Below are 60,993 nucleotides of genomic sequence, written 5' to 3'. Positions count from 1 at the left end.
GTGAGACCCCAGCTGGAGTACAATGCCCAGCTCCAGTGCCTCCAACACTAGAAGGTATGGATCTGTTGGAGAGGGTCCAGAGGAGGCCACAAAGGTGATCAAGAGGGCTGGAGAACTTCTCCTATGAGGACAGGCTGAGAGAGTTGGTCTGTTCAGCCTGGAGAAGAGAAGGCTCTGGGGAGACCTTACAGTGGCCTTCCAGTACCTGAAGGCTCCAGGAAACCTCCAGGAGAGCTGGAGAGGGACAGTTTATAAGGGCCTGTGGTGATAGAACAAGGAGCAATGGTTTTAAACTAGAGCAGGGCAGATTTAGATTGGACATTAAGGAGAAGTTCTTCACTGTGAGGGTGGTGAGACACTGGAATGGGTTGTCCAGGGAAGTTGTGGAAGCCTCATCCCTGGGAGTGTTTATTACCAGGCTGGATGAGGCTTTGAGCAACATGGTCTAGCAGGAGGTGTCCCTGCCCATGGCAGAGGGTTTGGAACTAGATGATCTTTAAGGACCTTTCCAACTCAAGCCATTCTATGATTCTGTGCTCTGTCCCTTCCCTTACTGTGCCTTCATGTGTGCCCTCAAAGGGCATGCTTCATGCTTCAACCTCCATGAGCAGTCAGCTATACAGGGCAGGAGGCAAACCAGCAACCTCTGACCACCTAAAGCTGATCCACCTACTCACCATGGACCCAGCTACAGATGTCAGGAGGGAAAGACACCACCCAGGGGCAGCCCATCCCACCTCAAATAGTCATCCTACAGCAGGCAGAAAGAGCTGCTAGAAGAAAAGGCCTCTGACTTTGTGGGCCATTAAACGAGATGACTAGTCAAATGACTACCTTAAAGTAGCCACCACAGTCCTAGATGGCCAAAGGGAGGTATTGGGGCTGGACTTTTATCCTCTCCTGTTGCACCCAGAGTGCCTCTTTCACCAGAGGCTCTTGACTTTGAAATGGAGATTCTGCAATGTCCAGGGAGAGAGAAGAAATCACCAGAAAATGTGGGTTTCTTTGATTTCAAGAGGTTCTTTCCATAATTAAGGCTGTCAGGCTTGTGGACAAGGTCTTTTTCAAGTGTAGCCACCTCTGATCCCCAGGGAGGGCTCTGTAATTGAGGAATTATGCTGAATTAACCTACCCTACGTCAGCGATCTCCTCCCAGCAGCACTGCTTCCTTTCTCTTTGCTCCTGGCCACAACTGCACTTAGTTCTTCCATGAAGAGCATCTTCTGGCATAAGAGCTTTCCTCCAGCGAGCTGATAATCAATAACTCTCTTGAGGAGGCTCAGGGGAGACCTCATTGCTGTCTACAACTACCTGAAGGGAGGTTGTAGCCAGGTGGGGGTTGGTCTCTTCTCCCAGGCAACCAGCACCAGAATGAGGGGACACAGTCTCAAGTTGTGCCAGGGGAGGTTCAGGCTGGATGTTAGGAAGAGGTTCTTCACAGAGAGAGCGATTTGCCATGGGAATGTGCTGCCCAGGGTGGTGGTGGACTCACCATCCCTGGAGATCTTGAAGGAAAGCCTGGATGAAGCACTTAGTGCCATGGTGTGGTTGATTGGATAGGGCTGGGTGATAGATTGGACTGGATGATCTCAGAGGTCTTTTCCAGCCTGGTTGATCCTAGGATTCTATGAACTACATTGTTTTGAGCCCCCACTTTAATCTGAATGACATTCTCTGTGTAGACCAGCAGCAAAAAAACCCAAGATGAGCACTCTAAGTCCCAAGTCACAGCCAGGTTGGACTCCATGATCTTTGAGGTCTCTTCCAACCTCGGTGATACTGTGATACAGTCGGTCTGGGCTCTCCCAGTGCACTCCACAGCTCTTGGGGGTCTACAGAATTCAGCTGTGTGGGTGAACTGACATCTTTTACCAACACCACCACCACCTCACTTTTCCAGCTGGCTCTTCCTCCTGCCTGACAAGCTCTGGCTGCTGAAGCACATCAGCAGGGCTTGAGGGTGGGCTGGGGATCTTGGAGCGGGCGGCTTCTTTGTGTGGAGAGCGAGGCACGGTCCTTGGGCCTGGAACCATCTCTAAGTCAAGGTTGTTTTGCCATCCTGGATGCATGTTTCAACGGCAACATTATTGTAAAACAGCTTTGTGTTTACTTTGTGTACAGAGAGAAGATAAAAATCAGCATTTATATGCAAACATGAACCAACAAGGAATTTCAAAATCCTGCCTTTTCACTCCCCTGAGAAGGAGAGCCAGGGTGATTGTGTAACCAGCAACAGCTTGAAAGCTGGGGATTTTCTGGGTCTAAATTCAATTTAGATTATGAGAGGCTAATTTAGGATCTGACTGCATCACCTTGGGCAGCCAAAATAGGCTCTGAAGCATACGGAGATGAGGACTTTGGGGTGGAGAGCTCTCCACTTCGGACAACCCGCGGCACCGCTGGATCTGAGCTCTCCCTTTAGAAAGTCCAGGGGCAGAGCATGAGGCAGATGCACAGCTAGGGGGGAGCCACCCAAGCCCACCCCAACATCCCCATCTGCCCCAGGGATGGAGGGTGTTTGTGTGCCCAGCCCAGCCCTGCCTTTCCAGGGCAGCCAGCATCTCAGATAGACTACAGCTCAGCTGAGGAGCAGCTGCTTGAATGTCAAGGCTGGAGAGCATCAAACATGCAGAGTAAGTTTTTTCCTGGAATTCCATAGCTGGAGAGCTGCATTGTGCCTCTGCAGGCTTGTGAATGCTCAGGGACACGCAGGTGGGGGGCTGGGAAATAGGGGGTTCCCAGCAGAGAGGTGCTGATGAGTTTCTAAAAGAAAATACCCCCCCAAGACCTTCAGGAGTTCTCCATCTCCTGGAGGTCTTGATGTCTGTTAGTAGCCTGGAGAAAGAGGCTGATTCCATTTAGCAAAGAGCTTTAGCCCTCGGCATGCGGCCTCAGCAGCAAGAGCCTTTTCAAATAGAGAAGGAGAAGGAGAAGGAGAAGGAGAAGGAGAAGGAGAAGGAGAAGGAGAAGGAGAAGGAGAAGGAGAAGGAGAAGGAGAAGGAGAAGGAGAAGGAGAAGGAGAAGGAGAAGGAGAAGGAGAAGGAGAAGGAGAAGGAGAAGGAGAAGGAGGAGAAGGAGAAATAGGAATAGAATAGAATAGAATAGAATAGAATAGAATAGAATAGAATAGAATAGAATAGAATAGAATAGAATAGAATAGAATAGAATAGAATTAACCAGGTTGGAAAAGACCTCCAAGATGATCAAGTCCAACCTATCACCCAACACCATCTAATCAACTAAACCATGGCACCAAGCACCCCATCCAGTCTCTTCCTAAACACCTCCTGTGATGGTGACTCCACCACCTCCCTGGGCAGCCCAGATACTTGCTTTCAAGGAGAAAAAGCACTCATGAAGATGACCACCTTCCTCACCATGTCCAACACTGTGCCACCCATCCCAACAGTGAGCTCAGCTTCCTGTGGGCAGATGCATCCCCGCTTGGGAAGTGGGAAAGCACTGCTCTGCCTGCCTTGCCCCCCACCTGCCTGCCTGCAGGGCTGGCAGGACAAATGGATGTTTCTCAGGTGACCTGAGGAACAGAAAGAGTGGTGAGATTGCTTGCAGTGCTTGCTGAAGGGACCTTATTGCAATGGCAAAGCCCCTGTGTAGGGCCACAGTCTGACTGAACTCCACCAAAACAAGCACTCACTACAAGAAGGACATTGAGGGGCTGGAGCAGGTCCAGAGAAGGACAGCAAAGCTGGGGAAGGGCTGGTGAGGAGCTGCTGAGAGAACTGGGGCCATTCAGCCTGCAGAAAAGGAGGTTGAAGGGAGACCTGCTGGCTCTCTTCAACTCCCTGAAAGGAGGGTGGAGGCAGGTGGGAGTCAGTCTTTTCTCCTAAATAACAAGGGGCAGGACAAAAGGAAATGGCCTCAAGCTGCACCAGGAGAGGTTAGGCTGGATGTTAGAGCAAACTTATTCCTTGGAAGTGCTCTCAAACACTGGAACAGGCTCCCCAGGGGGGTGTTTGAAAGTCAAAGATCTGTGGTGCTGAGGGGCATGGATTAGCACCAGACTTGGTAAAGTTAGAGATCAGTTGGACTCCATGATCTTAAAGGTCTTTTCCAACTAAAATGATTCTATGATTCTCATCAAGACTGATAAACCAGGAGGAGCCAAAGGGAAACCAAAGCAGGGGAGAGAAGAACCAGGAGGGAAGTGAGCAGCCCACAAGCACAACAAGGGTGAGTTGTGAGTAGGCTCTTGCTGTGCCCAGACCAACAAATGTGGGTTATTCTCCCCCAGCCAACATCCCCACTGTGGGCTGTGGCTGGATATGTGAGTGCCCTCAGCCACCCCAGCCACAGGGCTGCTTGCTAGGGGCATTTATACAAGGGGGAAAAAGGGATGTGCTCTCTTTTGGGGCTGAATGTGCAAAAGTCCTCTTCAAGCCCTCCTTGCTGCAGGATGCTGGGCAGCTTGAGCCACCCCCAGGCACAGGCCACTCCCTAGTAACTGCCTCAAGCTCCTGTCCCTGGTGCAGGCCCTGCCTTGGTGGGGCTGGGGGGGTGCAAAAGGGACCATCTGCCTCAGGGTCAGCACTCCCCCTCCCAGCTTCCACCCTCCCCTGGCCCCGGGGTTTATTTACCCAGGGGGGCAGGGAGAAAGGGGATAGGGAGGTGGAAGAGGTCGCCTGGGTGGTGGCCACAAAAGGAGACATTGTGCCTCCAGGGAGGAGGAGGAAAGGCCAGGGAAGACAGGGTCACTTTGATGCAGTCTGGATGACAGGGGGGATGAAAAGGGGGGGGGGGAAGAGAGGAGGGGGAGCAAGCAGTGGGACGGGTTAACACCAAAACCTGAAAGGCAACAAAACCTCTCCCAGCTGGGACACAAGTCAGGTCGGTCCCTTTATTTAGATGGATAGAGCCAGGCACAATGAGGGGTGGCTGGGGGCCACCCTGCCCCTATCCCCATCCTTCCCCCTCTTCCTCTCCTTCCTCAGCCTCTCACTTTCTGCCATGTTTGCCACTTTCTTTCTTCCCCTTTGCTCCTCCCCAGCTCCACCTCCTGCTTCCAGCTTTCTCCTGTGGTGAAAGCACCAAGAAAGAAAGTGGGGTGATGTATGAGGCACAGATGATGTGAAGCAGAGGTGGGGAGGGGAAGCCTGGGAGAGTGGTGGTGCAGAAAAATGGCCATGGGAAGCCTATGAGGAGACAGCTTCCATATGCTTGAGCTGTGACACCTTTGTTTCAGCGTGGCTTTTTGGTCCCTGGTGCAAGCTGTGTGCTACAAATCACACAATCACAGGCTGGTTTGGGTTGGAAAGGACTTGTAAAGGTCATGCTGCCCAACCTCCCATGCTGGACTTATCCTTTCATCCTATGACTGGGCTGAATGGTAGGCAGAAGGTGCTTGGGACTATTACACCATACAGACCTCTGCACTCTGAGATGCTTTTGGACCTTAAAGCTGCAGCATCGAGGCTATCCTGATGGCTGGAGAAGCTGGACAAGCTATCCCACACAGCAGCACCTCTATGGATGCCCCTAGCTGCACTCACTGGGTTTGCCTGGGGCAATTTCTTGCCACAACAGTGGCTACAGCTTGGGGCATTGTCCCTCACATGCCCCAGTTCATTCCTTGCTTGAATCTCCTCAAGGTTTCTAGCCCCTGGGTAAGGAAGGAGGTCCAAAGTCCTACTGCCTCAAGTCAAGACATGAGGCAAGCAAACAAAGCCACCACACATGTTCTTTACTGCAGCAGACTGGGTTTCAGCTGGCCACCTGACTTTCCCTGACATGAATTCCTGGCACTGTGCAAAAGCAGGGGCAGAGCCCGGGATTTTTCTGGTAGCTTAGATGTCAAGAAAGGCACTTAGCAGAGCAGAGACAAGGACCTGCTGGAGCAGGACCAGAAGAGGCCACAGCAAAGCTGTGAGAGCTGGAACCTCTCTGCTGTGAGGACAGGCTGAGACAGTTGGGGTCACTCAATCTGGACAAAAGAAGGCTCCAGGGAGACCTTTCTGTGCCCTTCCAGTGCTTCAAGGGTCAAATCAGAAAGCTGGGGACAGACTTTTGAGCAGGGCCTGTTGTGACAGGACAAGGGGGGGGATGGTTTAAACTAAACCAGGAAGATTTCAACTAAAGAGAATGAAGAAATGTTTGCTACTGAGGGTGACGAGACCTGAGGATGCCCAGAGAGGTGGTAGATGCCAAATCCCTGCAACCATTGCAGGTCAGGTTGTTTGGGGCACTGAGCAACCTGCTCTAGTTGCAGATGTCCCTGCTGACTGCAGGGACATGAGCTTTAAAGATCCCTTCCAACCCAAACCAGTCTACAATTCTATGACTCCATGTTGCTGCTGTACTTTGATGCTCAGAGGTGCTTCAAAATGTCCAAAAAAAAACCCCTTTAAGACAAATTGCCCCAAAGTGGAGTCTTTGCTTCAGCAAATGGGCTGGTGTGCATTTGGACCTTGCAGAACTTTCATGAACATCTGGAGATTAAAGCTTGTCCTGCTAAACACCTCCCAGCCCAAGCCAAACACTGCACTTCTCGAATCCTTCTTGCTCGCTGCCATCTTCTTTTTCACTGCAGAAACAAAGCCACACAGAAAAGAAAAACCTCGGTCCAGCTCATAAATTATCAGGGGAAAGAAAGCAGCAATAAATCCTCCACTTAGTTTCTTTTCAACAAATAACCTAATCAGCTCTGGCAAACTGATAGCTTCTACTCTGCTCGGCTCAGAGCTTGGCTGGAGGTCCACTGCTTGCTTTGTTGTGTGCTAACAAGCAGTGCTTGAAGTGAACGATTTGAGCTCTCCAGCAGAAGTCTCAACTCATTTCTCTTACTAAAACAGAAAGAAAAGCCAAACAGTCTATGTCTCCAGCAGCCCTCATCTGCTCCCTGTCCATCTCTCTGCTCCTTCCCTGGGTGACTGCTGCCATGCTCACATCCATTACAGCCCCTGTCTTGTAACCTGCATCCCACTGCAGATCCTGGCCATGTAGCTCAAGCCCAACCAGCCTTGGGATGTGCAAGGCATGGACACTGCCCTTGTGTTCTGCAGCAGGTTCTGCTGCACGCTGGGGGCTTATTTATGGTTCCTGCTGGGCCTGCAAGAGTGCTCAGAGGTCTCTCTAACAAGCTGTGTGCTTCTCTCCAACAGCCAGGCTTGCCTGCCGGCAACCATTAGCTCTTTTCAGCATCACAAACAGAGTCGGATTCGGCTTACACCTAGTCTGAACTTGGCTTAGGCACTCTTTTTTCTGCCAGTACATTGCTGTTTTCAACTCCAGTCAGCACTAGTTTGAAGTTATTACTGTCTGGTGGTTGGGGTTTTTTGGTGGCGTGTGCATCCTAAATGAGCTTTGTGGTCTCCCCACTTCAAAAGCCTCTCTGCTCTCACCCCTCTCTGCTGGCTGTCCTCTAGCAAGGCCAAAGACTGAGGGATGTAAACTATCTCAGTAGCATCCCAGGTCTATGCAGCACACAGGGATGCAGCCAGGGGGACGGTTAGGGGGCTGCTGGAGAGGGGGTTGGGGTGGGAATTGAGCAAGAAGATGGTGCAGAGCCATGCTGGGGTGGACCCAGGCCCAGACCCCATCCCTACCTCCCTTCAAATTGGACCCAAATACCATGTGAGCTGCAGACTTCAAGCACATCTCAAACCCAAATACCATGTGAGCTGCAGACTTCAAGCACATCTCACCCTCTGCATTGTCCAGTTTGCTCTGGGGTGCTGTTTGCCATGCTGGGGTGGACCCAGGCATGGAACCCATCCCTACCTCCCTTCAAATTGGACCCAAATACCATGTGAGCTGCAGACTTCAAGCACATCTCAGACACAAATACCATGTGAGCTGCAGACTTCAAGCACATCTCAGACACAAATACCATGTGAGCTGCAGACCTCAAGCACATCTCACCCTCTGCATTGTCCAGTTTGCTCTGGGCAAGCAGAGGTAGTGTTGGGGTGAGGGGCTGGCTAGCACAGAGCCCCTCAGCAAGGAGTCACATGCAGATGCTTCACCATGGGGACCAGCTGCTTCCACTGACACCAGTTGGCTTCCCTTCCATATAAGCAAGCCCAGGGGGAAAGGCAGGCTGGTGTTATGGCTGTGGGAGCCAGCAGCTTGTGAGGAGGGCTCTGTGCTGGTAAGAAGATGAAGGTGTTTGCTTGTGCTTCTGCACAAGGGTTTTGTTTACCCAGTGGGTTTCACCTGCTCTTTCTGTGTATGGTTCTGCCAAAGGGACTGTGGCTCCTTTGTGGAGCCTGGCAGGAGCTGTGTGTGTGAGAAGTGGGAAAGGGAGAGAAAAGGGAGAACATGTTACAGTATTGAAACCCTTCCTGCTGGGATTAAATATCCTGACAAAATTCCTTTAAAAAACAGCAACCCAACAACCAACTCTTGAAGTGCTTCACTCAAGGGAAAGAGATTTGCTGTGTTATAAAAGAGTCAACATTTCACTTACAAATTGGTCATTCTTTTGGCAGTGACTTGAACAGAAAATTCCCCTTGGGGCTATCATGCCTTTCTCTCTCTCTCTCTCTCTCTCTCTGTTGGTTTTTCTTTCCCTTTAAAACAACAGAAACAAACAACTTGAAAAGCAAGCACAATTTACTGGCTCTGGTGACTGGGTAACTATTGTACTGCAGGCTCTAAGCGGTGGGGCTGAGACCAGGAGATGAAAGGAGATCAAGACGGGAGGGAACTGAAGCTTCTCCAGCGGCTTGTAGGTCAAAGCTTGAAGCTCTGCCCTGCTCCCTGCAGCCAAACAACCACCTTACCAGAAGTTTCTCCTTTTCTGCTCTTTCTACCTCTGATCTTAGCAGCATCTGCCCACAAACAGAAGCATTTCTAGAGCTGAGAGGATGTGTCACAGCCTAATACTCGAAGTCATGTCTCTGCTGCTTGCTCTGGTTTAATGCACTCTGCCTTCTATTGCTGGCCACAGTCTCACACTTGTTTTTCCCTTGTCACTTCCACATTCCTCCACATGACTGTTTATTTCTCCTCTAGTGTAAAACAACACTGATGAATTGGGCAGAGATTAAATGTCTGTTGTCTTGGGCTTTTCCTCCTCGTCCTGTGTGGCTGCTGGTGTTGCAGCCTACCACCCAGCTGGGGTTTCCCTGTAGATCTCTCCTTCATGGAGCCAGGGCTTGTGTGGGCCACTTCATTTACTGCCACCTTGTGCTCTGGGACAAAAAGAGGTGACAAGAGGAGTGAGGAGGCAGGCAGCACTCTGCAAAAAAATGAGGATTTGTTCATCCTGATCTGAGCAGTGATCTGTCTGACTGTGGGCTCTCAAGAACAGGGAAGAGTCTCCATTTACACTGTAAATCCCAGTCTCTGCTGGGTTTGCCACACTTTCCCTGGGCTCAGGATGTTGATGCTGCCCTTCAGTTTTCCCCTCTTGATGTTGGTGACAGCAGAGGTGCAAAGCTGCCCCTCTTCCTGGGGCACTCTCTGCCACTCCTCCTGTTCCTGGGCTACCTTTAACCTCTTCCTCAGCAGATCTTTATTATGGGAAAGTAATGGAAGGAAGAAATTACTTGGATATAATAAAAAGGCTGAGCAGTGGCAAGGAGGAGGTCAAACCTCTCCCTGAAGAAAGGCTGAGGGCCTGGAGAAGAAAAGACTGGCAGGGATGGATCTTATCAATGCTTAAGGGGTGGGTGTCTGGAGGATGGGGCCAGGCTTTCTTCAGTGGTGCCCAGTGACAGGACAAGAGGTGGCAGGTACAGACTTGGAACATAAGAAGCTCTATCTAAACATGAGAAGGAACTTCTTTGCTCTGAGGGTGAGGGAACACTGAAACAGGCTGCTCAGGAGTCATTCAAAGGCCACCTGGATGCCATTCTGTGCAACCTGCTTGGGCAGGGAGATTGGACTAGAAGGTCTCCAGAGGTCCCTTCCAACCCCATTCTGTGTCCCCAGATTCAGCTACAGGAGCATCCACTCACTTCTCTAAAGAGCAAGATTCAGGGAGTAGTTTCAGAAGGTTCCTGTGATGGACTCCCAAGGGATGCTCTGAAAGCACCTGGCCAAGCTCCCCTGTCCACACGTGCCAGGAGCAGGGGGTTCATGGTGTTCCCAGGATTTGAAGTCATTTGTTGTACTCCCTGACAGCCTGTTAACATTAACTTGTGATTACAGCTGGTTCTGCTTTAATGCTCCAAGTCCCATCACTCCCAGGTGTACCCTTGGCTAAAGCTTTGTTGCTGGTAGCTTCTGAGAAGCAAACCAAACCCGCATTGGGTGATGCCCAAACTGGGCAAAGCCAGGCCAGCTCTGCCTGCCGGTGACTGTGCATGGGGCTGCCTTTCCCTCTGAACCAGGCACACTCCCAGGCTCCTGGACCACATCCAATCCAGATAAGAGATGAATGAAAATTGTTGCTGCTAGCCAGCAATTCTGTGACCTGCATGAAACGAGTGCTATGACCTCAGGACTAGTCTGAGCACACAGCCGTCCGCCCACAGAGCGTGGCAGGAGGAGGGCCCTGGTACCATGCAGACCAAAGGCTGGCAAGAGGAGTCTCTTCCTGGCAGCTGCTTCCCACTGCAGGGGGGGATATGAGGCAGGAGCAAGCTGGTGGGCAGAAGCTCACCTCACTGCCTTCTGTGCTGGGGCTGCAGCAGCAAAGTCTTTGTGAGGGCTTTCATGTGAAATCTCCTCCCTATAAACTGGAACCAACGGTTGGTCGGTCTCTGCAGGAGGATCTGTGGTGAAAGGTGGTATTTACTGGTGATGTGTGGTGGTAGCAACAGGAGAAAGCCTCTTCCCTTGGATTCCTGTCTCTGCTCCAAAGCAGTGCTGTGCTGAAGACCCTCATGATGCTGGGTCTCTGCTGGGACAGCTGCATTCCCTGCAAGAGTCGCAAGAGTCACAAGAGTTTAGGGGTTGGAAGGGAACTCTGGAGATCATTGATTCCTACCTCCCTGCCAAAGCAGGATCACATCCAGGTGGGGTTTGAAAGTCTCCAGAGATGTAGATTCCACAGCCTCTCTGGGCAGTACACAAAAAAAACAAATAAATTGTCCTTGGTGTTGAGGTGGAACCTCCTGTGTTCCACTTTGTGCCCACTGCCCTTGTCCTGTCACTGGGCACAAATGAAAAGAGACTGGACCCTTCTTGACACCCACCCTTATCAACACCAGTAAGGTCCCCTTTCAGTCTTTCCTCTCCAGGCTAAGCAGTCCAATGCCAATCTGGTGTGCTTGTTCCTGCTTCCTAGTTCTTCTTGTGGTGTGCAGGCCTTGAAGCAGACCACAGAGCCCCTTCCTACAACATGACTTTTTTAATAAGGTGAAGGAATTTGGGAGTGTATCCATGGAACTGAACCTAAGGTTGCCCCTGAGGGGTGACAGCTTCATGAGGAACAATTTCTTCCCAGAAAGGGTTATCCAGGCTGCTCAGGGAGGTAGTAGAGTCACTGTGCCTGGAGGTTTTTAAAGGAGTTTGGATGTGGTACTCAGGGACGTGGCTTAGTGGCACTGGTTTAGCTATAGATGTGGGATTGTGAGCTCTAGGTGAGTGATTGGACTTGATGACCTCTTCCAACCTCCACAGTTCTGTGATTCTGTGACACACTATGTTGTAAACCTTATAGAATGGTTTGGGTTGGAAGGAACCTTAAAGATCATCTAGTTCCAACTCCCACTACCATGAGCAGGAACACCTGCTGCTAGACCAGGTAGCTCGAAGCTTCATCCAACCTGGCCTTGAGCACTTCCAGGATAGAATCCTAGGGTGATGTATGCTTCAATTTAAGGAGGGTGTTAAGACACTTCAATTTAAGAAGTACATTGAGACACATGAACTTGTCCAGGGAAGGGCAATGAGGCTGGGGAGAAGTCTCTAGCACAGCCCTGTGAGGATGTGAGGAGAGGCTGAGGGAGCTGGGGTTGCTTATCCTGGAGAAGAGGAGGCTCAGGGGAGACCTCATTGCTGTCTACCTACCTGAAGGGAGGTTGTAGCCAGGTGGGGGTTGGTCCCTCCTCCCAGGCAACCAGCAACACTACAGGAGCACATAGTCTCAAGCTGTGCCAGGGGAGGTTTAGGCTGGAGGTGAGGAGGAAGTTCTTCACAGAGAGAGTTGTTAGCTGTTGGAATGTGCTGCCCAGGGAGGTGGTAGAGTCACCATCCCTGGAAGTGTTCAAAAGGGGATTGGATGTGGCACTTGGAGCCATGGTTTAGTTGTCAGGAGGTGTTAGGTATTAGGTAATAGGTTGAACTTGATGATCTCTGAGGTCTTTTCCAACCTTATTGATTCTATGATTCTATGCTTCATTGCAAGGGATTATTTTCACCACATTGTGGGCTTTAGGTGCTTTGGGTAACAAGAAAAACTTCCACCTAAGCAATGCAAAACACTGAAGGAAGGAACCATGGTTGCAAATCAAAGGCTTCTTTCAGGCTGGAAAGGTGGGCAGCTCATCCTGACACCACCCTGCAACTTGTCTCTGCTTCATTAAGCATGTCTGTGACCTGTGAAATGCTGCTGAGGAAACTGTGAACCTGCTGGTGGATGTAGACAGAGGTTTGCAGAAGTGTGTTTTGTAGCTGCACATCAACAGTCCTGTCCCTCCTGGCACCCTCTGCTTGCTGCTGCCTTTCCCCCTCACCCCCCTTAATTCTCAGAATTCCTCAACATAATTGTTCTGCCTGAATCTGACTCTCCTGCAGCCCTCTACCTCACAGCTAGGTTTGTGTCCTCCTGAGAAGCTGAAAGGTTCCATTTCAGGCACTGAATTTGTAGTTACACACCTAAAGAGCAATGATGTGCTCATCAGACATTCCCCATCCCTCCCACAAGTGTTTTAGTAGTGCTCCAGGCAGGCACCCAGGCTGCTTGGAAGCTCCCACAGCAGTTCTTCTTTGATAGCAGCTAACTGGGACACTGAAGATCTCACCACCATGTGGAAGTGACTTTCTCACTACCACATCCAGTTGGAGAAGAACCTGGCTAAGATGGCAGATCTGATGTTACTCTTGCTGCTTACAGGTGATCCTTATGGACAGAGGGCTTTCATCTCCGAGCCATTGTTCTGGCACTGTTTTGGATAAATGAAGTAGAGTGCTCTAGGTGTGAGCTTTTAGGGCTGCTCAGAGACCTCTGGGGGTGAGCTTCTAGGGCTGCTCAGAAGAGCTCTGGGGGTGAGCTTCTAGGGCTGTTCAGAGGAGCTCTGGGGGTGAGTTTTTAGGGCTGCTCAGAAGAGCTCTGGGTGTGAGCTTTTAGGGCTGTTCAGAGGAGCTCTGGGGGTGAGCTTCTAGGGCTGTTCAGAGGAGCTCTGGGGGTGAGCTTCTAGGGCTGTTCAGAGGAGCTCTGGGGGTGAGCTTCTAGGGCTGCTCAGAAGAGCTCTGGGTGGGAGCTTTTAGGGCTGTTCAGAGGAGCTCTGGGGGTGAGCTTCTAGGGCTGCTCAGAAGAGCTCTGGGGGTGAGTTTTTAGGGCTGTTCAGAGGAGCTCTGGGGGTGAGCTTCTAGGGCTGTTCGGAGGAGCTCTGGGAGTGAGCTTCTAGGGCTGCTCAGAAGAGCTCTGGGTGGGAGCTTTTAGGGCTGCTCAGCTCGGTCCAAGCAGTCTGCAGGTGGCTGCTGAAGAGAACAGGAGTGAGCTGATCTGGCTGGAGTACTATGAGTAGTGCAAGGTGTCCCTGCCTATGGCAAGGGGCTTGTAGCTAGATGATCCTTGAGGTCCCTTCCATACCCTACCAATTCTATGATTCTAAGGTACCTTCTCTCTTCACAGCTGCCCAGAGAACCTACCTTGCACCTCTAATGCTTCCTTAAAAGGGCAGAATGATTCAATACCCTTCTCTGGTGTAGCCTCTTCAGCAGCTTGGTCTGAGAATCTGCTGGTGACTCGTGGTCACCATTGCTCAGTCCCTCTGTCCATTTTGTGTTGTGGAAGCTGGCACACATCTTTCTCCCTGCACCCTTTCCCCCCCCCTCAAGCATTCAGGAGACCCACAACCAAGATGAGTTTGATTTGGTTTATTATTCCAAGTAATCTGTACATTCCTGACTTCTCTCCCTTTAATTTCTCCTGAAACTCTGGCAGACAGCATTGAGGTGATTTGTGTTGCTGACTAAGCTCTTCCCTCCCCCCTACGCCACCCTTTCCACCCCCAATATTAATATTGCTCAAGTGAAAACTGTTGACAGTTAATTTCTTGCCAATACAGTCACAGTTGATGCAGCTTTAATGTTGCTGCAACAGTAACTTGGGTGAACTGGTGAACCTGGTAACGATGCTGGGAGCTACTTGACTGGGAGCCAACTGCTGCTTTTGGAAATACAAAACTTGGTGCTCCCGAGGAAGGAAAACAAACACCCTGCCAAGCAGTAGTAAAACTCTCCCAACCAATGCACTCTGCCATACTGGGGCACTTGTGTAGAGAGCCCTGGCAGCCCTGAATTGCTTGGGAAAGGCAGCATGCTGTTGATTTAGGCTGGGAATCTGCGTGGCTTTTGTACTGGATGGAATTTTTGGAGCTCATCTGGAGCCCCTAAACCCTAAGTGGAGACAGGTACCACGCAGCCACCCACCCTCCCAGCCCTATCTGCCGCTGCCAAGTGCAGCAGATCACTTCACACCTTCACAGCTCTCACTCCTCCCCGTGGGGCTGCTGAAGAGCTAGACAGGGCAAAACCTTTGCAAGCCATTTACTCAGAACTTGAGTTCCCAGGGCCTTTCAAATGATGGTTTATTACAGCAGCTTTGGTTAGGGAATGAACTTGAAGCACAGTAACTACTTGCAGACTGCTTGCAGACTCCTGAGTGCTACTGGCTGTTACAGCCTGCATGGTCTCATGGGGGTTTTGCTCTTCACATGGAATCATGGATGTGGAAAACACTGACAGGCCTGGATTAGATCACCCACTGCAATTACTGAATTTGGGACTGCTGAGTGATCATTCTCCTGCAAACTTCCACCTTCCCAGCACTAATACAGCAAAGATGATATACACATCCCTCTAAAGTAGGTCAGTTTTAATCACCCTTTCTGCTTTGTGTGTGCTCAGCATATTCCACAGGCCAGCCCAATCTACTAACACTCACTTAGAGCTTCTGAAGGGAAGGCACAGCCTCTGCTGTAGTGCTTTGTGCTCCCATCACTGTGTTTTGTTTCGCAGGTACCTGCCTCACCTCTGCTGAAGAAGGTCTCCAGCACAAGCCCAGAAGTAATGGGCAGTCTGTTCCCTGCCTTCAATAGCTCCAGTGAAATCAGAGCCTCTGACAATAGTTTCAAAGGAGCAATTAATGTTATTGCCTTTAGATAAAGCATCTGTTTGTGCAGCTGAAGGCAGAGCAGGTCAGAGGGGGATGCTGTTGGTTATGTGTGAGGTTTGAATGACAGCACTGCTCCCAGAGATGGTGCTCCCCTAAATAAAGGAGACCCCACCTAACCCCTGAGAACAGCTGCCAGGACAGTGCTTCTTTCACCAGGGAATGTTTGGGCTGGACATGAGGAACAGTTTCCTCCCCAAAAGGGTTGTCAAGCTCTGGAATAGGCTGCCCAGGGCAGCAGTGAAGTCCTCATCCCTGGAGGGATTAAAAGCTGTGTAGGATGTGGTGCTGACATGGCAGTGCTGGGTTAAGACTTGATGATCTTGAAGGTTTCTTCTGACCTAAATGATTCAATCCCATGAAAAATTTCAGATACCTTCTCCTGCCTCTATCCCTGCAGTCAAGGACATCTTCTGCATCTCCAGGAAAGGAGAAATCAGCACCAGATCTGCCTGTACACATATTAATAGAATAGAATAGAATAGAATAGAATAGAATAGAATAGAATAGAATAGAATAGACCAGACCAGGTTGGAAGAGACCTTCAAGATCATCACGTCCAACCCATCAACCAATCCAACCCACCCAAACAACTAACCCATGGCACCAAGCACCCCAGCAAGTCTCCTCCTGAACACCTCCAATGATGGTGACTCCACCACCTCCTTGGGCAGCCCATTCCAATGGGCAATCACTCTCTCTGTATAGAACTTCTTCCTAACATCCAACCTGAACCTCCCCTGGTGCAGCCTGAGACTGTGTCCTCTTGTTCTGGTGCTGGCTGCCTGGGAGAAGAGACCAACATCCACCTGTCTACAACCTCCCTTCAGGTACTTGTAGAGAGCAATGAGGTCACCCCTGAGCCTTCTCTTCTCCAGGCTAAGTAACCCCAGCTCCCTCAGTCTTTCCTCATAGGGCTTGTGTTCCAAACCCCTCCCCAGCTTTGTTGCCCTTCTCTGGACATCTTCCAGCAACACAACCTCCTTCCTAAACTGAGGGGCCCAGAACTGGACACAGGACTCAAGGTGTGGCCTAACCAGTGCTGAGTACAGGGGGAGAATGACCTGCCTGCTCCTGCTCCTGCATCTCCCCATGCACCAGCTCTGCAATACTTGCACCAAGTGCCGAGTTCATAAAACTTGGATGAGGGGAAAAAACAATCTTTGAGGTCTCTTCCAACCTTGGTGATACTGTGATGCAAGCCTGGGGGTTTTGCACCACCTTGTCCCCTTCTGCCCACGAAACCTGGCCCAGGAGAACTCCTTCTGCCTCACTCATTGCTCCCCTCTCCCATCACCTCAGGAAGCAGCTACCTGGGGAATTTGGGGGGTGGGGAAGGGGGGTGGGGGGAGTCACACACACACACCTCACAGCCCTGCAGCCATTTATAAATAGATTTTCTTGGTTTATTTATAAAGTCACTTTACATAAAATATGATACTCTCTTAAAAACTGCATCTGTACAACGTAAGAAATCCCAGCAAGTGCAGACACACACACAGAAAAAAAAAGGCCTTCAAAACAATGTGGGTTTTTTTTTTTCTGTTAAAAAATAATAATAATATAAGAAAACCAACCAAAAAAAAAACCCAAACAAACAACAAAACCAAACCAACCAACAACACAATAATGAACACAACCCAAACCTTCAGTTTCCAGGGCAGTGGGACCTTCACACCTGGCAGACACCACGTTAAGACAGCCTAAAAACTTTACAGTCTGTTACCAAAGTGTTTGGAGAGAAATAAAACAACAAAACAAAACAAAAATCACCTTTTTGGGGGTTGGGATTTTTGTTGTTTTTTTTTTTTTTCAGTCTAAACCTTGTGTGTTCCCAAAAACATTCTAGCTGGCAGTGTTCCAGAAGAAAGGAATAGGACTTGCTTAAAAAATAGAAGGGTCTCCTCTCTCCCCCCCCACCCCCTTTTTGTTTCCTTTAAGGTTTCTTGTACAAAAATAAGTCTTCATACACCAGTGTCCCCACAGGCAGTTCAAGTTACAGATAAAACAGAATCCAACATGATAAAAAAAGATTCTTTTCCCCCTCCGGAAATAAGGAAGCATCAAGTGGTCTCATTTTTGCCTGTCTTTCTTTCTTTCTTTCCACCCCTCCGGAGCAGCACCAGGAGCGGGGCGCAGCAGGGTCTTCCTCCTCTCTCGGTCTCCTTCACACCATTGCACTTGCCACAGCCCGGCGAGAAGCGCAGCCAGCCGGGTCCCGCCGGGATCGGAGGGGTGAGCGGTTTTTTTGTGGGGAGAAGGGATGATGCTGGCTGCTGCAGAGAGCGAGTGCGCTGAGGTTACCTGCGGGCTGCAAGAAAGGTGCAGAGAGCGCCGGTGGGTTCCTGCACGGCTCCCCGGAGCCCCGGGGGCAGCGGCAGCCCCTGACCGTCCCGCTGGGGTCCCCCCTCACCTCCCGCCGGATCAGCAGCTCCCCAGCCAGCTCGTGAAGTCCAGCAGCTCCCGCTCCTCGGGGCTGAGCGCCGCGTCGTAGCCGCTCTCCTCGGAAGAGCACGGCGAGCCGGGCACGGAGGAGGCGAAGGAAGGGGAAGCCGAGGAGTAGCCGCCGCCGCCTCCTTCCCCGACGGCGGCGGGGAAAGCGGCGGCGGCGTCGTGCTCGTCGAGGAGCCGCTGCAAGGCGCGGATGTACTCGACGGCGGAGCGCAGCGTCTCCACCTTGCTCATCTTCTTGCTGGCGGCCCCGTGGGGGACGTGCTGGCGGAGGGCGGCGAAGCCCATGTTGACCAGCCGCACTCGGTTGCGCTCCCTCTCGTTCCGACGGGCCACCGCGGCCGCCGCCGCCGCTCCGGTGGCCGGCAGAGCGGCGAAGGCCAGGCGGCGTTTGCAGCGCAGCAGCTCGGGGGAGGCAGACCGACGGCGGGCGGGGGGAGCGGCGGCGGCAGGAGGGGGCAGCGGCAGCACGGCCCCGCCGTTCATCGCCGGGCGGCCACGGTGGCGGCTGGCGGACAGCACCTCAAAAATGTTAAGATTCAAAGAAAAGAAAGAAAGAAAGAAAAAAAACCCTCACCCCTTAAAACGTTAAAAAAAAGAGGGGAAAAAACCCCCCAACAGTATAATAATGGGGGAAAAAAATTCAATTTAAAGTTGCAAAATCTGGTTTTGATACTTTGAGATTTAAAAATAATAGGAAAAAAAACCAACAAACCCAAACTGAACTTAAAGCGGGGAGAAAAAGAAAAGGGGGAGGGGGGGGAAGCGAAGGGGCGGGGGGGGGAGGGGGTGCCGCTTGTGGCCGCCGCCGCTCTCGCCTCTGCGGCGGGTCCCGCCGCCGCGCGCTCCTTATCAACGCCGCCGCCGCCGCTCGCGAGGCCCCCGCCGGCCGCACGCGCCGCGCGCACGCCGCGCCACGCGCGCCCACTCCGCCCCCGCGCACGCCCCCGCCCTTCCCCCCCCCCCCCCCACTCCCCCCCCTTTCCCCGTGCGCGCCCGGCGCGTGCCGCCAAACCAACCCCCGCATCCCTCCCCCCCCCCCCCCCCCCCCGCTTCTTCCCTCCCTCCTTCCTTCCCTCCCTCCTTCCCTCCCTCCCTCCTCCAGCTTCGGCCCTTCCCTCAGCCCCCGCCCCGCCGCTCCTCCCCGCAACTTTCCGCTGTCATCGCCGCTACCCTCCCCGGAATTTTCATATTTCACCTTTGTTGCTTATTATGACGGGAGGGGCTCCTCCCCTCTCCCTTCCCCTTCCCCCCCCGTGCCCCTCCTCCTACCCACGCACACCGGTGAGGGCTGCCACAAGCAGCCGGTGCTGCTCCCCACGTCCTCCTCCGACCCTGCCCCTCTAAATGAGACATTTCCCTAGCCCCCCCCCACCCCGTGCTGGCCATCCCGAGGATTTCGGGGAGGAGAAGCGGCCCTGCTGGCCCCGCTGCTGCCCTTGCTGTGTGTGGGCAGCACACAGCGCGACTCGCTGGGGCGCAGCTGGGACTCGGTTCCATTCTGCATACCCTCAACAATAATAACAACAATAATAACAATAAAAATGTATGGGAGTTCGTGAGTCACTTCAGAAAGGCTTTTCCCTGTGAAATGTGAGGTTCGAGGGTAAAGATGCCGAGAGAAAAGGAAATGCAAAGTTTAGGCGGCTCGAGGTTGCACCCAGGCTCCCCAGTGCCACGGCAAGCGGTCCCACTTGGGCGTCCGTCAGCCTTCGCCGGGGGGCAAGGTGCTTGCAGGGAGCTGAACTGAGTGGGAAAGGCAAACGAGCTGGTGGTGAGAAAGAGAGCAAATGTCATGAGACGCTGCTGAGGGAGATCGGTGTGGAGAAAAGGAGGCTGAGGGGAGACCTTCTGGCTCCCTACAACTCCCTGGAAGGAGTTTGTAGGAAGGTGGGGGTCAGTATCCCAAGGAACAAGTGATGGGATGGGAGGAAATGCCCCCAGGTTGCACCACGGGAGGTTTAGGTTGCACATGTCGACCAATTTCTTCCCCAGAAGAGTTATCAAGCCCTGGAACAGGCTGCCCTGGGTGGTAGTGGAGTCCTCATCCCCAGAGCTGTGTAGATGTGGTGCTAAGGGACATGGTTTAGTGGTGTCCTGGCAGTGCTGGGTTAACAATCAGACTCCAATGAGCTTAAAAGTCTTTCCTGATCCAAATGATTCCATGATTCTATGAAATAGCTTGCACTGGGCTTTGCTGAATGAGCAGAGTGGGCGGAGAGGGTACTGCCTGCACCCACAGCCCAGGGGCTGCATGCTGATTGCCTTCAGTACAGTGAAAGATGTGCTGTCTTCTTCTGCCCGGCCATGAAAAACAAACAGAAAGATCCCCAGCATGATGCTGAAATGCACCAGAACCTTTCCCTGGCTTTATTTGGGTCAGCTCAGGCCTTTTCTGCCTTGTGCCAGCTGCCCGTGTGGCCCCTTGCTGTGATGACTCCAGGAGGTGGAGGATACTCATCCACCTGAGGGTTTGCAGCAGCTCTTAAGCAAAGGGAAGTGCTGCTTGCCTTCTGCGGGATCCCCCTCCACCCAGAGGTGTGCAGGCAGGGAGGCTGGAGTTCAGTTAGGAGGCTTCATTTTACGTCAGGGAAGGTAACCCTTTCTCAGGCAAATACTCAAAGCAAATGTCTCTGGCAGCAACTTGGTGGCAGAGCCATCACCTCACAAATGTGTGTGCCAGTGAGGCTCTGCAACACGATTTGGGTGTCAGAGTAAGGAGCTGTACTCCCCTGGCCACCCTGAACCACCCTGCTGCTGCTTCTCTGGCGTATGTAAGCTGGGAACAGCCACACAAAAAGCCACCCGTGGTTTCTAGGTGTGATGCAGAGGGGTGGTTTTGTACCTGCAGGAGATATTCAGGGAGCAGCAAGGCTCCACCACCTTGGAAGAGAAACCTTTCCCCCAGGGATGGGTTGCAGCAGCAGCAGGTGGAAGGAGCAAGCCCTGCTGCAGCGTTGCAGGCAGCTGGGCTGAATTTCCTGGCAGCAGCTGGAGCATTGTGTGTTTCTGGTGATCCCACTCCAGCATGCCTCAGGCTCAGCACCCAAATTTAGTGGCTTTCAAGGCATTCTTGGCCATGCTGTAGACCTGAGGGGAAAATCCATGAGCAGCTCCTCAGAAGGGTTTGGCTCCAGAGAAGCAGCTCAGGGCGTGCAGGTTCCTGGGCAGCAGAGGGGAGCTGCTTGCAGGTGCAATGTGCCCTCACAGGGTCCTTGCTCTGCTCCACTCACACGATGCTGGGGCTTGCCTTCAGCATCTGCCAAGCTGCCTCAGCTGGCTGTGGTGGCTCAGGCAGAAAGGGCATCCCTGCAGTGGAGTGATGTCAGTGTTCTGTTACCCTGTCCCTGATTTCTGATCCAAGCCTACCTTGCAGGCAAGAGAAAGCTGCTGCCTTTGAAGCTTTCCAAGAGAAAACCTCATGACAGAGGAATGACTGGGGTTTTGGTTGGGGAGAAATAACAACAAGGATTATTATAGATTTTTTAATGTATTCATAATAGTAATATATATAATTAATAGATGTGTGTATATATCATGGAATCATAGAATCAATAAGGTTGGAAAAGACCTCAGAGGTCATCATGTCCAACCTACTACCTAATAACACCTCCTGACAACTAAACCTTGGCTCCAAGTGCCAGATCCAAGCCTTTGTGGAACACCTCCAGGGATGGGGACTCCACCACCTCCCAGGGCAGCACATCCCAATGGCAAATTACTCTTTCTGGGAAGAACTTTGTCCTCACCTCCAGCCTAAACTTTCCCTGGCACAGCTTGAGACTGTGTCCTCTTGTTCTGGTGCTGGCTGCCTGGGAGAAGAGACCAACCCCCACCTGGCTACAACCTCCTTTGAGGTAGTTGTAGAGAGCAAGAAGGTCTCCCCTGAGCCTCCTCTTCTCCAGGCTAAGCAACCCCAGCTCCCTCAGCCTCTCCTCATGGGGCTGTGCTCAAGAGCTCTCACCAGCCTCATTGCCTATATATATATATATATCTAGCACCTGTATCTATGTCTAGCACCTATAGATATAGATATCTATAGATATAGAGATAGATATAGATATCTATATCTATCTATCTATCTATCTATCTATAAAATGCCCAATTCAAACAGCAGCATATCCAGTCTTGAGGGAGAGTGGACAGCCTCCAGCCCCACTGATTCCACACTCAGCTCAGGGATGAGCTTGCCCCATCCAAACTGGCTACAGGGCCGCTGATGGTGACGCATTTGCAGCCAGATGTGGCTTGTTGGGCTGGGGGGGTGGGGGGGTGTGGGGTTGAGCCCAGCACAAAGCAGCCACTTCATGCTTTCTCTAACCCTGCAGCTGGTCTGAAGGAAGGTGGGTACATCTCGTGCTCTGAGCAATGTAATCTTCTTTGAGATCTCTTTATGAAGTTAATGGCTGTGTAAGATCCAGTAGAACAAGACATCATTAAACACTGTCTGTGTTCACAGTCAACTTCCTGATTGTAATCTGGGGAGAGAGAGAGAGAGAGCAAGAGAGAGAGCATCCAGCCATGTGCTACCCGTCCCCAGAGGGTGTGGGGAAGGAATTCTCCTCTCCTAGCACAGTAAGGCAAAAGTGATAAACACATAGAATCATAGAATTAATAAGGTTGGAAGAGACCTCTGAGATCATCAATTCCAACCTGTCACCCAAGACCTCATGACTACTAAACCACAGCACCAAGTGCCACGTCCAATCCCCTCTTGAACACCTTCAGGGATGGTGACTCCACCACCTCCCTGGGCAGCACATTCCAATGGCTAACAACTCTCTCTGGGAAGAACTTTCTCCTCACCTCCAGCCTCAACTTCCCCTGGCACAGCTTGAGACTGTGTCCTCTTGTTCTGGTGCTGGGAGAAGAGACCAACCCCCTCCTGGCTACAACCTCCCTTCAAGTAGTTGTAGAGAGCAAGAAGGTCTCCCCTGAGCCTCCTCTTCTCCAGGCTAAACAACCCCAGCTCCCTCAGCCTCTCCTCACAGGGCTGTGCTCAAGGCTTCTCCCCAGCCTTGTTGCCCTTCTCTGGACATGTTCAAGAGTCTCAATGTCCTTCTTAAAGTGAGGGTTTTGCTCACCTCTAATTCATCTCCAAATGCCTGAGCATCACTGGAGGATTTTTGAGACACTTTGGAAAGACTAATAGGTAAACAAACCCCCTGGTTTTGTTACTTCTCTCTGGATTGATGATTTCTCTCTGGTTTTGATTCTTTCTTTTCCCATCTGAGGCAGCCTCTGCCCAGCCTTGTTTCCATTCACAGCGTGGTTGTGTGGTGCCTCTGAACTTTGGCAAAGCCCATCCCCTCCCCTCCCCTTCTTCCAAAGAGGCAGCCCCGGGTTTAGAAGTTGAGTTTTCAGCTTTGATTGTGCCTGGGTGCTCTCTGAATGCTAAGCAGCCCTTACAATGCGTCCTTGTGATGCGCCTGGGCTGTGAGGTCTCCTCAGTTTCTTGCCATTCACAGGGCTCCACACGGTGTGACAGGGCCATGTTCAACTTACCAGAGAGCTCTTGAGGGAGGGCAGCCATGTTATGGGCAGTGGCTGAGGGACAGGATGGGCTTGAAAGTGACACTTGCAAATCTGCCGTGCCTGGAGCTGGTTTCTTGCATGGAGGAATGATACTCTCCTTCAAGGTGACAAAGCAGGAGGCTCCCAAGAGGTGGCAGGGACCAGCACAGATGTGTCTTGCCTGGATTATGGCTTTGGCCTCCTCTGCCCTGCCTCTAGCCCATGCTTTTGTGGGAGCATGAGTAGCACCCTCAGTTGGAGAGGGGAGTTTCTCTTACCTGCTGGTGTTCAAGCAGGTGGGGCTGGAGTGCTGCTGATGCATTGTTGGTGGCTGCACCAATGGAGCAAGAGCCCCAAAAGCTGACAGTGAGGAAGCACTTGCACAAATTCAGCCTCTTCTCCTCAACTTGTGTTCAGTCTCCCAAGTTCACAGAATCACAGAATAGGAGGGATTGGGAGGGACCTCTGAAGATCAAGTCCAACTCCCCTGCCAGAGCATAGCCACCCTGCAGCATAAACAGCTCCCATGTCCCAGCTCTTTCAGGGTGTTCAGTGTGGGCAGTGTTACCCTTCAGCTCAAAAGAGTGTTGGAGGTTTTTAGCTCTGCAAAAAAACCCATGATCTGGCCTTGTTCCCTTTTGTAAACCAATCCTTTCCTTCCAGACAGGGTGTCACGTCCTTCTGACACCCCTGCAGCTGGGGATGCTGGTGTGTGTCTTCCCAGCCTAACAGAAGGCAGTGAGCTGCCACAGGACTAGAGGAAAGGGGCACCTGGGCTCCCCAGGGTGTTTTCAGCCTCACTACCCTCTTGCCATCAACTCTAGCTGATAACCAGAGATAAGGGAGAAAGCCACAAGCAGGAGTTGTGGTCACCTGTGGGTTTTTGCTCTGCCTTTGGGGGTGATAAGTTGTGCTCTTGTGAAGGGGACAGACTGACAAAACCCAGCAGGGCAGGCAGGAGGCTGAGTCTTGCTGGAAAAGCCATGCTGCTGCTGTCCAACCCTGCCTCTTTTCCTGCTGGGATGGGGCTGGGGGACACCTCTTTCCTCACCAGGGCTCCCAGGGCAAAGTACATTCACTTTGGTGGTGCCCTTGCATGTGCTGAATGTGCTCCCCTCAACCAGAGCCCAACCCCAGCTCTACTAATGCTCTTACTATGGACTTTCTTTTTGAGGGCAGGGAATAACTTCTTGTGCTCTTCATTATTTTATTGTTGGGGTTTTTTTGTGCTAGACATCCATATACATTCTGCCCCAAAGAGAAATCTTTCAGGCCATGCCTACGTGGGATCAAGCTTAAGACAAAGGAAAGAGAAACAGCAGAAAATGCCTCCACCCCCCACAACAGCTCAGCACCAGAGCAGGTAGTTGATGGGGTGGGCACAAAGGCAGAGCACTGAGCACTGGAGGTGGGAGAAGCATCCCAGGGCATGGACAAACTGCCCAGGGTTAGGCACTCACCACCAAAACAGAGGAAGAATCTTTTCAAAGCCAGGTGCTTAAAGTTACAGACCGACTTTGAGAGGTGGGTGAGGTGGTGCAGGAGCCTGTTGTTATGGCTAGAGACAAAAGAGGGTCTCAGCATCTTCTGTGGAGAAACTAGGGGCAATTCCAAGGGGGGTGACCTCTCAGGTGGTCCTGCAGTGAGGTGCGAGGCTCCTCCTGCACGTACAGAAGAGACCTCTGGGGAACTGGGGAAGGAAGTTCCCGTCTCTTTCCTCCACTTGAATCACCCAGACCTTCAGGAAGGGTTTCTGCTGGCCTGTGGGGACCTCTAGTGTGAGATGTGGCTTTGCACAGGTCTGTCTGTCTGCGGTGTCAGGCGTTTAGGGCTGGGGAAGGAAGCCGCTGTCCAGGGCGAAGTGAGGACGGGCTGCCTGGATTTTGCCGTGTCCCTCTCCGCGACACAGGCTCCAGGTGGGCTCAGGGTAGGTGACACGGCTGTGCCCTCCCCTCTAACTCACCATGGCTCTCGGCCGTGCTTCTCTAGCTGGTTCTCCGTACAGAGCTGTGCTTCATACCTTCCTGCAGCCCTCCAGATTTACCCTGCAGCTCCACCTGAGGAGCAGCCTTGCTGCCTTTACACCCCTGCCCCTTTGGTGGTCGCTCTCCTTGCAAATGCAGCTGACAACACAACCATCTGTCCTGCAGGGCTGGAAGCAGTGACAAGTGCTAACAGCTCTGCTCCACCCCAATGGTTTATAAGGCACTTTCTCTGTCTGGCCCATGGTGGGCACCATGGGGACATGGTCACCTTGCAGCTGTACTCCTGCCCCTGGGGCACCTCTGCTGCTGGGGCTGGTGTCTGGTTGCTGTTCCTGGACACCTGTGGCTGGGCATGAGTTGCCTCCCCAGCCTGTTGCCCTCTCTCTGTAGTCCTCTCCCCATTGCTCTCTTACTGCTGTCCATTTCTTAGGTTCTTGGGCATTCTCAGGTGGTTTCCAGATGGAAGATCTGTGTGCACATGGGTACAGCAGTGTCTCCTGCTGGGCCTCAGGGAGTGCCAGCAGGGCAGGGGCACAGAAGCTGTGGCAGCTCTCACTGCTGTCTCGAGAGGCTGCAGCCAAGCTGTTTTGCAAGAAGGCTTACGGGAAAGCAAGTGATGGAGGCAGAAAATCATAAGATGTTTTTTCCTGTGTGCATAGCTTTGTGCAACTCCCTCTCTCTTACTTCTCTTTGCTCTGCAAAATGCATCTTCCTTCTTTTTTTTCCCCTCCCCTCCTTCCTTGCTGTCTTCTTGTAGCCAGGGGTACCTTCTCCTGGGGGGAGTACAACCATTCTCCATTATTCTATTTCACCTCTTTTCTAGCAGCCTGGCTCTGAAACTAGGAAGGATTAAGGCACTCAGTCATTTAGTCTCCTTTGTCCAGATCATGAGGAAGAAGTTCTTCCCCATGAGAGTGGTGAAGCCCTGGAATGGGTTACCCAGGGAGGTGGTTGAGGCCACATCCCTGAAGGTGTTTAAGCCCAGGTTGGACGAGGCTCTGGCCAGCCTGATCTAGTGTGGGGTGTCCCTGCCCATGGCAGGGGGGTTGGAACTAGCTGATCCTTATGGTCCCTTCCAACCCTGACTGATACTATGATTCTATGATTGTCCTTGAGGCTTCTTTCTGATTTGCCTTCTGGAGACACACATCCAGCAGGCAGGTGGTTTTGAAGAACAGAAGCTATCTGAGTTGTCTGCAGCCATGAGTCCCTGGGGTCTTCAGTGTTAAGGAGAAAGGAGAGGACAGAATCAAAATGCCCATGGATGGTGAGGGTCTCCTGAGCAGGGGATTATAGAATCATCACAGAATCAACCAGGTTGGAAAAGACCTCAGAGATCATCAAGTCCAACCTAGTACCTAACACCTCCTGACAACTAAACCATGGCTCCAAGTGCCACATCCAAGCCTTTTTTGAACACCTCCAGGGATGGGGACTCCACCACCTCCCTGGGCAGCACATTCCAATGGCTAATAACTCTCTCAGTGAGGAACTTTCTCCTCACCTTCAGCCTAAACTTCCCCTGGTGCAGCTTGAGACTGTGTCCTCTTGTTCTGGTGCTGGTTGCCTGGGATATATTTATATGATATATATTTATATTACAGGAGCTTTGCTCCAAACTCCATGAAAGGCTGCTTTATTCTAGGTGCTTTTCTTCTTTTGCCAGTTGTGTCAGAGCTGACAGCAGCCACCAAGAGCCCAGGCAGAAGGTGGCTGCTTTAAACAGGATTTAATGAGCAGGCAGGAGGAGGTACTTAGCACATGGTGGGGACTTCACTTCCCAAGAGGCTCTGCTCTGGCCATGCCTCCCTGGTAGGGGGGGGAAACCCAGGCGTTATCAAGAGCTGGAGGGACCAGCTGCCAGCTCTCTCTGAGGACAAGCAGCCATGGGTCTGAGGTGTGGGATGAGGACCACCAAGTGCCAGCTGCTGATGACCAGCCTCTGTGTCATGGTGAGAAGGCAGGTTTGGGGGGGGATCTCTGCAGAATCGAGGTGAGCTGTTGCCTTTCCCATCCCTGCTGGCAGAAGGTCAGGTTTTCCCACGTTGTGTTTTTCACAGGCAGAGGGCAAGCAGAGCCAACTGCCTGAGTTATCGCTGCACCCTGAGCTGTTATCTCTGGCCACCAGCATCTCCCCCTCTCCGCTGACAGACTTCGGCTTTCTCGGGGCTGTCAGCTCTGCAGCTCTTTCACAACCACCTCAAAAGAGAAAGGAAAGGCTGCTGCCAGCAGAATGGGTGGGTTTCAGCCAAAAAGAGATTTGCTTCTGTCTCCTTGGAGCAAGAGAGGGAGGATGGACCTGCTGCAGTCACACTTGTGGCTGGGAGGGTGATGGACTCATTATGCAAGAGATAAAAAGAGCTTCAGTCTTGAGCTGTGCCAGGGGAAGTTTAGGCTGGAGGTGAGGAGAAAGTTCTTCCCAGAAAGAGTAATTGGCCATTGGAATGTGCTGCCCAGGGAGGTGGTGGAGACAAAAAAGGCTTGGATGTGGCACTTGGAGCCATGGTTTAGTTGGCAGGAGGTCTTAGGTAATAGGTTGGATTTGATGATCTCTGAGGTCTTTTCCAACCTGGTTGATTCCCTGATTCAGTATGTTTGAGTGTCCAGGGCTTGCCTTTTAATGTTCTTCTGGGGTTGGTCAGGCTGTCTGTATCTGCCTGGGGCTCAGCAGGAGCTGCTGCCCTCTCAGTCCCTTCCTACATCCCCTTCTTTTCTAGCTGCTGGGGTTGTCCATCGCCACGCTGAGCACCGTCACCCACTACGGCCTCCATTTCACCCTCATCAGTGACATCTCTGTGGAGGACAACTCCTACAGGGTCATCCACCACACAGGTATATATATCATGGTCTCATCCCAGAGAGACCTTTGGTGACCCCAAGAGCTGAAAACTCCCCTAAAGTAGTTAAAGAACATGCAGAGGCAGGGGCTGGCTTTGGGAAGGAGCACAAGGGTAGCACAGTCCCACAGGCACTTCTTTTCCTGCACCTACTTGCCTGGCACCAAAGCGTGCTGTGGGAGCACAGGGGTGCTTGGGTGCTGCTGTCTTCGTTCCTGTCCCTCTCTCTCTTAACCATCTCCCCATCTTTCTCCTGTGCTGCAATGAAAGCTCAGGGGGAGCTGAGTTTCTGGTAGACCCAAAGCTGCTGTGGGGCTGGCAGGCACCTGGGATGATATGGGGAAAGGGACTGCTATAGGAGCTGAAGGAGGGCATAGAGACTGGGAGGAGAAATGCAGAGAAACACCTGGGTTTGGAGGAAGGGTGGAGGGGCTTCCCTACACAAGAGAGAAACATCAACTGAGTCCTGGGTAGAAGGCTGGAGCAAAGAGATGAGAACAGCCCCAGCGCTGAAATGCTCTGCTCACCTCTGCTGCACTTGCATCTGCTGCCTCTCCCAGGCCATGCTCTGGGCTTAAACACATCCACAGCCTCCTGGAACCTCCTGGTTCCAAATTCCTCCTTAGCAAGACAAGTGTAAAAACTGTTAGTCCATGCCTAAGGCACAGTCCTCCCCCTTTCCTACACACACTAGGGGCTATCCAGGTGGGCACCTGATCCAGCTTTGCAGGCTCTCCCTTCCCTGTCCCCCCTCTCCAGCAACGCTTCCACTCTGCTTTCCTTGCAAGTGTTAACTCTTTGCCTGGTTAGTTCTGTGTGAGGTTTGCAGAGCCCTGAGTGAGGGTTGGAAAGGTCATCACAGCCCTGCCTCAGAGCCTACCAACTGTGACCCTGCCTTAGCCAGGAGGAAACGGGAGGGTGGATGTTGCACCAGATTAGCAGTTGGGTGAAGCCCCGATAGGGACCGTGGGACAGCTGCTGTGTGTCAGCAGCCCTGCTCAGGGGGATCCTTATCAAAGTGACAAAATGATTGACAGCTTGTGGTCTGCTGGCTGGCCCCACACCCTTTTGGGGTGCTTCACTCATCCTTTCTGGGGTGCTTTGCTCTGCTGGGGCTGTGGGAACTGCTGGGAGGTCTGCAGCCCTGCCAAACAAGCAAAGCATATGTAGCACATCCAGGCTGGATGTGGCTCTGAGCAGCTTGATCCAGTGTGAAGGGTCCCTGCCCATGGCACGGGGGTTGGAACTGGATGAGCCTTGAGGTCCCTTCCAACCATAACAATCCTATGGTTCAGTGGGGATACTGAATAAATTATGCATCCTTTGGAGATCTGCAACCTGGTCCTCTTGGATCAGCTCCCCAAAATGCACTTTTTTTGTTCATAGAATGATTTGAGTTGGAAGAAACCTTACAGATCATTTAGTTCCAACCACCACGGGCAAAGGATACCTTCCACTAGCCCAGGTTGCTCAAGGCTTCACCTAGCCTGGCCTTGAACACCTCCAGGGAGGAAGCCTCCACAGTCCCTGGGCAGCCTGTTCCAGCTGTTCACCACCCTCACTGTTCAGAAGGGTGAAAGCATGGTGCCAGGCTTCTAGGGTGCCAGCCCTAAAGTCATGGTGTCTGATCTCATGCCCAGCTTCCTTCCAGCTTTCTACTTGGGGATCTGCCTGAGCATGACCCTGATCCTCGCTGCCCTGCTGAGCTCTGCTGCCACGGTGCGGGAATCGCAGTGCCTCACCGCCATGGTGAGTACCGGCAGGGACCGCCTCGGGGCGGGGGTCCTTGGGTGCTACCCTCAAAATGGGAAGGGGGAGGACAAACTGTTGCTCCATCCTGTGCCACGAGGGGACAGCTTTGTAGAAAACATGGCCCTGTGGATCTCCTCCAGCTGGGGACCGCATCCTTCTGCTCGCTGTTTCTTTTGTCAAGGAGTGATGCACGCAGCTTCAGGAGCGAGGTCAGAGCGAGCTGCTTGGCTGCCAAAGCACTTCACAGGATCCCAGCGTGCTGAGGGTTGGAAGAGACCTCTGGGGATCTTCTAGTCCGCTCCCCCTGCTAAAGCAGGGACACCCACAGCAGGTTGCCCAGGATCACAATGTCCAGGTGGGTTTGGAACCTCTCTGGAGAAGGAGACTCCACAACCTCTCTGGGCAGCCTGCTCCAGGGCTCCAGCACCCTCACACCAAAGAGATTTTCTCCTGTTCAGATGGAATCTCCTGGGTTCCAGTTTGTGCCTTGTTCCCCCTTGTCCTGTCACAGGGCACCAGTGAAAAGAGTCTGGTCCCAGCCTCTTGCCCTCCATCCTTTAAGCTCTTGCTGAGCATTGAGAAGATCCTCTGGGGCTGCTCTTCTGCAGGCTCAAGAGCCCCAGGAGTCTCAGCCTTTCCTCCTCGCGGAGACGCTCCAGTCCCCTTAATAGCTTCGTAGTCTCCACCTGATGCTGTCTTGCAGTTCCCTGTCTCTCTTGAGCTCTTGAGGAGCCGCTGGAGGGAACCAAGTCCCCAGGAGCGGCTGCTCCGGGTGCGGCTCCGCCGCTGGAGGGAACCACCGGCCCGCCGAGCCCCGCTCCGGGAGCAACGGAGTGAGGGAGCAGCCACCGGCTCCACTGCAAGGGAGTGGCATAGCCCCAGTCCTTCAGAAGCTGATGGGAGAGCCTGGGAAACACGCAAGAGCTGGTCAGCAGCAAGTTTATTCTCTGCTCCTCTTGGTTCAGCTAGCTTGTCAGCATCTTATAGAGCCATAAAATCATAGATTGCTTTGGGTTGAAAGGGACCTGCAGTCAGCAGGGACATCTGAAATGAAAGCAGGGTGCTCAGAACCCTAAATAGGCTGACCTGCAGTGGTTCAGGAATTGGGCATCATCCCCACACTTAGATCAGTGTTTTACCACCAGGTGAAATATTTCTTTGTATCCTTGCTGAATCTCTTTCTTTTAGTTTAAACTATCCTCCCTTGCCCTGTCGCAACAGGCCCTGCCCAGAAGTCTGTCCCCAGCTTTTTTATTGGCCCCTTTAAATCCTGAAATGCCACAAGAAGGTCTCCTCAGAGCCTTCTCTTCTCTAGGCTGGACAACCCCAACTCTTTCAGCCTGGCCTCACAGCAGAGGGCTTCCAGCCCTCCCATCACTTCCCTCCCTCATGTCCCCATCTCTCCTGTGCTGAGGACTCCAGAGCTGGCCCCAGCACTGCAGGTGGGGTCTCAACAGAGTGGAGCAGAGAGTCAGAATTCCCTCCCTCCATCTGCTGCCCACACTGATGGGGATCAGCCCAGGACAGAGTTTGGGCTGGGCTGACAGTGCTTGGTGCCAGCTCACATTCAACTTTTCACCCCCTGGCACTCCCAAGCCCTTCTCCACAGGGCTGCTTTCCAGCCCTTCATCCCCAGCTTGGATTGATAGGGGGTGGCTGTGGTGAGATGTGATCACAGGCAGAGGTGGGATTCAGCCCCGTGGAGCTCCAAAGGTTGCTGTCAGTGTCACATCCTGCCCTGCTGGGCCCTGCTGGGCTGGAGCTGGCAGAAGCGGTCAGCCCCCTGCTTGCAGCTTTTATTTCTCCGTGTTCAGGGAGGATTTCTCACCTTCCCCCACTATTGATTTTAAAGGACTTCTCCTCTCCTGCAAAGCATGTGTCTCATTTAGAAGACCATTTAATTCACTCTTTAATCAAAGAGGGAAGACCCCAGAGTATTGGTGCCTGACAGCTGTGGCTGTAGAGGAAATCAAGCCAGGCTTGGGTGATCTCTGCAGCAATATGGCTAATCCACCACAGCTCTGCTTGGCAAACCAGCTGCCCTGGGGAAATGCTGGGATGGAGACAGGCTGTGAAAAGCATTGCCCTGGTCACCAGCCTGCTGGTGGATTCCATCTCCTTCCTGTGCCCCACTTTCTCTCCTGGCATTTTTGAGGTGTCTGCTTAAATGGTAAACGCTGCCCCTGCCTGGCTAGCTGGAGGTTTGTGTGTATACAGAGGAGGGGTCTCAGCCTTTGCAGGCCTTACTGGTGCTGTCCTGATAATGATAATGGGTGCCCAGTGATTAGTTAAGGTGCACATGTCTCAGGAGCTCATCTTGTAGCTGCATAAGCAGCATCACCAGACCAGGCAGACATCCACTGATGCTTGTGAGGCTGCTTCCTAGAGAGTGAGAACTTAAGGGTAAAAAGTGATGTTCTCATAATCTAGACTGTTTTCCCCCTAAACTCCTCTTAAACAGGGTTTAAGTGACAGGTTTATTGACTGTCCTCCAGTCCTGGCAAACCTTTCTTTTGGGTGATTGGTGGTGCAGTGAAGTCCTGAATGTAAACATCCTGCAGCCCTCCTGGCCCCTGAAGGCCATGGCACTATTGAAGGGCAGGAGAAGGAAGGAAAAGAGCAGTTTTGCTAGCACTGCTTGTAGAAAGGAAGGACTCTTCCTCCACTGGGGTTCAAGGCACTGTATGCTGCTATCTGGTTGGACAGAGAGATGGGAGAGAGGCAAAAAACAGGAGGGAGCAACATGCCAACTAGAATACCCCAGCTGAAATTCTTACACCTGAACTTCCCAGCCTAAAAAACTCTCATGCAGAGCAAAATCTGTGTTGAGGATGGAGCAGCACTACCTCCAACCAATTTCTGTGGGAAAAAGCCTTGACAAGTGCCTGACATGAGGCAGTTTCTCACCAAGAGTGATGTGTCAGCAGGGCCAGCACACAGCACGGGCTGCTTGCTTTACTGCTCCCGGGTGTATCGTCGCAGGCAAGCGTGGAGAGGGTCCTTCATAACAGCAGAGCCCACTTCAGCATCTTGCTTTCACAATGAATCTGTCTCCTGTGCTCTCCCTCATGGTGCAGTACTCCTGAGCAAGGCATCCGTGCCTTGGTGCTCCGCAGGGAGCAGAGCTACGTGCTCAGCAGGAGCTGAGGATGGAGTCCTCCTTCAGCCCGAGATGGCTGGCTCCTGTGGAAAGGCAAAACCATTGTGTGCTTTGAGCTGAGCTGGGTCAGGGAGGCAGGGGTGTGACCTGATGGATGCATTCTAAAATGAACTCCCCCCCCCCTTTCCCTGCCCCTGGGCTGGCTACCAAACCCAGCCTGAGCTAGAAGGTCCCTCCCTGCTCTGAAGCAGACCCCCCCCCTAACCGATGGGGAAGCCTCAGGAAGGTGGATTAGAAGGTACACCAGCCAACAGACAAGGCTCTGCTCCTGCACATTCTGCCAGCCCTCGCCAAGACAAACTGTTCCTTGCAGCAAGGATGGAAACAAGGTCATTCATAAAAGAGTAATTGATGTCTGGCTGGTGACAGCTCTCCACAGGGCTGATGTGGCTGCCTCCTGCACGGGGAGCAGGCAGCCTTCAGCCCTCTCTGAGGCGCTCCAAGGTTCTGGGAGATGGTGAACCGGCCTCGACCCTACCACATTTTGTATGCAAGCTACATGCTGCCTTTTTCTTTCTTGCTTTTTTTCCCCCCCCCCCCTTCCAAATGTCTTCTAATGTAATTAGAAAGTTGCTCTTCCAAAAGGCTTTTGGCTGGGAAGGGAAAGAGCAGCCCATAATTCATTTATAAGATGTTCTCGGAGCCACGTAATTGCTCCACACCGGCTGGATGGAGAGGGAGCTTCCCAAGGGAACGCATCTTGGTATTCCCAGAGAAGCCAGAGAAAATAAAGGGGGAGCAGATGCTGGAGGGGCTGAGATGTGGGAGATGGGGGGGGTAGAGCCAAGGAAGGGAAGATGAGAAGGTGATTTTGACCTGCTGGGATTTCTGGCCCCAGAGAGATGTTTTAAGTGCTGGAGCTGGTGGGAGAAGGAAAGGAGAGCACAGGGAAAGAAATGTGGGTGATGCCACTGCTGTTGTCACTCTCCAAGCTCATGATGGGTCACAAGGATGAGCAGAGGGCTGGAGCACCTCTCCTATGAGGACAGACTGAGAGAGTTGGGGCTGTTCAGTCTGGAGAAGAGAAGGCTCCAAGGAGACCTCGTTGTGGCCTTCCAGTATCTGAAGGGGGCTCCAAGAAAGCTGGGGAGGGACTTTTGAGGGTGTCAGGGAGTGATAGGACTGGGAGGAATGGAGCAAAACTAGAAAAGGGTAGATTCAGATTGGATGTGAGGAAGAAGCTTTTCCCCATGAGGGTGGTGAGAGCCTGGCACAGGCTGCCCAGGGAGGTGGTGGAAGCCTCATCCCTGGAGGTGTTTGCAGCCAGGCTGGATGTGGCTGTGAGCAACCTGCTGTAGTGTGAGGTGTCCCTGCCCATGGCAGGGGGTTGGAACTGGCTGCTCCTTGAGGTCCCTTCCAACCCTGACAATTTGTGATTCTCAACTCCCTACTGCCATGGGGGGGTTGTACTGACTGCAGGGTCTGGTCCTAGTGAAGAGCAACCCAATGTGACCATGCACCCTCCCCTCCTTCCAGCTCCAGTTTGTGCTCTCATGCAAGGGTTGAACCCCCACCCTTGAGTGGGTTTGGGCTTTGGTCTGTGGCATCTCACCCTGTGTGTTTGATCCCCATCTTCACGGCTTGCATCCCCCTTGTCACATCAGTGTTCAATCAGCCTTTTCTCTCTGCCTCTTTCAGGGTCTTCTGTTAGCCCATTTCAGCTGCTGGCAAGGCAGAGAGTGATCTCACCACCTACACAGCCAGGCAGCTGCCAAAAAACTGAAAGAAAAGGAGAGGCTGGACATACATAATTGAAACTTTTCCTAAGACCTGCACCAGGCTTTTCCCCAGGGTCTGATGCAGAGCTTGAGACAAGGCAGCCCCAGGAACACGATGAAATGCCAACAGCAGCCTTATTCCTGAAGCTAAGCCCCTGGGCAGGGCACCATCCTGCCACAAGCAGAGAGACAGATGGATGAGGAGCAGCAAAAGGCAATTTACTGGCACGTTCACAGCCACATTTTTTCCTTTCTCACTGCCTGTGGAGGAGTTCTGGGCTAATTTTTCCTTCATAAACCACCCTTTTTAGGTAATTTTGGGGGTTTAGCTGAAGCAGAGCTGGTAGCAGCTCTTCTTCCTCTCGTCACACTTGAATATGGTAAGCTGCCAGGGAAGATTGAATGCTTTTAAAGTGCTTTCAGTTGGATCACACTATTAAAACCCTCACAGGAAAAAAAAAAAACCCAACAAAAAAACCAAAACCAAGAAACCAAACAAACCAACAGCTCTGAAAGCAAAAGGAGCTGCAGCCAGTTGGGTAATTTCCCCCTGCTCCCTAACTCCATGTTGGAAGGGGGGAGAGTGTCACAGGAAAACTTGTCAGAGCAATATGATTTTCCACTGGTGCTTATTCATCACTTTTTTTTTGGGCCATTCCAAGCCTGAGCTGTGGATTCATATCTGATGAAGCCCATTTGGCCTTCAGATGCTTTGCAGGCACTTTTTGCCTTCCCTGTTTTAACGTGGACAAGAGAGCCTTTGGCCCAGCTGTCACAACAGCCAAATGCTGTTTACATCAGGGTTTGTCTCTTTTCCTTTTTTGGGACCAGATTTGTCCAAATAAGCAACAGCATGGGGAGCTTCCAGCCCTGCAAGCAGAGGGGAGAGGACAGGAGTCCAGGGAGGTTGTGGAGTCTCCTTCTCTGGAGGCTGTCGAGCCCCACCTGGATGCATTCCTGTGCGACCTGCGCTGGATTCTATGCTCCTGCTCTGGCAGGGGGGTTGGGCTCGATGCTCTCCGGAGGTCCTTTCCAACCCCTCACATCCTGTGATCCTGTGAAGCTGCCTCCTGTGTCATTGCTATTATTGTTCAGACACTTCAGGGTCAGTCGCTGGCCTTGACGATATTTCTGTCGTCCTTTTGTCTGGCTGGGGTGGTGCTGATTTAAGGCAGGCAGCTTGGCCACCTTGCCAACAGAGTACAGTCCAGCTCTTCACCCACAGCAGGCTGACCTCTAGCCTGCTTACTGCTTTCTTTATGGGCTGTTCATGTGGGTCTGCCCCACTTTGCAAACAATAGCAGAGTTTTAAACATGGGGGAGGGGTTGTGTTTGAATCCTGTGGATTGGGGCCAGACTCTTTTCAGTGGTGCCCAAGGGGCAACAGGCACAAAATGGAACCCAAGAGGTTCCATCTGAACATGAGGAGAAAGTTCTTTGCTGTGAGGGTGCTGGAGCCCTGGAGCAGGCTGCACAGAGTCTCCTTCCCTGGAGAGATTCCAAACCCACCTGGCCATTGTGATCATAGAATCATTCAGGTTGGAAAAGACCCTTGAGATCATCAGGTCCAACCATTAGCCCTACTTTACCAAGTTCCCCACTAAAGCAATGTCACTAAGCTCCACATGGAGAGGCTGAGGGAGCTGGCATTGTTTAGCCTGGAGAAGAGGAGACTCAGGGGTGACCTTATTGCTGTCTACAACTCCCTGAAGGGAGGTTGTAGCCAGGAGGGGGGTGGTCTCTTCTCCCAGGCAACCAGCACCAGAATGAGAGGACACAGTCTCAAGCTGTGCCAGGGGAAGTTTAGGCTCAAGGTGAGGAGAAAGTTCTTCACAGAGAGAGTAGTTAGCCGTTGGAATGTGCTGCCCAGGGAGGTGGTGGAGTCCCCATCCCTGGAGGTGTTCAAGAGGGGATTGGATGTGGCACTTGGTGCCATGGTCTAGTGGTCATGAGGTCTTGGGTGACAGTTTGGACTTGATGACCTTTGAGGTCTTTTCCAACCTTGTTGATTCTATGATCTAAGTGACCTTTAAGCACATCCAGGGATGGTGACTCAACCACCTCCCTGGGCAGCCTGTTCCAATGCTTGACTTGATTCAACGCTTGACTTGATCCTGGGCAACCTGCTGTGGATGACCCTGCTTTGGATGCTTTCTAGAGGTCCCTTCCAACCCCCACCATGCTGTGAGTAAAGAGATATTATCCCTGCTGCAGAAGAGGAGCACAGTGTGAATAGAATGGCTCTCTCCCTGCTCCTTTGTTTACTTTGCCCAAGGTGAGTTTGGGCAGAAGAGGTTAACTGCTCCACAGGATGCTGGATGTATTTTTACTCAACCCTTCAAATGGCCACAGTGTAATTAGAAGGCTCCTGATGGGAGAGCAACACTGTTCTCCATCTCATTTCTTTCAAGCAACCTTATGAAGGCTATTAGAAGGTGGTGATGTTTAGCTTGAACTTTAGCTAAAGTAGCTCAGAGAAGCCTAATTAAATACATCCCAACGGTGTTTCCAAATGGATCTTTTTTTCTCCCCATGTTGTTATCTGATGGCATGTTTTTTTCCCCTCTTTATCCTCTCAGGGGTTTTTCTGCTTCGCTCTGGCCTTCTGTGGATTGCTCCCAGCTGCCTGCTGGAGATACACTCACAGCACCGAGGTAAGCAGCGGCCGTGGTGGCGGCGAGGAAATGCCACCAGCATCTCGTCAGAGGGGGAGGGCTGGTGTGTTTTTTCCTTCATAGCAACTCTTTCTCCCATAAAAGGGACATCTGGCAGTAATTAAGCCATCCATGCTGAGGTCTATCAGATGCTGTGTCACATCCATCCTTTGCAAGAGCAGGGCTGCCTCACCAATGGGGTCAGCGGAAGGCAGAAGCCATGGAAACCCTCACGTGGGGCAAACGTTTTTGTCCTGAAGGCAAAACAAAGTGCAAGCCTTGCTCCAAATAGCTTAGGGATTGGGGTTTTAGTTTGCTGGGGATGTTTTGCTTTCCTTTGCTTTGTTTGGTTTGGTTTGGAATGGGTTGGTTTGGAATGTTTTGGTTTGGAATGTTTTGGTTTGGTTTTGATTGGTTTGGTTTGGTTTGGAATGGTTTGGTTTGGTTTGGAATGGTTTGGTTTTGAATGGTTTGGTTTGGTTGTGAATGATTTGGTTCTGTTTTGCTCTGCTCTGTTTTGCTCTGCTCTGTTTTGCTCTGCTCAGTTTGGCTTTGCTTTGCTTTGCTTTGTTTTGTACAAGATGATGCTTGGCTCTTGAAAAGTCATTTCCAGACAGCTCTAATTCCTGCTAAGGTCATTTGAGAGCCTCCATCCAAAGGAAGTGGCAAGTTATGATTGCTCAGGTTGTCTCTGGCCAGGAGAAAGCCCCAGGAGATGTCTTTATTACCTGGCAGCAGTAATAAAGTCAAAAGCCTAGCGTGAAAAGTGGTGGTTTGGGTTGCTGTCATGCTGGACCAGAGACAGAAGCATAGAGTGGCTTGAGTTGGAAGGGACCTTGCAGAAGGCTGCTGGGGGGAAAACAGAACTTGACCTTACCATTTAATAACTTGAGGTCCTTGAGGTCCCTTCCAGCCTGGTATTCCATGGCTCTATGAAATGAAAGCATCTTAGACTTTACAACTTCTGTAAGCCAGGTGATGGGCAGTTCCCCCCACCCCCCCAGTGCCAAACCACAGCAGATGCTCTCAGGGGTTCAAACCTCTTGATCTAAACAAATAAATAAATAAAGAGAAATGAAATCTAACTTCCCTTCATAAAGCAGATTCCCTCTTGCAGCTGGAATGGAAAAGGCCAACATTCAGCTGTGAAAACCCTTTTGCTGTTTGTTTTCAGGAGGAGGTGGGTAGGAATGTGCCTTGAACATGACAAAAGCAAAACTTCCTCCCTGCCTTTGTGCCTCTTTCAGAGCCCTGTTTACAGTGCTTCTTACAGCAATGCTACACAGGATGACAGGATGACAGGGGTTGGAAGGGAACCAAAGAGATCATCAAGCCCAACCCTGCTGCCAGAGCAGGACCACACAATCCAGCTCAGGTCACACAGCAATGCATCCAGACAGTGTCTTGCAAGTCTCCAGAGAAGGAGACTCCACAACCCCTCTGGGCAGCCTGTTCCAGTGCTCTGTGACCCTTACAGTCAAGAGGTTCCTCCTTGTGTTGAGGTGGGACCTCCTGTGCTGCAGCTTACATCCATTGCTCTTTGTCCTATCCCAGGGAGCAAGTGATCAGAGCCTGTCCCCTCCCTCCTGACCCCCAGCCCTCAGATATTGATAAACATTTATTAAATGCCCTCTAAGTCTTCTCTTATTCAGACTAAAAAGCCCCAGGTCCCTCAGCCTCTCCTCACCAGGCAGTGCTCCAGCCCCCTAATCATCCTCCTAGCCCTCTGCTGGACCCTCTCCAGCAGATCTCTTGCACTGGGGAGCCCAAAACTGAATGCAGTACTCAAGATGAAGTCTCACCAGGGCAGGGGGTGGGAAAAAAGACAAGGCAGCTGTTTGTAAATGTTTGGTATCCTCAGACCTGGACCCTGTAAACAGAATGTGAGTCTTCTCTTTTCCCATTCCTTTCTGCTTCTGTGACCTTCTGTAGCTCCTGGATGAATCATTTCAGACTGGTGCCATGTATTTTAACTTCAAGTTACCTGCATTCCACACAGGCTTGATGTCACCATAGGTTTACTCTTAAAATAACATACCCCAGACAGGCAGAAATCCCAGAGCTGGGGTTTAGCATGCTTCACCCTAAAAGGTTGCTCCTTCTCTTCAGCAGCATAATGATTCCTGCTCTACTGCCCCATCCATGTGGCCAGGGAATGGGTCCTGCTAGGTCCAGGCCTTCCCCAAACTGTCTTCTCAGGCTGCTTTGCATCCAGCTGTCTGCACTGCAGTGCTTTTAACAAGGAATTCATAATCTGGCTGTTCCCAAAGTATGGTTGGTAGGTTCTGATTAGAAAACTATGTACAAAATGGGGAGGGACAAATTAAGTCAGAGTAACCTCCCAGATCCTCTTCTTGTCTTGCCAGTATGTCTAAGGCAGTCTTTCTGTGAGGGTCTACTCCAGTGTGCAATCAAACACTGGCACCAACAGAAGAAGTGCTGCTTTCACTTGGAGAGATGTCAAAACCTCCCTGGGCAGGCTGGCTGCTCACCCAAAGATCTGAAATGAAAATATCTGTGATCTGGAGGCTGTTGAAGGACCTCTTCTCCTCTTAGTTCTAGTGCTGAGCTGTTAATTGAATCAATAAGGTTGGAAAAGACCTCAGAGATCATCAAGTCCAAGCTGTCACCCAACACCTCATGACTACTAAACCATGGCTTCAGGTGCCACATCCTTCTCTCTTCTCTTCTCTTCTCTTCTCTTGGCTCTTCTCTTCTCTTCTCTTTCTCTTCTCTTCTCTTCTCTTCTCTTCTCTTCTCTTCTCTTCTCTTCTCTTCTCTTCTCTTCTCTTCTCTTCTCTTCTCTTCTCTTCTCTTCTCTTCTCTTCTCTTCTCTTCTCTTCTCTTCTCTTCTCTTCTCTTCTCTTCTCTTCTCTTCTATTCTCTTCTCTTCTCTTCTCTTCTCTTCTCTTCCCTTCCCTTCCCTTCCCTTCCCTTCCCTTCCCTTCCCTTCCCTTCCCTTCCCTTCCCTTCCCTTCTCTCTTCTCTTCTCTCTTCTCTTCTCTTCTCTTCTCTTCTCTTCTCTTCTCTTCTCTTCTCTTCTCTTCTCTTCTCTTCTCTTCTCTTCTCTTCTCTTCTCTTCTCTTCTCTTCTCTTCTCTTCTCTTCTCTTCTCTTCCCTTCCCTTCCCTTCCCTTCCCTTCCCTTCCCTTCCCTTCCCTTCCCTTCCCTTCCCTTCCCTTCCCTTCCCTTCCCTTCCCTTCCCTTCCCTTCCCTTCCCTTCCCTTCCCTTCCCTTCCCTTCCCTTCCCTTCCCTTCCCTTCCCTTCCCTTCCCTTCCCTTCCCTTCCCTTCCCTTCCCTTCCCTTCCCTTCCCTTCCCCACCTCATGCCAACCTCCTTTCAGGCTTAGAGCTCTTGAGAGGAGTCATGCACAAGGTGAAGGTGTGTTCAGGTGCTGCCTGAAACCAGACCTTGATGCATCCCAGGTAGTTTCCTTGTGGTTTTTGGTTACCTGGGGCAGGATCAGGTTTGTGCACACTCGTGGGGGTCTTCCAAAAGCATTTGCAGAGAGCTGTGAACTGCTGTAAAGAATCTAATGTCCTTCTTGCTCTGGCTGCTACTCTGCCAGGCACAGCTGCTTTAAGGTAGGCACTGAATTTTTCCCAGCCTCTGAAGCCTATGGGAAAAAAAAACACAGAAAGGGGGAAAACCCCTCCCCCCTTCCTTAGTGTTTTTGCTACTGTGACTCTTTCCCAGTGTTTATGTTCCCATCACACAATGAGGGCCCACTCCCCGGGGCAGACACTGCTCTCCTTTGTCTGAGGCACCACTTGGGAGGTTTATAATTTATCACTGCCCTGACGCTGAACCCACACAGTCCCCATCCTGCTGCTTCCCATGGCACAGCCTTAGCTGCAGCTCCTGCCTCTGGCAGCAGCAGCCCTGGGACCTAAGGTCAGTGGGATGGTTGCTGTCTCTGTGGCACATCCAGCCTTCCCTTGGCTGTGGGATGCTCACCACAGCAAAGCAGCCCCCACCAGCTCAGAGCACTCTTGCTGGTGCAGCTTTTTTGAGGGTTTTTTTAAGCTGAAACTGGGTTTGATGATTTACACACACATACACACCCCATACACACACACCCACACCCACACCCACATACACACATGCTTTCTGTTGGGAAGCAGTCTTGCCTGGTACTGGCTTCAAGTCCTACGGGTGGAGAGCAGAGGTGATTGAGGTACTTTGGCCATGCACCAGGGGAAGTTTAGGCTCGAGGTGAGGAGAAAGTTCTTCACAGAGTTGTTAGCCATTGGGATGTGCTGCCCAGGGAGGTGGTGGAGTCCCTATCCCAGGAGGTGTTGAAGAGGGGATTGGATGTGGCACTTGGTGCCATGGTTTAGTCATGAGGTCTGTGGACAGGTTGGACTTGATGATCTTTGAGGTCTTTTCCAACCTTATTGATTCTACGATGTTAGGAGCTTCATAAGTTGATGAGTTGTGCATCTGGAATGATGGGAGCATGGAATGGAATAGAATAAACCAGGTTGGAAGAGATCTTTGAGATCATGGAGTCCAACCTATCACCCAACACCGTCTAATCAACTAAACCATGGCACCAAGCACCCCATGAAGAGGGTGGATGTGGGGCCTTGGCAAGCTGCAGGCTTGCAGCTCTGTGCCAAAATGCACTGAAATGGATGTGGCACTTGAAGCCATGGTTTAGTTAGGCAGGAGGTGTTGGGTGACAGGTTGGACTTGATGATCTCTGAGGTCTTTTCCAACCTTATTGATTCTATGAAATGCTTAAGGTGTGTTTAACAAAAACAAGCAAACAACCCCACCAAGCACCAACCAAAATAACCCCCAAAACTCCACCAGGATCTTGATGCATTGAGCCTGGAGTCACTCACAAGGGGATGCAGCCCCAGACCTGGAGGATTTGGGTCTGTTGGTGTTGAGTAATTTCCCGCTTTGGTTTTCTGTGCTTATCTCTGACGCATCTGGTGCTGTGCCCCAGTCCCTGGCAATGCTTCTGGCTGTGTGAAATGGTGAAAACCACTTAGCTAAAAGCCTTATCTGGATCTTCTCACATCAGCAGTCTCCTGGGCAGGCAGAGCAACATCTTCTTATCTCATGCAGTCTCACGTGGTGGGGGGGCCTCAAAGGCTGCTCTGGTATGCAGCACTGGGTGAATTTCTGTGCCTGGGACTGACTGGCTGAAGGAATGCTGGAGAGAAGAGGAGCTGACTGGATGCAGCAAGCTGTGAAGACCATGTCTGATACAGCAGTAAAGCCTGGTCAAGCATGGGGAGGAGGGAGCTTGTCTTGGTAGGACCTGCTCTGTAACCTGGCTCAAGCACTCAGAGCAGTTTCCCCTTCTCTGTTGCATTTCATCATTGCTTCATCCAAAGCCAGTTTCATCAGCCCCCTCTGAGCCCCCGTGAAGGGGTGTGCTCCTGCATGCTGAGGAGGAAGGGAAAGAGACAGCCAAATGCAGAAGTGCTCCTCTTACTGGAGCAGGCAAGGATTTTGAGTGAGTTAACTTCCAGTTGCACATCTTAACTGCCTTGCAGTGTCTAAGCAAGGGAGTCTGTGGCAGTTGCCACTGGTGAGGAATGTATGAGTGATGCTGGTCAGCACACCCTTCCTGCTGATGCTGAAAGAGCACGACTTGTTGAAGTTGTAGTTCCTCTTGAAGCTTCAGCACATGCTAGGGTGGGTACCTTGAAGGCAGAAAGAGAAGAGAATAGAATTAACCAGGCTGGAAAAGACCTCAGAGATCATCCAGTCCAACCTATCACCCAGCACCATCTGATCAACTAAACCATGGCACCAAGTGCCTCATCCAGTCCCCTCTTAAACACCTCCAGCAATGGTGACTCCACCACCTCCCTGGGCAGCACATCCCAAGGGCCAATCTCTCTTGCTGGGAAGAATTTCTTCCTAACATCCAGCCTGAACCTCCCCTGGCACAGCTTGAGACTGTGTCCTCTTGTTCTGCTGCTGGTTGCCTGGAAGAAGAGACCAACCCCCACCTGGCTACAACCTCCCTTCAGGTAGTTGGAGACAGGTCTCCCCTGAGCCTCCTCTTCTCCAGGCTAAGCAACCCCAGCTCCCTCAGCCTCTCCTCACAGGGCTGTGCTCCAGACCTCTCCCCAGCTTTGTTGCCCTTCTCTGGACACTTTCCAGCAACTCAACAAGAACCACAGGAGAGGAGGATCCTCCTTTGTGTCCTGCTCCTCCACCTCTGCCACTCCAAGAGTGTCCCTGCTCAGCAGAAAGGAGAAAGGTGGCCTTGTCTTTGAGACAAAACTGACATCTGCCTTCACAACATTCCCCTCGAGCCCCAGCTTTGCAGGGTGGATTTGGGCTGTTGGCTGTTGCAGAGAGGGTTCAGTGAGGAAATCTCAGAGCATTGTTCTTGGCACAAGTCTAAGTTAGTTTCCCAGTGTGCAGCTAAGTATCCAGCTCTGCTTGCTCAGGTGCAGGTATTCACTGGCCACAGGAGGGGCATTCATTGCCGCCTCTGGCTTGCCAAGAGATCAGGAGCTGAAGGCTGACCTCCTTGACTGATCTCTCTGGTCCAAATCCACTTAGCAGGTAGAAATTATCCTTGATAAATAACCTAAGTGAAAAAAAAAAGGTCACTTTTCATCTTGAAGGAGGTAAGACTGAAATTTGCTTTGGTTTCTAATAGCCAGGGGCAAGAACAGTAATGGCTTTGAGTAAATGCTTTCCTGCAGCCATAAATTCTGCTTCTTGGGGGGATAAAGGATTTAGAGGATGACAAACAACCTCCAAATTCCTTCTTTCTCCTACTTGAAGTGAAAAGGGCTGCTCTCTGGAGTCAGCCACATCCATCTCGGCGGTGGTTTTCCATCTGTTGCATCCAGCAGCCCATCGATACCGTCCCGAAATGGATGTCTCATTAAGGAATGCAGACAGAAAGGGGAGGCAGCAATCTGACTAATTTAGAGCTGGAACATTTCACCCAGCTTCTTCCAGGAAAAGAATTGCTGTAAGGTGTGAGCTCCTCATCCCTGAACCTGGGGGTTCTGCTTCAGCCAAAGCCCATCTGCTGCTTCACCCTCGCCTCTCGGTGGTTTCAGCTGGCAAGCCTCGGAGGCACTGCCTCCTTCCAAGGGAAAGCTTCCTCCAGCTGTAGGTCATAGCATGGCACTAGGAACAGAAAAATCCACTTGGCTGTGGTGATGCTTCTGTGAGACCTATTGAAAGGGAGCCTGGACAGCCTTTCTCTCCTCCAGCTCTATCAGTCCATTATGTGCTGAATGAGGGCTGAGTTGAGGGATGGGGCAGGGATGGGGCACAGCTGTGGCTTTCTTAAAGCATGTTATTAACACTATCAGCACAACCACTCACACTCAAAAGGCATCCTGTTGCTTAACCATGAAAGCAAGCACCCTGATTATCTTTTAATACTTTTTTTAAGCACCCTGATGATCTTTTAACACTTTTTGTTTTCCCCTCCAGCCCTTGGTGTAAAACGGGAAAAGAAGAATTATTGTGAGGCAACTGACCCCACGTTGCCTGTCAGTGGCAGTGGGAATCTCTTGAGGGTGGCAGCTGAGCACAAAGCAGTGCTGCAGTCTGGCTCATCACAGAATGGTGGGGGGGGGTTGGAAGGGACCTCTGAAGTTCACCTACAACAACCCCAGGCAGCGCTACAGGCTGGGGTCAGAGTGGCTGAGAGCAGCCAGGCAGAAAGGGACCTGGGGGTGCTGGTTGATAGTAGGCTGAACATGAGCCAGCAGTGTGCCCAGGTGGCCAAGAAGGACAATGGCATCCTGGCCTGTACCAGGAAGAGTGTGGCCAGCAGGAGCAGGGAAGTCATTCTGCCCTGTACTCAGCACTGGTTAGGTCACACCTTGAGTCCTGTGTCCACTTCTGGGCCCCTCAGTTTAGGAAAGATGTTGACATGCTGGAAGGTGTCCAGAGAAGGGCAACAAAGTCGGGGAGGGGTCTGGAGCACAGCCCTGTGAGGAGAGGCTGAGGGAGCTGGGGTTGCTTAGCCTGGAAAAGAGGAGGTTCAGGGGAGACCTTCTTGCTCTCTCCAACTCCCTGAAGGGAGGTTGTAGCCAGGTGGGGGTTGGGCTCTTCTCCCAGGCAAGCAGCACCAGAACAAGAGGACACAGTCTCAAGCTGTGCCAAGGGAGGTTTAGGCTGGATGTTAGGAAGAAATTCTTCCCATAAACAGAGATTGGCCATTGGGATGTGCTGCCCAGGGAGGTGGTGGAGTCACCATCCCTGGAGGTGTTTTGGAAGAGCCTGGATGAGGCACTTGGTGCCATGGTTTAGTTGATCAGATGGTGCTGGGTGATAGGTTGGACTGGATGATCTCTGAGGTCTTTTCCAACCTGGTTAATTCTAAAATCACCTACTCCAAGTGCTCTGCTGGAGCAGTCCCAGAACACCACTGAATTCCAGGATGAACAGGTCTGTGCTGGAGGAAATAATGTTGCAGATGAGGAGAGGCCATAAAGCCACCTGGCTCATGCTCTCAGGTTTTATTTCTTCTGTCATTAGGCATGCAAGGATGAGCACAGTATTTTGGGCTGGGTGGAAGCTGCCATGTGTGACTGGTGCTCACAGTCTCAAGCTGTGCCAGGGGAAGTTTAGGCTGGAGGTGAGGAGAAAGTTCTTCACTGAGAGAGTTGTTAGCTGTAGGAATGTGCTGCCCAGGGAGGTGGTGGAGTCACCATCCCTGGAGGTGTTCAAGAGGGGATTGATGTGGCACTCGGTGCCATGGTTTAGTAGCCATGAGGTGTTGGGTGACAGGTTGGACTTGATGATCTTTGAGGTCTCTTCCAACCTTATTGATTCTATGATTGTATGCTGCAGAGCTCAGCTGCAGCTCTGGGTATCAGCATCACTCCATCCCAGGCAGAAAAGCTGCCCAGATGATGGTGTGTTAGTGCAACCTTCTGCTTTTCTCTGCCTTCTCTTATTAAACCAGGCTTCTGGTCTGCTCATCTCCTACACAGGAGAGAGAGCCAGTGAGAAACACTGAGCTTTAGTGCTTTATGCCTACCTCTGAAACACTGAAATGAGAATGCAAGGCTTACTGCAGAGAGCTAACAGACCACTGCCTTGGATGCAGACAGCAATTTTCCCTTCCAGAACCAAAAGCTCCTAGCAGAACTCGGGGAATGTGGAGGGATTAGTCAATTCACCCTTCAGAAAAAACACCATGGGTTTGTTGTTTGATACTTCCCTCCCCAGGATCTGAATAGCACATTCGGATAATAGCTGGATGGAAATGCTAGATATAATTATGAGATAGGAACGCTGAGAACAACTAATCAGCAAATTGTACTCTGGGGCTTGCCCAGACACACATTCTAAGAGGAAATTATTGCTCTAAAACGTTTTCCATTTAATCCCTGGTGCTTTCAGCTCTTGGAGGCTGCTTGACAAAATGAAACCAAACAAAAAACCCCCCACACCAGTAAATAACCGAGGAGCCAGCCCACAAAGGAGCTCCGAAACAGGGGGCAATTAAGCCTTTAGTGGTCGTTATGTACCTGGAGGTTGCCTGCATTGTCGTCAGCATCCGTGGAGCTGAGCCGGCTGCGAAATGGTGGCTGCTGCTGGTTTCTCCCTTTATTGTTTCTGACAGCTGGAATCATTTTCTGCCACAGCTTTATGGGCATCTTGTGCCCTCGGTTCAGTCCTGTCCGCCCTTACCCTTCAAGCAGCCTCCGTTTCAGTGTTTAATGTCATTGCCTGGGCCCTAAGCTAATGAGGAAGGTGCAGATGTGCACTTCGGCATCAGGCAGAACCTCTCCTGATCAAATCGATCCTCTGGTGGCTTCATGCCGCTGGCAGGAGCTTAGCAGGCTGGCAGTGCCACAGGCAGCTCCCCTGCCCTCCTCCCAGGCTGCTTAGGACAGCAGGAGCACCAGAGCAGCTGCTCAGGAGGACATCAGACCCAGGTGTGCCCTGAGGGCTCTTAGCAGCACGAAGACTCCGTCGATGAGCAGCGACTTTCCTGCGCAGTGAATTGGTGCTGGTGGTGTGGTCAGAGCCCGGGGTGGTCTTGACAGCTGAAACATCACTGGCCAAGTCTCATCTTACCTTGGCTGAAGCTGAATACAGTCATGAAGCAGGCAGCCAGCCCCAAGGCAGAGGAGCTTTTCTGCCAGGTTTTGTGAGTTCTGGGGGGCATGGTGCCCAGTGAAGGCAGAAGGCACAACACTACCTGGCCCAACCTTTCCTGATCCAGAGCTCAGTAGACCTTTAGAAGCTGTTCAGCTTCTGGGTGACTTTCAACCCTTGAATCTAACAACTTCTTTGAATGCTCTTAATGTGTGGGGTTTTTTTGTTTGCTTGGTTTTTTAAGACACCCAAATTCAGGCCTTTTTGGGGGGCAGCTCAGCATCCTGAGCCTGCTGACAAATATCAGCAGGCAAAATTCACACATGCAGCACCATCACCTCACAGAGCCCAGGTGTGTGTTGTCATAACACAAGAGGCTTTCTTCCTGCATCTTAGGCTTGGGCTGAGATATTCAAACCTCCTGGGTTCAGAAGCCAGCTGCTCTGTGCTCTTCCTTCCTTCCTCAGCAAGATGAGGCCACAGGAGGAGGTCAGAAGATGATTCTCTTTTCATTATTCTTAATCCAATTCTTCAGTGGAAATGGAAGCTCTTTTTATTGAATCCATTTATTTAATTGCTGCTGCTGGAAAACTGCTTTGTGGCCAAGAAGGAGTTAGAAAAGCTTGGATGTTTTCCTTTCTCGTTGGGGTTTAGGGTTTGCTCAGGGGAAGGAGAGTCTGCTGGAGAGCTTGTCTTGCTGCACCCATCCTGCTCCATGGGCTGTGATACATGGGGGTGACAAAAGGAGCATCCTCCCTCCTCAGTGGTGTGGGACAGCTCAGCACTGTGCACCTAGCTGAGGTGGACTTTTTCCTTGGCTCAATCTCTGTCCATCATCAGACCTCTCTCATTAAAGCTGGGTTGTTCAGCCTCACCTCCTGGTTGCTCCGTGACGGATGGTGGAGCGTTCTGGGGGGACAGCAGCTTTGCCCCCCAGGCCCCTCCACTTCTGTGCCATGCTGAGAGCTGTGGAAAAATCTTCCAATGGGAGTCTTCAAACTCTATTCCTGGAGGCACTGAGCTGGATATAAGTGATCTTTTCAACCTACCTCTCTCCCCTCCCTGGTTATCGCCTCCCTTAGCTGATTCCTTCTGGACAGCCAGGTGGGGTGGAGCAATGCTGCAGCGCTGGCTGTGATCACCTCAGATGACCCTGCTTTCCCTCCCAGGCACATGGTGCTGGTTTTTAACCCTGATTTCCCAGCAGAGCCCCTTAATGCTGAGCTGAGAAGCCTGGCTGAGAGATGGCTCTGTCCCTCCCCACACCACCCACTCCCATCTGTCTCCCCCATCCGTGCCCCCTCCCGAGAGCCAAGCGCTGCCTGCGGGCCCGCTCGGATTGAGGCTGCTGAGGAAGCCAGGCAGGAGGGAAGGCAGAAAGAAGGTTTTTAACTCCAGGCTCTGAGGGCAATTGTCTTTTTTTTTTTGCCTTTGAAACCCAAGCAGGACTTGGCTGGGATCTGTCAAGCTGTGAGTTCTAACATGTTCAGTTAATATCTGGGGGCTGATTCACCACTGAGTCAGTCTGGTTTGGAGGGTTTGGGGCTCTGTTTGGAGGGACTGCTCCATCACTGGGATAATGGCAGCCACCTGACTGAGGTCCTCTCACCTTTCTGTTTTAGCATCTCACTCCTTTGTGTGTGTCTGTCCTCCCAGCCACCTATCAGGACAGGGAGATGGTGTCAGCTCTGCCTAGCAGAAGGACCCAGGGGGCACGCTGCTTGTAGGTGCCAGATCTTTCTCTGACACTAAATCCAAAACTGGCCAAAATCCTCAGCCATCAGCTGGTGAGACCCTGCTGTGGTGCCCAGGGGTCCACGTGTAGCAGCAGCACAGCCTCTCTCATGGGACTCACCCTCTTGTAGGTGCTCTTTGTGCACGGCTGGTCGCACACCAGCTCCTGCTGCTGCACAGTTTTCATTTAATAGCTGCACTGCTTGTCTCACTACCCCTGGGGGGCCTCCCAGGGGGATGCCAGAGGGGCATGTTTCCCTCCAGAGATGCCCACAGTCAGTGTTTTGTACGTGCAGCTCTCTGCTTTCATGGCAGGTGGAAGACAGCGTGATGGATGTGTACGACCATGTGTACGAGGAGGTGAGGAGGAACAGCTCCAGCCCCAGGAGGCACGACCTGACTGCCATCCATGAAGCAGTAAGTGTTCCTCCAGCCTGAGCAGAAAGCCTTGCTCTGGGCTGCCTTCCTGATGGTTTCAGCAGGCTGGGATTGACACCTGGGCTCTGCCTTGTGATGCTGGAAGGCTCTTTTCACTCAGGAGCTGAGTCCTCCAGCCTGCTGTGAGGTCTGCTCCTCCTTTCCTACTCTTCCCAGGTCTGACCAACCAGATAGTCAACAAGAGGAAAGGGTCACTTCCCTGAGCATTGACCTGGTGTGAGACCTTCACAACTCCCATGCTGTGGCTGATATATGTGGTCTGGCTCAGCAGACCTTTTGCTGTGCTTCCTATCTGTGGTACAAGGAGGTGGATACACAGCTCTCTGGTGTCCCAGGTCTGGTAGAGACTTCATGGACTCACAGAATGATAGTGGTTGGAAGGGACCTCTGGAGACAATCTAGTCCAAACCCCTGCCAGAGCAGGTTCCCCTAGGCCAGGTTGCAGAGGTTGGCATCCAGAGAGATTTTGAATGACTCCTGAGGTGGAGACTCCACCACTGCTCTGGGCAGCTTGTTGCACCACCCTCAAAGTAAAGAGATTCCTTCTCATGTTTAGATGGAACTTCATATGTTCAGCTTCCTAAGTGCCTGTTACCTCTTGTCCTGTCACTGGGCACCACTGAACAAAGCCTGGTCCCATCCTGCTGCCACCCACCCTTGAAGCACTGACAAGCATTGAGAAGATTCCCCCCTCAGCCTTCCCTTCTTCAGGCTAAAAAGCCCCAAGTCCCTCAGCCTTTCTTCCTGAGAGAGATGTTCCAGTCCCCTAATCATCTTTGCAGCCCTTTGCTGCACTCTCTGAAGCAGCTGCCTGTCCTTCCTGAGCTGGGGAGCTCACCAACTGGACACACTGTCCAGCAGGAATATTTGCACTTGGTTAATTCTGTTTACCCTGGAGCTTATGGCTGGAGTGCACCAGAGGCTACCTGGTCTCATGCAGTGCTGGAAGCTGCCAGCAAGCTCTCACAAAGCCACCAGCCAGGGCCCTGCTGGTGCAGGGGACATCTCTGTAGCTCACAGTAGGTGTGCAAGGGTGGTTACCCAGAGCACAGGGAGGATGCTTGCCTTAAAAGCCGCAGGAGATGAGTGAGGATGGGCCCCGTGGTGAGAAGCCCCTGGGTCCCCGCTGAGTAAAGGAGATGCTGGCTCCATGCACAGCAGGGCCTGTTTGTGTAGTGACTTCATGGCACACAGCAGTGCTGGATGGGAAGGTCGGATCCCAGAACACCTCCCTGTAGCCTCCTGTGCTTTCTGAAATGATCACAAGGAGTGCATTCCAAAGCTGCTTTCATCTGTGCCTCTCACAACGCAGGAGAGGGCAAAGGCTTCTCCCTGCAGCCCTGCTGGTGACCCCCGGAGCCAAGAGTAGGTGTGGTGGTGCCTGCCCTGCAGGGATGTGGAGCAGCACACCCAGAGTCCCCCTGGGTGAGGAGAACCAGGCAACAATTCATCAGCTGCTTACTTTAGTCACTGTGAGTGGTGGAGAAAGGCTTCTTTTAGACTTCTTTTTCCCCTTCCCTTCCTTTCTTCCTGCAGGAAACCAGCTCCACAGTAGGTGTTGTCAGGGGTGTCCTCCAGCCCATAATGAGTCTGTGCATCTCATGATTTTTCCAGAGCAACCTCTGTAAGAGCTGTTGGGACCATGGAAGGAAGGCCCCAGCCCCAGGCAGCACTGCTGGAGGACCATGGGCAAGTTCAGGGCCTCTGAATTTAACCTCCACCGCTGCAGCTGCCGATTGCACTCCCACATGCTCCTGTCCCTGCAGCCCTGGCTGTGTAGCCCTGCCTGGGGCAGGGAGGAGGAAGAGTGGTGGCCTCTCACCAGCCCCTGGTGGCAATGGGGAAGCAAATGGCAGGCTGCTGACAGACCTCTCCCTCTCTTCCAGTTCCTGTGCTGTGGGAAGCACTCTCCGTTTGGGGACACAGCCAGCATCGAGCAGAAGACATGCCCACCTGGCCAGGCCTGGGGTGCAGGACAGGTAAGGGGAAGGCTGGGGTTGTTAAGAGCTTGCTGGTGTGGTGGTGGGAACTGTGGGGTTTTCATGGGCTGGGGGTGTTATGGACTGAGGTTTGTTGCCTTGGGGTTTTGTTGTCTTAGTGAGGAGGTGTCTCACCCACGGGGGCAGCCCCATAGATCAGCAGGTCTCAGAGCTGCAGTTGTGGTTTCCTCTACAGCTCCAGAAAGCCTTCAAGACTGTTGTGTTTACAGCTTGTCACATCCCCCCAGCTTCCTCCTCAGCTCCTCTGTGTGCAGAGTGTGAGAGATCACAGGCATGCATCTCAGCTCAACAGATCTCTTGGACCTTGCCTTCTCACACTAGTGTCTGAGGCTTAGTCCCACCAACAGCAGGTGTGGGCTTTGCTGGAACTCATCTTCCCCCAAGGCATTAAACAGGCATTAAAATGGCAAACTCATGAAGCAGGATGATGATGCCCAGCAGTAGCTTCCTCAAGTGCACTTCATTCCTCCTCTTCACAGTATTGTAGCGAAGAGGATGGAGAAGCCACCACTATTAGACTGCCTCTGCCACAAGGCAGACTTCATGGTCTCTAAGCAAGTCTGTTGTATGATTATTTATCTCCCACTGCAGTAGCCAAATCAGCTGAAGGAGCTGCAGCTGCCAGTACCAATAGGTGTGTTGTACCCAGGAAAAGCAAAACCATGTTGCTACAGCTACAGAAAAAACACTGTCCCCGGGGGGAAGGTGTGATGTGCCAACAGGACTGCGATGTGCCAACAGGACCCTGATGTGCAGGCACACAGCAGCTCAGGGAGCAGCCTTTCAAAGTGCTGCCTCAGGGAGAAGTCCCATCTCAGACAGAGTCAGAGCATCATAGAATGGCTTAGTCTGAAAGGAGCCTTAGACATCATCCACTCCAACCTCCCTGCCACGGACAGGGACACCTCTCAACTAGACTCAGCTGCCCAAGGCCTCATCCAACCTGGCCTTGAACACCCTCAGGGAGGAGGCAGCCACAACCTCCCTGAGCAACCTATTGCAGAGCCTCACCACCCTTGTACTGAAGAACTTCTTCCTAAGATCCAGTCTAAACCTATTCTCCCCCAGCTTCAAACCATTTCCCCTTGTCCCATCCCTAGACACCCTGATGAAAAGTTCCTCTGCAGACTTCCTGTAGGATCCCTTCTGGTGTTGGAAGTCCAACTCACTTCAAAGAGCAGGAGGGGAAAGCAGAGGAAAAGCAGCACTGTAGGGGTGGCTCTGCTCCTCCTCCACTGCTGGTTTGTGTTTGCTGTAGTGCTGAGTGGGTGGAAGGATGCATTTTGCAGCCCAGGGAACCGCTGTTTGTTCGCTGCTGCACGTTCGCGCTCTGGCTTTGAGCACTCTTAGCTTGCTCTACAGATGACTTCATGGAGGACATCCTTTTGCCTTTGGAGATGACTCTGTTGGGGCTGACACTTCCTGGAGTTCCACAGGGCTGCTGGCAGGCTCACAGCTGATGTGTGTGAATGCTTGTGACACCTGGTGAGATGGAGCTGTTAATGCTGGCCACGCTCCTCACAGATCCTCCTGATGGTCTGCTCTCCTCTGCCACCTTCCCCTCTGTCAATTTGCCAGTGGGTGGAAAGAAAAAAGCTTTTGCATGACCACATTTGTGACCTGTGTGCACAGATCCCTCTCACACACACCCCCCCCAGCCCAAAACACATCCCACCCAGGCAGCCCTAGGTGTGCTGCAGTAATAGCAAACACACTGCAGGGGTTTGTCTGCCCAAGCTGCAGCAAGCAGCAGAGAGCTGCCCACGCAGCAGCACCCCCTCCTCGGCTCCATTTCGATCTGGTACTGCAGCTGGGGGGGACAAAACCCCCTCCCTGAGCTGCTGCTAGGCTGCAGGCCCTATGAGGAGAGGCTGAGGGAGGTAGGGTTGCTTAGCCTGGAGAAGAGGAGGTTCAGAGGAGACCTTCTTGCTCTCTATAACTATCTGAAGGGAGGTTGTAGCCAGGTGGGGGTTGGTTTCTTCTCCCATGCAACCAGCACACAGTCTCAAGCTGTGCCAGGGGAGGTTTAAGCTGGATATTAGGAAGAAATTCTTCATAGAGAGATTGGCCATTGGAATGGGGTGCCTGGGGAGGTGGTGGAGTCACCATCACTGGAGGTGTTTAGGAGGAGACTGGATGGGGTGCTTGGTGCCATGGTTTAGTTGATTACATGGTGTTGGGTGATAGGTTGGGCTCGATGATCTCAAAGGTCTCTTCCAACCTGGTCTGGTCTATTCTATTCTATTCTATTCCATTTCTCTCCTTCTAGGATTGCCTTCAAGAGATCCAGCACTTCCTGAAGAAGCACATGGACTTTGTCTCCACGCTCCTGGGCATCACCATTGCCTTCATGGTAGCTATGTCTGTTCCTTTGCATTTCGACCCCAAGAGCCAGCAGCCAGCGGGGGAGGTGTATCCTAAATTAGCCAAATCTCAGAGGCTGAGATCTCTTGGATCATTTTGCAAAGAGGCAGCAGAGAAACAAGTGGTGGTAGGTTCCACTGTGGAAATTAAGAAAGGGCCAGGACCTGACTTGGCCAGGACCTGACTTTGCCAGGCTGAGGGCCAGAGGCATTTTCCTGCAGGAGTAGACTCCCTGCATGCTTTTTCTGCCCTGCATGCTTTTTCTGCCCAACCAGGCACAGCAACTGGGAGCAGGAAGCAGCAGGAGCAAGCTGCAGCAGCATCTCCCTTTCATCCAGCTTGCCTGCACATCTCCTGCAAATCAGAGGCCATGTTGCCTGGTGCAGGGCTCGTGAATCCAGAAGGGAAGCTGGCAGCAATTCTGGAAAAGGAGATCCAGTAAAAGCCTCCAGGTTTGGGGAGCCTGGTGCCTCTCCTTGCCCAGCAACTCACTGGCTGCCTCCCACTTCAGTCTGGGAAGTCTCTTTGTGCATCCAGAGCTGGAAGTTCTTGAAAGCAGCTGAGCACCAGCAGTGGAGCTGGGAGAGCTGTGCAGAAAAAGGTCTCAGCCTATTAATTGCAACTAATGGACCTGGTAAGGTGCCCCTTGGGCAGTGACTGGGGGAAGCAGGGGCTTGTGAGGAGCAGGCTGCAAAGAGGAGGAGCAGAGCATGTTGCCTGGGCTGCCAGAGACTGGCTTTGAAGGAGCATCTTGCAGAGGAGAGGTGGGAGCACCCCCAGAGGGTGGCTCGAGTAGAAAGGGTCTGTACTGCATTTGTGAGTCTTATCTGGAGGGAGAATGAAAGGAAGAATGAAATGGTGCCAGAGAAACGTCCTTCAGCGATGAGGGGGCTTGGAGGCTGCCTGGGGATGGCTCCTTCAGAGCTGGAGAGTGCTGCTAATTAAATCAAGCCTGCTCACGTGCCCTCCCACTGCCTGGCAGAGGTGTGCTGCAGCAACTCCCCCAGTGCAGGGCCCTACACGTGTGGTGAAGCAGCCAGAAAGGACTGCAGGCCAGGAGAATTGCTTGCTCACCGTGAAAGAAGCTCTTAGGCCTGCTGTGATACCTCCTTGCTGCTTCCCATGCAGCCTTTCCTGACCAAACCTGTGGTTGGTTTTACTCCTGGTGTCCACCTGGCACAGCTCTGGGCCAGCAGACTCACCTCCATCTAAAGAGAGACAGAGACCTGCTGGAGGGAGAGAGCCATGAGGATGCTTAGGGAACTTGAGCATCTCCCCTAGGAAGAGAGACTGAGAGCCCTGGGGCTGTTTAGTTTGGAGAAGAGAAGGCTGAGAAGGATCTGATCAATGTCTATCAATATCTGAGGGGTGGATGTCAAGTGGAGGGGGCCAAGCTCTTTTGGGTGGTGCACAATAATAAGCCAAGGAACAAGAGGTACAGGCTTGAACATAGAAGATCTCACCTCACCATGAGGAGAAGCTTCTTTGCAGTGAGGGTGCCAGAGCCCTGGAGCAGGCTGCCCAGGGAGGCTGTGGAGTCTCCTTCTCTGGAGAAGTTCCAAACCTATCTGGATGCAACCCTGTGCAGACTACCCTGAGTGATGCTGCTCTGGCAGGGGGGTTGGACTCAGCAATCTCTGGAGGTCCATTCCAAGCTCTAATGCACTGTGGTGCTGTGAAACACAGCCCAGGGGAACAATCACTTTGTACTTCACACTGCCAGCAGTGAATTAGGAAAGCCATCAGCCGCTGGTGGGTGACTAGAAACCCCAAGTCCCACTGTCAGTGTTTGGGGTGCCTTTCTCATGTTCCTCAGCTGCAGGAGGAATTTCTCTGCAGCTCTGCTCAGCCAGGAGCAGGAGGGTGTTCATTAGAGGTCTCTCTCTTGTGTTTTCATTGCCTGATGCTGGAGCCAGATAAAGTGGCTGCCTTTGAGGCAGGTGCTAGAGGAAATCTCCCTTCACAGCTCACTGTTGTGATGGCAGGATGCAAGGGAAGCACAAGATGAGGGCTGGAGCTGCTTTGATCTCACTGTCCCTCAGCCAACAATGCACACACAGCCCCAGCCCAAGCTGCAAGCAAAGGCAGTGGCACGCTGGAGCAGACTTGTAGGGAAGAGCATATTGTGCAGCCCTCACTGTCCTTCCCAGCTCACCTGGCTGTCGTGGGTTGAAATTCCACCCCCCCAGCACAAAAATTTGCCAGAGTAGCTCAGATGGAAGCAAATGAAGCTCTGTTTACAGGCACAGACTACAATCCAGAAATAGGGAATGCAATGAATGTGTACAAAATACACAATAGTTACAAACGACACAAGGACCACAGAGTAATTGTCAGGGTTGGAAGGGACCTCAAGGCTCAGCCAGCTCCAACCCCCTGCCATGGCCAGGGACACCTCACACCACAGCAGGTTGCTCACAGCCACATCCAGCCTGGCTGCAAACACCTCCAGGGATGAGGCTTCCACCACCTCCCTGGGCAACCTGTGCCAGGCTCTCACCACCCTCCTGGGGAAGAACTTCTTCCTAACATCCAACCTGAGTCTACCCATTTCTTGTTTTTCTCCATTCCCCCTAGTCCTGGACAAAACCAGGGGGTTACCAACAGCTTCCTCCTCTCCCTCCCTTCCTCCCTGTACAAGGTAAAAGAGAGAAGAGCAGAGAGTAGCTTTTGAGTACTTAGCCACAACAGAGGAACACAGCCAAGGTCAGCAAGCTAGGAGAAACCCCAGGCAGAGCAAAGAAGCTGAAAAAGAGAGAGAGATAGTCCACACAAGTAACATGATGGTGGTTTTCAGACCAATAGGATTACTTAGACCTTATCATTATTTTCCCTTTTACATCCTGGACTGTTCATCCTGTCATAAGCTTGATGAGTTTAGCCCAGAACCTAAAGCCACTTGTGGTGTTTATGACTATTGTCCCTGCCCATGGCAGGGGGGCTGGAACTAGATCATCCTTGAGGTCCTTTCCAACCCTGACAATTTTTTTCTATGATTCAATGGTAATTTATTTGCATTCTATCAGGTTTTGCTCAAGATCTGTGGAACATTGTCACAGGATGGCAGGGGTTGGAAGGGACCCAAAGAGATCATCAAGTCCAACCCTGCTGCCAGAGCAGGACCATACAATCCAGCTCAGGTCACACAGCAATGCATCCAGACAGGGCCTTGAAAGTCTCCAGAGAAGGAGACTCCACAACCTCTCTGGGCAGCCTGCTCCAGTGCTCTGTGACCCTCACAGTGAAGAAGTTCCTCCTTGTGCTGAGGTGGAACCTCCTGTGCTGCAGCTTACATCCATTGCTCCTTGTCCTATCCCAGGGGGCAAGTGAGCAGAGCCTGTCCCCAAGGGGGCTGGAAACAGCTGACCTTCAAGATCCCTTCCAACCTAAACCAGTCCATGAATCTATGATCCTATGAACTATGCTGTCCTCTACGTGCACAGGCTGGGGGTTGCTAGAGGGTTTTTGTTCTCCTGGGGTTGGGATTTTCACTCCAAACAATACATGAGCTTTGGGGGTGTTGGGGTTGGTTTTGTTTTGCTTTGTTTGTTTGTTTTTCTTCCTCTGTTGCTTTTACCAAAGGCTGTTAGGAGAAGGAGATGTTTGTTTGTGCAGAGGAATGCTCTGTGGCAGGACTTTGAAATCTGAATTTCCTGGTTCCATCTCGTTTCTTGCTATTTTTAGCACAGGCTTTGAGCCATACTCTGATCATTTCCATCAGATGCTTTAACCACATGTTAGGGTTGGGGGGTTTTGGTGGTGGGGGGGGGGGGGTTGGGGGGTTGGGTTTGGCTTTTTTCCCCTCCCCAGATGGAATTGCTGTTCACCATTCTACTGGAAAACAGCCCTCAAGAACAAGGTGACATTTTACTGGTTGATAGTAGGCTGAACATGAGCCAGCAGTGTGCCCAAGAAGGCCAATGGCATCCTGGCCTGTATCAGGAACAGTGTGGCCAGCAGGAGCAGGGAAGTCATTCTGCCCTGTACTCAGCACTGGTTAGGCCATACCTTGAGTCCTGTGTCCAGTTCTGGGCTCCTCAGTTTAGGAAAGATGTTGAGTTGCTGGAAGGTGTCCAGAGAAGGGCAACAAAGCTGGGGAGGGGTCTGGAGCACAGCCCTGTGAGGAGAGGCTGAGGGAGCTGGGTTGCTTAGCCTGGAAAAGAGGAGGCTCAGGGGAGACCTTCTTGCTCTCTCCAACTCCCTGAAGGGAAGTTGTAGCCAGGTGGGGGTTGGTCTCTTCTCCCAGGCAACCAGCAGCAGAACAAGAGGACACAGCCTCAAGCTGCACCAGGGGAGGTTCAGGCTGGATGTTAGGAAGCAGTTCTTCATAGAAAGAGAGATTGGCCACTGGGATGTGCTGCCCAGGGAGGTGGTGGAGTCACCAGCCCTGGAGGTGTTTAGGAAGAGACTGGATGAGGCACTTGGTGCCATGGTTTAGTTGATGAGATGGTGCTGGGTGATAGGTTGGACTTGATGATCTCAAAGGTCTTTTCCAACCTGGTTAATTCTATTCTGTTCTGGTACATAAATCCAGCAGTGGACTAATGGGCAATGCTTATGGTGGCTTCTTTGCACAGAGGGAGCATCATAATCAGTTCAGCATTTAATTGTGTGCCCATCTCCTTTATTGCCCTTTAGGTTTATGGGATGATCCTGACTTCATTCCTCTGGTTCTCCATCCACTTCAGCAGCAACCTGGACCGGAAAGGCAAATATGTCCTGAGACAGAAGTAGAAACCTGCTGCCTGGGCATCCCCAGCAGGCAGAGCCAGCTCTTGGTGCAAGAGGAGGTCTGAAGTGACCCAGGAGGGAGTTGCATGGGGGCAGGCAGTGGGATGTGTCCTCTCTGCTCTACAGACTGCTGTGCTGGTCAGAGCAGCTGGTGCTTTGCAGAGGAATAGTTCCACACCTGCACAGAAAACAGACAAGGACTGAGACATGCCCAGGGGCTCAGAGCTGCAGATCCCTTCATCAGGGGATGGATGGGCTGGAGCTCCACAAGCAGGACACAAACAGTCCCTGAGGGCAAGAACCCAGCAAAGAGCCCAGCAAAAACCACAGCATGAAACCAAACTTCCCTTGGGCTGTTTCTGAGCAGCTCCCTGTGTCCCCCCAAGAGGTGCAGTATTTCAGGGAAGATGGCTTTGGATCCCAGCCCAGGACCAATCTTGTGCTCTTTTGGCAAATGCATGGAAACAAAGAGTGTCTCTGCTGATGGGAAATGTGCTCTCCTAGCCTGGACATTTGTAATGGTTGACTTTGGCCACGTTTCTGGCCATGCTCAAGTGTGTTGGCATCCAACAGCTGTGGGCTGGTTTTCCCCTGTTCTCAAGTACTGCTGGATTTACAGACTGGAGATCAGGAGGAAAAAAATCAGAGAGCATTGCAGGAGCTTTGAACCAAACGCTCAGCAGAAGGCCATATCCCCCTGGTACTCCTCCCTGCTAATTCAATACATCATTATTACTTTAATTCCTAGGATTTAGTCAACCTCCCAGAGCCTGAAGCCACACTGCTCCCACAGGCTTGCTCAGCTCCCAGCTGCAGCACCGTGTTTATCTGGCTTCACTGACCCACTGTGCTGTTGTGCAACACAAAAGGACTTTGATACTGCACATCCAGGGCAGGACTGAAGCTGAAATCTATAAGAGGAGAGGAGTCATCTTCAGCCAGGTCACGGGAGGCAGTGTCCAACTGCACGTCCTCTGCACATGGCCCTCCCAACAGCACCCAGAAATCCACAGAGCCTCAATCCACTGAAGAACCCAGCTCTCAGTCTACCCCGAAACTGCTCCCTGGTGTGCTTTGCCCTCCTTGCAAGGAGGCAGAGGCACTGCTGAGCTGAAACCACCCATCACTGCGATGGATTCAGTAGCTGCTGGGAACTCTGTGGCCAGGTGAAGTGCCTGTGGAACTAACAACAGCTTTCATCCTCCTGCTTTGTCGTGGTGTTTAGTCAGGAGCTTGTTCAGCCTGGAGAAAAGGAGGCTTGGGAGAGACCTCACTCTCTCCAACTCCCTGAAAAGGAGGGTGTAGTGAGGTGGATGTTGGTCTCTTGGGGCCATTTCCTCTTGTCCCTAGGGAGAAGTTGTGCTGGGGAGGTTTAGGTTGGACATTAGGGAAAATTTCTTCCCTGAAGGGTTGTTCAACAAGCTCCCCAAGGCAGTGGTGGAGTCCCCACCCCTGGAGGGATTTGAAAGCTGTGTAGATGTGGGACCAAGGGACGTGCTTTAGTGGTAATTTGGCAAGGCTAGGCCAGCAGTGGGACTTGGTGATCTTAAAGGTCTCTTCCATCCACCAGAATTCTGTCTTTCTCTGAGAACCAGTAAGTAGCAATTGTTCATGGAGACAAATGTGGAGGTCCCCATGCTGATGTTCAGGACTGGTCCTGACCCTCAGGCAGGGGTTGCTACCTGTACAAGAACAGCAGCCCAGCCTGCAGCACCTGGTTGGCATTTGAACAGGGAGAGAATTGTGTTGAGGGGGTAGGAAAGGGCTCCCACTCCTCATCCTCTTGGAAACAGAAGAGCTTCACCCCTGACTTCACTGGGAAGAAGGATGAAGTTCAGACTGCTCCAGAGTCTTACCCAAGCTCCCTCCTGGCAGTGACCAAAGCACCTTGGTGTAGCAGGGATTTAGTAGTGGTGTGCAGTACCCACTTGGAGCAGTGGGGAAAGATTCACTTCGATGTAGCTGTCTATATTCTTAAGTATATCACTCCCCAGAGAGAGACAATCTCTCTTGTGAGTTCCAGCTGCTATTGTCCAGGCCACTGCTATTGTTCTCCCTCAGGCCAGCTGGCAGCTCCTGTGACTCATGGTTGCTTCAATAAAGATGAGTTTCTTGCAGGCCATCACTCCTTCTCTCTCTCTGCCCTGTGTGAGGCTGCCTGTGTGGCTTGGAGTGGGGGGGGAGGGTGGTTACAGCAGGGAGAATCTTCTGTCATTCCCAGTGCTAGGAAGAGATATTCCCTGGGCAGCTGGATCTCATCTGTCCCAGCACCTGAGATGAGTGTTGGTTCTCTGGAGGAAAAGGAACTCTTTATTAGCTGAATCATAGAATTGTCAGGGGTGGAAGGGACCTCAT

At 52.0% G+C, this 60,993-nt stretch overlaps 2 protein-coding genes across 4 annotated transcripts; one reads left to right on the top strand and one right to left on the bottom strand.

Annotated features, from left to right (window-relative positions):
- Positions 1-16,624: 16,624 nt before the first annotated feature.
- Positions 16,625-18,615, bottom strand: ASCL2 (achaete-scute family bHLH transcription factor 2). The gene is made up of 2 exons (XM_068148612.1): positions 17,658-18,615; positions 16,625-17,555 (listed from the first exon to the last, which is right to left on the bottom strand). The coding sequence occupies exon 1, from the start codon at positions 18,179-18,181 to the stop codon at positions 17,669-17,671; it is 513 nt and encodes a 170-aa protein (XP_068004713.1). The 5' UTR covers positions 18,182-18,615; the 3' UTR covers positions 16,625-17,555; positions 17,658-17,668.
- An 8,444-nt stretch (positions 18,616-27,059) lies between these two features.
- TSPAN32 (tetraspanin 32) lies at positions 27,060-60,764 on the top strand. Of its 3 annotated transcripts, none has more exons than XM_068148321.1 (8): positions 27,060-27,146; positions 27,912-28,026; positions 29,683-29,780; positions 37,241-37,315; positions 49,421-49,522; positions 51,430-51,522; positions 53,813-53,896; positions 58,546-60,764. In XM_068148321.1, exons 1-8 carry the CDS (start codon positions 27,081-27,083, stop codon positions 58,639-58,641), a joined length of 729 nt encoding a protein of 242 aa, XP_068004422.1. In that variant the 5' UTR covers positions 27,060-27,080; the 3' UTR covers positions 58,642-60,764. The 3 variants fall into 3 exon arrangements, with proteins under 3 accessions (XP_068004422.1, XP_068004421.1, XP_068004423.1); XM_068148320.1 differs by having other exon boundaries at positions 27,060-27,158; XM_068148322.1 differs by lacking the exons at positions 53,813-53,896; positions 58,546-60,764 and adding an exon at positions 52,906-52,955 and having other exon boundaries at positions 27,060-27,158.
- The last annotated feature ends 229 nt before the right edge of the window (positions 60,765-60,993 follow it).

The sequence above is a fragment of the Melanerpes formicivorus genome, unplaced genomic scaffold (assembly GCF_026170545.1).
Source record: "Melanerpes formicivorus ecotype bairdi unplaced genomic scaffold, bMelFor1.0.p_v2 SCAF_16, whole genome shotgun sequence".
In the NCBI taxonomy this organism is placed as follows: Eukaryota; Metazoa; Chordata; class Aves; order Piciformes; family Picidae; genus Melanerpes; species Melanerpes formicivorus.
The sequence above is the reverse complement of the archived record's forward strand: the minus strand, read 5'-3'. Positions and strand labels throughout refer to the sequence as shown.

Excerpts from the sequence above, each read along its gene's own strand:
- ASCL2 (XM_068148612.1), bottom strand. The coding sequence starts at position 18,181 with ATGAACGGCGGGGCCGTGCTGCCGCTGCCCCCTCCTGCCGCCGCCGCT.
- TSPAN32 (XM_068148320.1), top strand. The coding sequence starts at position 27,081 with ATGGGTCTGAGGTGTGGGATGAGGACCACCAAGTGCCAGCTGCTGATG. Across the intron at positions 28,027-29,682 it reads CAGGGTCATCCACCACACAG|CTTTCTACTTGGGGATCTGC; the intron begins GTATATATATCA and ends GCTTCCTTCCAG. Across the intron at positions 29,781-37,240 it reads CGCAGTGCCTCACCGCCATG|GGGTTTTTCTGCTTCGCTCT; the intron begins GTGAGTACCGGC and ends TTATCCTCTCAG.